We start from the raw sequence: 70,508 nt of genomic DNA, 5'->3' as shown, positions 1-70,508 counted from the left end.
AAATAGCAACTTGTATTAAGTGTGGAACACAAGAACATGATAAAATAATTGAATGATTTTGTGGTTCTGATCAAAAAACAGTGTTGACATTGAGTCCTAAAAGCAAAAAATAAAAGTTCCTGCACATAAACAAGTTCCTAATGTATTAAACAATCATAATGCCTAGCTTGATGTTGTCTCCAAGACCAACAGGCATCCAAGGCTTCTTCTTATTTAAGGTTGCAGTCTCAACATTTCCTTTCCTCTTAGCCTTCTGAGATGTTGCTTGCACCTTATCTTTCCCCTTTCCCAAACTTTCATTTGGAGTAGGATTAGATCTAGAAGCTTTCTTTGATGCTGTTGAAAGAGATGCAGATCTAGGAGGCAGAAATAGCTTGTTGCCCTTGTTCTTCATTGTCTTGCCCTTGCCCTTCTTCTTAACTATGTTAATATTACTCTGCTGGGAGTCTTCATTCAGGCCACTTGATTGAGTTGGAATATCACTTAGCAACTCATTGATGCTTCTTGTATTTTGATGAGGTCTTTGTGTTCCTGCAACAGTTCGGGACAAACTTGTCCAATGAAGATTAAAATCATCTAGATCTACTAGATGACCAGGTATGTCAAACTCAGTTTGGCTTGACAATGAAGGAGTTACATTTTGCACCTGCATAAGTTAAAGTAAATATACAGTAGGTTATTACAAATACATTTAGTTAAGTAAATAAACTTATTACCTGTGCAGTCCCAATTGGATCATTTTCTAAGTATTGGGCATTGGAGAGTTGGTCAGTAGGGTCATTAGGGAGTTGATCATTATGGAGTTGATCAATCTCATCATGATGAACTTCTTAGTTGCAGCTACTGTCTATCTGGTTTGCTCTTCTTTGTACCTAGTAAAACACAAAAATAATAGTGTTCATTATATTATAAAGAAACTTAATGTACAGAAGCTTGAATTGAAATTACTCTTACTTGTAATTTTTTCATCCTAGGTTGTTTTGATCTAGATTTTCCATGACCATGGTATCTCTTATTGTGGCCTTTAGTGCCACAAATGGTGCAAGTCATCACTGAGCCTCTTTTGCTTGCTTTGCCCTTTTGTAGTAAAGTTGTCATCTCATCTTCTTCTAATCTCCTCTTTGTAACAGATCTGCCTCTCTGTTTTGGTTGAACTGGAGCAGGAGGTAGCACAGGTGGTGTTGTGGCTCTTGGCCAAAATTCATAGCTAGTAGTAGGGTTTAGCAAGTGGTTGTATATTTTTAAATAAGTATTGACCTTGTAATAATCATCTAGATAATTCTCAGGATTATCATGCTTGTACCAGATTGCACACACCGTATGGCAGCATGGTATGCCAGTTAAATCAAACCTCCTACAAGTACATGTTCTGTCCTTAATGTCAACCACAAACTGCCCCCAGGACCGACCACCTGAAACCTATCCCCCCTGACCACTCAGTTCTGAACATCCAGCAGAATTCTTTAGATTTCTCTAACTTAGCTATAATCTTAAGACAATATTGACTGGCATTTCTTGTCATAGTATCTCTCTTTTTGTGAATTTTTTTGATTAACTTTGTCCTAATGATCTCATTCATTGTTATAACTCCCTTAGTCCTTGACTATAGAATGAAGCTATTAAAATATTCACAAAGATTGTTTAATAACATGTCACATTTAGGGGTTGTCCTAAAATGTGACCTAGACCAATGGTGGGAGGGTATATTGTTCATATAGTTATGTCCTCTTGTAGAAATTTTTATAATTTTATCCATTATTTTCTGGAACATTTGCACATAACTAGCCCTGGCAGCCCCCCATATTAACTCTTTTAGTCCTAATGTATTAAACTTTTTCTTGAAATTATTGTGGACATGTCTAACACAAAATCTGTGTTCTGCATTGGGAAACATCTCTTCAATTGCAGGAATTAAACCCTAATTAAGCATAAAAAAGAAAAGAAAATTAACAACTCCAACATATAATAATTCACATAAATACTAAAAAAAATATTAAAATAAAAGGAATAGAAGCTTGTATCTTCTGTCTGTCACTCACAAAGGTCCAGTGGTGACTGTTGTTGAGTTCCAAGTCAACTGCTAGTAGGTCTAAGAACCATTTCCAGTTATCCTTGTTCTCCTTTTGAACAACTGCCCAAGCAACTGGATATATACAGTCGTTGGCATCAATTGCTATAGCTGTTAGTAGCTGCCCACCATAAATCTCTTTCAACCAACAACCATCAATTGATATTAAAGGTCTGCAATACTTGAATCCATCCTTTAGGGCAGCAAAACATTCATATAAAACCTTGAACACTTGTTCCTCCAAATGTAGCACAATTGTGGACCCAGGATTACTCCTTAGCAACTCAAGTTTGTAATCATGCAGTCTACCCAATTGCTCTCTTTCATCACCATCAATGAACTTCAGAGCAATGTTCCTAGCTCTCCAAGCCTTTAGCTTAGACACATCAACTGCCATATCCTCCTTAACAGTTTGAATAATACATTGAATTGCCCAACTTGGATCAGCCCTAAACCTTTCCACATACTTCATGGCAATGTATTTAGCATTAACATGTCTGTTATAGTGCTCTTTTGTGCAACTGTGATCAAACTTTGCAGACTTGATTTACACATTGTTCTTATCATCTGTCTTCAAGTAAGCCTAAATAAAAAATCCACATTCCTTTTTGCACTTTGCTTTACATTTTATTTTTGTATTTGGATCAAAAATTACTTGATTCCTGCTCCTTATTGAGTAGTTCTTCACTGCATCTTTAAACTGCCTAAAAGTACTAAACAACATGCCTATCTTCAAATTAGGGTTGGCCATATCTGTCTCCTCATCAAAAATTGGTCATTTTGTCTTCCTCGAATCAATATCACTTTCATCAGATGAAGAGCATGACCTAAGCTCATCACTTGGTGCATAAATAGTCTCATCTGAACCCTCACCACTAATTATTTCTTCATTAACCCTTGTTCTATCCCTTTCTAACTCCATATCAACAAATTTTTCAAATAAATCATCATCATCTTCATCGTGCAAGTCATAATCAGAATCAACAAATTCAGGGTCCTCCTCATCAGCCTCACTTTCAAACTCCTCACTATCATCATCCCCATGACCATCTTGTTCAATTTGTACCTCTTCTAAGCTAGTGTCATCACTACTTAGCATTCTCACTTCCTCAGATGATTCAATATTATCAGCATGCACAACATTCTCAGTTGGTTCTAAATGATCTTGTTGCATATTTACCTTATCCCTAGCATAAACATGAATCACTCTTTACTCATCAACATTGAAAGACATCTCAATACTATCACTGTCATTATCTAAATTTCTCAAACCATCTGTGTCACTTTTCTTTGGATGCTTCCAGAACATAGAAATGATGCAGGTACCAGACCCAATTCTCTGGCCATTGCATCTATCTCTAATCTTGACATCATATCAGCAGAACATAAATCTATGCTCCCAACATCTCTAATTTTTGGCCTACCCCTACCATCTATCCCAAAACAATGACATTCTATACTGAAGTACTCTGTATAAGGCACTGCATGTGGTAAAATGGATAAAATAAATCAATGTCATTCTCTATATTACAGTCACTCAATGCAAACACTAAGCTATATCATACAATGAAAATCAATAAGGAAAAGGGTTTCAAAACACCAAACACCAAACACCACAACAAAACACAAAACATAAGATCATCATTTGCAAGTTACCAAAAATCAAGCACAACCATCAACATGCAACATACAGAGCACAAGAACAAAATGCAAGTTACCATTATTTTAACTGAAGCTAAACTAAAATACAAAATGCAAGTTATATGACTTACAGTACACAGGCTGCCTTTTGCTTTCTTCCATTCGCCTCCATTCAAGAGACATTATGCGATGCGATCAATAATGTATAATGTAAAACCCACTCTGCAATGTGAAATAATCGACAACGAACTAAGAAAGAATGAGAGATTTTCAAATGCGAGAATATTGTGACAGTGGGGGTAATAGGAGTTACGGGAGTTACGGGGAAGAGGAGCGGGAAAGAAGAGAGGGGAATAGGAAAGGAGAGGAGAATAGAAGATAGGAAAATAGAATTAGGGTTTAATTAGGAGAAATTAGGGGAATTGGGGTTTAATTTAGGGATTTGGTGAGTCAGCGTCATTAATTGACGTGGCACATGCTGAGCGGGCAAAACACCTGAGTATTCCTACTCAGCATGCCACGTCACCACCGGTTGTCGAAATTTGACCGTTGGGACTAAATTGAAATAGTTTTATGTACGTTTGTCATCAAATCGATTCAAATTAAAGTTTTGATATCAAATTGATATATAGTGCCAAGAATTGGTATCAACTGGCTAATTACCCGGAGATTGTACTCTAGAAATTATGAGTGTGGGTGGTGGGACATGATGTACACGTGTTGGCATGCTATTGCTGAAGAGATGGAGAAATCACAGGGTAAAATAGGAAAATGCAGGGGTATAGTATGATAAAATGATGTTTGAAGCCTTTTCTTTCTGAATACTGAATACATATGCTAAAGTTGTTATTTGGCTAAATTATCCTCCCCATTCACTTTAGTTATAAAAAAAAAAAAAAAGAAGGCAAATTCCTAATTTTTAATTTTTAATATTAAACTCCCTGAATTTTAATTTTAACATCACAAAATTTTTTATCGTAATTATCTTATTAAATATTATAACAAAAAAGGGATACGTAATTATCTTATTAAATATTATAACAAAAAAGGGATAAGTAATTTTTAAAACGATGTCATTTTTCCTACCACAAAAAAAAATAAAGATGTTCAAGTCATTAAAGAACTCAGCTATAAAATTATCTACTTCCACTCTCAAAATCAGTAGATAAATGTTGAAACCCTATGATTTTTGTGGGTTTTAATCAATTTGTAAATACATTCTTTCCTTTTTAATTAGTTTTGTAAGTTTAAATCTTTGTGTGTCTTGATTTGTAATTATAAATCTTTTATTTTCTTTTTAATCTACAGATGGTGTTGATTATGCATTTGATGATAAATTGGATTTGATCTTTGGTATGTGAGTTTTGTGATTTTAATTTGATTGATTTTAGAGTCTACAAAGAGATTAAAGGACGAGAGATAAGAAATTCAACAGTGAGATACATAAGTTGATATGTATCATTTAAATAATATGGTTTTGAAAAAGAAAAAGAAAATCTATACACGTGGACTGCCACGTTATTTTTCCATTTGATATTTATTAGAAATAGATAACATAAAGTTTAGTAATATTAAAATTGAAATTTAGGAAATTTAGTGTTACAAAATAAAAATTATGGTAGTAACTTATGGATGGTAAAGGTAATTTAGCGCTGATTATTTATTTACTCAATTCTTGGGCTTCATATTTTACATTTAGAGTGTTCTCAAAACAACTTCTTTTGCAGTAATGATGCATTTGGTAGTAACTTATGTTCATTGATGTTCGGAACCATCCTCTAGTTGGTGCTTATAGATCGATGAAATCTATTCCTTTTCTTGACAGCCTTAATTTTAGATTTGGATAATGCTGATATATGGGCAAGTTGATTGATGGGGCACCTAAAGTTGTTCATAATGATTTTATAATCTTAACAGAAATTAAGATTTCGAGAAATTCTTATTTAAATTTTATATATTCATCATATAATAAATAAAAAAATGTTATATATATATATATATAAATAAATATTGTACATTTTGATATTAGATGATTAATATATACTATATTGTTTAAACTAATGAATATGAATCATCATCTATCGATTTAGTATATAGATAAGGAAATAAGTAAAAAATTTCTAAGCTTAAAGGTTTTTTATTTTGTTTATTAGTCTGATTGTTTCTTGTTAATAAATGTTATACTTAGGGCTGAGCATGAGACCCCAAGATTCCAGACCGTACCAAAAATCGAACCTAAAGTATTCAGAATCGAAAATATTTATTGATCAACGACTTTTTCCAAACCGGATTATATCGAAATTTCCTTTTGGTACGGTTCTGATCTCATTAGTTCTTCATATCAAGAAACGTATTGAATCATCCCATATTGTTCCGAACTGAAGAACCGAAATCAGAACTAATTTAAAATTTTATATATATATGACTATTTTTATAATAGATAAACTCAAAACTTAAGCTCAAACTTAAATTCAAGGATAAAAAACCTTACCAGATATAAATCTAATAATTCTATTCTAATAAAATTTAAACTTAATGACCCAAATATAAAATAGAAGTACTAAGTTTTATATTTTATTACAACATTAATTATTCACTAAGTTTATCTCGATTTTTTAGTAAAGTTACAAACTCACATCGTTATCATTTATTTAATTAAAAAATATAGAATCTAATTTTTTAAAAATTTTAATAATAAGAATTATTATAGTGCTGAAAAATTAATTTATTAACTTATAGTGATATAGTGCTAATATGAAATTAATCATGTTTATAAAATAATTCTTACTAATAGTGTGTCTTTTAATAAAAAGACATTATATTGTATTAGAGGGATCCGATAAAATATTGTAAATATTGTAAATATTGAGCTTGGTGGATTAGAACTATTAAATACACATTTAATATATGTACTTTTTTATTAGCTTGATGGATTAAAAATAAACTTCTCTATTATGTAGTTGTTGAATGCAAGTATATTGTAATTATAGTGATTTTATTTTTTGTTATATAATTTTAGATTAACTTTGGTTTAATTGATTTAAGTTAAAAAAAAAATATCTTTAGTTATTTAAAATAGAAAATTTCTAAATCTTTATTGTCCGTACCGTCCTATTAGATCGAATTTCCACACCGAACTATCCCAAAACGTTAATACAATTCAGGATAAAAAATTTTATACTGCGATATAATTCTGAAAATTTAATTTTAAAATTCCTGATATTTGATAATTCTAGAAAGTTTGAAATTCTTGGATTTTCCTAAACCGTGCTTATTGCTTGTTACACTTGAATAAATAGTATGATATGATATGCCAAGCAAAGATAATATGGCTAGTTTTTAAATTTTGCAAAATTAATAAATTTCAAAAATAGTTTTATCTAATAAACAAGTCAACTTCGTATAATTGTAATTAATGTTTAGACTAAAGATATAGGGATAATTATAAAAATAATCATCACTTTTAGTATTTTTTTAGGAATTTAACATGACTTTTTAATTTTGGTAATTTCAATATGAATTTTGTAATTTTTTGCAATTAAAAGCATTAGTTGAAAATTCGATATAATTTTATTGATGTGGCTTTAAAGTTGTCTAAATTACTCCATGTAGACGTCACATCAAGCATCTCACCTTTGCTTAATTGCATATAAAATTACAAACTTTAATTTTCTTTGGAATTTTATCAGGGTTTTTTAGTATTGGAATATTAGTAAACAAATTTAAACATTTGATACTTAAGATATAGTTCAATTAGACTAAGTAAATAATAAATCTAATTACAATAATAAAATAATAAAATTAAAATATCTAATAATTAATATAAATTTGATTGCAATAAGAAAGCTAAGCATTTAATTAGATAAAATAGGAGCTTTTGCCCTTGAAGTTAGAGGTCTCAGTTTTAAGACTTCTCTCTAACTGCTATGAGGCTTATTTTCGTAGAGTCACTAGATAAAGTGTAAGACCTCATAGGAACTCACCTAAAAAAAAATATCTACTTTACTAACACTAATAAGTAACATTTATTAACCATATTTTAAAAAAAAAAAAAATTATAAAAAATATTCATTCATATCTTATAAAGAAAAAAGATAAATTTCAGACCATGTTAAACAATTAAATATTGATCATACAAAATATTTATATAAATATTGATCAATTATAAAGTTATATATTATAAATCATAATAATTTATTCTAGAGTCTGCTTATTTTTTTATAATTTTATAATTAATTAAAATTAGTATGAAAATCACATTTCTGATTTCTTTAAATAATTTTAGTAATTTCAAAATAAAAAATATCACCAGTTTACCCCTTTTATTTAATATTTATTATGTTTTTTATTTTAATTAAATGCATAACTTCTTTATTGTAATTAAATTGTGTCTTTAACTACTAAAGATTTAATTTTAATTTTTTCTTATTCTAATTAAATTAATTATTTACTAATTTTAATTGAAATAAATATTAGTGTACTCGTTTTTTAAAATTTAAAAGTCGTGATAAAATTACAGAAAAATTAAAGTTTGTAATCTTTTTTATAATTTAGCAAAAGTGAGATTTTTGACATGGCATCTACATGAAGTAGCTAAGTCAACTCTGATGCCCTGTTAACAATTATGCCGAATTTTTCAACCGCTGCTTTGAATTGCAAAAAATCGTAAAGTTCATATTGAAATTGATAAAAAATAAAAAATCATGTTAAATTCGCAAAAAATACTAAAAGTAATGATTGTTTTTACAATTAGTCTTAAAAAATAATTAATGAGATTTTATTTATTATATTTTTTTAAATAAGAAATCTCGTAATATCTCATATATAGTATATTATGAGTGTTTTACATGTAGATGGTAGTTAACATTTTAATTATTTAATATTAATAATATATATAATGTTATTTATTTAAAGATTTGATATATATTTGGTATAAGAACAATATTAGGCAGTAATTTTTTGAATTTCATATTTATTGCATATGGAATTTTATTTATATTTTTTAATTTGTCATTAAGATCTTTCAGAATAAAACATATTTTGTGATGGTATCTGTTAAAAATTAAAATTATAATATTATATTAAAATTATAATATTAGGCAAATTGAGAGAAATTAAAATGCAGTTTAATTGGTAAAAAAATAAATTAGAAAGTAATAGGATTATCATGCATATTTAAAATAGGGAAACAAGATTTCATTATGCCTAACGCTGGAAATTCATCGTTGGATGTAGTGATCATAAAAAATATGGTAATAGCATCAATTCTAGCTTGAAAGGTTTGCATAAGTTATTATGATTTATTTTAATCTCTCTCTTTTATATATATATATATATATAATTGTTCTTTGACTGTCAACCGGTTGATTAGTTCTTTTTATTGTTTATTATAGTGTTTTGTGAAATCCAAATGACGAACCGATCGATGGGTCGGTCAACACCGATATGTGGGTGGGTCGATTGGTCTACAATGTCCAAATCTTCACAGAATTTGGATAATATTTGGATAGATTGAACTGAATTGTTTAAGATCTTTTTTAAAATTTATTTGTATTTTATTAAAAGGTGTGTTTATACACATGAACATCTATAAACATATATTCAAGTATATATTAAAGAAGCTTTATCATAAACATATCAAACTCTAAGCCCCTAACTCATTAAAGATCCACATTATTAAAGAAGCTTTATCATAAACATATCAAACTCTAAGCCCCTAACTCATTAAAGATCCACATTCTCAATTCCATTTTAAAAAATTTTATTGTTTCATCAATACAATTATTCCAAAAGCTTGTTATTTCCACTAAAATGATTCGCATAAAACTCACAACAACAATCTTGTAAAGAGAATGATGTAAATATCACTTTAATAAAAAATATTTTATACATGTTTTAGGCCTAGCCACTTCACTACATGGATATGACAGTTTAGCGACGGATTTATCTATCGCTAAACATAGTAAATTCATCGTTAGTAAGAATCAACAATCAAAAAATCCATTACTAAATTGTTCCTCGTTAAAAGAAAAACGACGAACTAGTGACAAAACATCAATAGAGATTTTGTTGCTACACTAGCGACAGATTGAACTAGTACCAAATTTGTTCGATGCTAGAACTAGTTCTTAGTGGGAACTTCTTCAAATGTTGTTAAAGACACAAATGTGGGAGTATACGAGTTTGAAGCCTCTATCCTTTGTTGGCAGGGAATTAAATAGAACCAGAAGACTTCTTGGAAGAAGTGTGGAAGCAAGTATGAGGCATTTGAAGTGTTGATAGCATAAAGATTGAGATGGTCGATTTCACCATTAGTGGAGGAGCCAAGCAATTGTTTGCTACACACATTAAACTAAAGATGATATGTAATTTGGTTGAAATTTAAAGAAATTTTTTTTACCGAATAGTGAGAAGAGGAAGAGAATGCATAACTTTGAGAGGTTGAGACAAGGAAATATGTTTGTAAGTAAGTACAACATGGAGCTTCTATCCGCTATGGCCAGCGGTGGCAACCGATGAGTTTGATACATGTTCAAGGTACGCTAAAGGGTCAAATGAGTAATATGCCACTTTGGAATTAAGACAAGGAAGAAGAGCAAGTTTAAGGGACCTATTGATGAGGAACAATACCAATGGCAATGTGGTTTTAACCCCAGTTTCTCACCATTAAGGCCTTCCCGAGGTAATCAAAAGAGTAAAGGAAAGTTCAAGTACTGAGAAAGAGGATTTAAGAAAGGTTACAATTTTGGAAGAAGGAGCTAGAGTGGTGCTTGCGACAAGTGTGGTAGAGCCCATCCAAGGCCATGTGTTGTATTTGTTAGAAACTATTATAAATGTAGAGGTGTTTGATATAAGTTTTTGGCATATGTCCTACTTTTGTTTGTGCTCCTATCTTTCCTTAGAGATCTTCTTCCAGTACACCTAGGCCTATATACCTAGCCAATTAGTATCAATAGATAAGTCAACAGTTGTTTAGGCAGTCCAATGGTCAATATGGTGGTAGGTTTAATGGCCAACAGGGCCGTGATTTTGGTGGTCATTTCTAAGGAGGAAGAGGTAGAGGACTAAAATTACTAAAGAAAAACCAAAAACCCTAGGCATAAATAAATAAATAATAAAAAGCAACTAATAAAAAAATTACCTCAACTGCCTTGGAAGCAGCTGACTTAACGATGAATCAATTTGATCAAGAAATTTTGAATTAAAATTTTTATCACTATCGAATTCTCCTACACCTCCATTTTTGCCAAATCCTTCATCAACATGAATTACACCACGATCATCAATAGACTCTCCTCTATTTATAAAATTACCAATCTTAGCAGCACTTTTATCATTACCACCAGCAACACCTGCATCACTTGAATTTGCATCACCATCATCACAATCTTTCCCATTATCATCTTGTGCATCAACGCCATTACCATCTTGTGCATCGCCATCACCATCTTCATCTTCTTCATATTTCTCTTCATTGTCTTTATTATCACCCTCAACATCAATATCAAAATTTTGTTCAACTTCTTTCTCAAACTTCTCAGTATCAATATCAGAAACCTAAATAAATCACATATATAAATTAACTTAAATATATAATAAAAACAACTATAAATAAACCATAAAATAATAAACTATTAACTATTATTCAATACATTAATAGCCTAATTAGCATCAGCACTTCTATCTTCACTAAACTTCTCAATTGGCTGTTAAGAAAAAAGAAGAAATCAAAAACCAAAAATCATAACAAGTAAAAATAAATAAAACAAACTGCATAAAAAAATTAACTATATCTCAAAATCCTTATCAACAAAAGTAGAACTATGAGTTCTACCTATTTACAACATAGAATTTACATAACACAATGAATTAGGCAACTTAATAAATTTTTGTTCAACATAATTCTTAAAAGATGAAAAATCTAGAGCAACCTTTTGCTAAAAAAATAGCTTGAAAAAAGAAAAATCATCAAAGAGTTTTTTCTGCCTATCAAAAAGGTTCTTCACCTGCTTCTTAATATTAGAATTTAATATAACAACTTCTTTTTCTTTAGAAGCAAATGCTCCAACAACACTTGGATGGATAAGAGATTTAAATCCATTATCATCATTATCTTGTCCAGATTAACTTTTCTCAGCAACATTTACCTACCTTTACTGGAAAGTCCATCTAATTTCAAGTTTACTCTTTCATTAGCAGTGGGACTTAAATTTTTCAACACCGGCTGCAAAATAGGAAAAAAAAAATCGATGTAAACATAAACGAAAAAACATATATAACAAAAGCAAAATAGACACTACCTTTTTAGTAGAAATAGCAAACAAATCCTTCGAAAGATTACTGTAAGTTGGCTATAGAGATGTCGACCACTTAAAAATATGTGAAACACTAAAATGACCATCCTTTAAAATAAAAAAAAAACTTCCTACTAATATAAGGGCAACATTCAATAAACCAAATTTGAGAGGCTAACAGAAAACCAATCAACCTATAAGATAAACTTTTTCCCTTTTTCTTCACTCTATCAGCCTTCCCTTTCAAAAGTTCCAAAGTAAAATTGAAAATATTCTTACTCCAAATATAATTGTCAAAATCCTTACTATCAACAATATTTATATCCTCCTTACAAACAATTCCTTTCACACCTACATTTGTGAAATATAGTAATTCTCAATATCTTGCTTTCTAACCCTATTTACCACCAAAATATTTGTTCAATAACATATTATTATCACTAACAAAAGAAAAATTATTCATGTTCCCCACATAATCTAATTCAGCAACAAGAGTGAACTCTTGAATACAAAATCTTAAATGCTTTTCACCAACACAAACCCACATCTCATTGCCATTAGGTTGCACCAACTCCCTAAGCAGCAAACAATGTACAAGATAATGTTGAAATCTAAAGTCAAGCATATCAAGAAAATACCGAGAGCAAGTTTTTCTAAATAGCTGAAGTTGAGCATCTAACATCTTTGACTGCAAATTCAATAATACATCATTTGACAATATCATATTCAATTTTTAATGTAAAATGTTCATTTGCTGATACTTTAAATTCTCAACTCTACAATATAAAGAAAAAATAAATTATTAAATAAAAAATAGAAGTAAACAAAAAGCCAAAAATAGACAGAAAATCAACAACAAGGTAAAATATATAAAAAAAATAATAAAGCAACAAACTGGACAATAAATAAACTATAAAATATCTAAAGATAAATCAAACGAAAATAAAAAATAAGACAATAAACTAGAAAATAATCCAAAATATATACTGAAAGGCAAACCATAGAATGATAAAAAATAAAAAAAATATAAACAAAAGACAATAAAAAAAATTAGCATAATTAAAAAATACATAAAAACATAAAAAAAATAAAACAACAATATAAACTACAATATAACAAAAGATAAACCATAAAATAACAAATAGCGATCTATGTTAAATAAACAATACCCAGTCAATAGTTTCTACATAAATATTTAAGGAAAATAATAACAATATATAAAATCCAAATTAATTTTTCATATTAAATAAAAAAAGAATGATTACACGACAATAAATTTCAAAATCTAAAATCATATGATTATATGCTTATAAATATGAATTGCAAGAAATATTAAAAAAAATTGAAAGCCATATTTAATTAACGAATGGCATATTTCGACGATATGGAATTCATCCTATTGAATTTAGAGGCTAAAGATTGTTTTCTTTATTTGTATTTTGCATTTTCGGAACTTAGGCTTATATTGAATTTTAATGTGTTTCGCAACCCGAAAGGATTCGGGGGGGTCGTATTAGAAAGATTTCTTATAGTCATTAAAATTCGAGATTAGTATATAGATTAATATTATATAGCTCTATATATAATATTATATAGCATATAGCAATAGCATATAGAAATGAGGGTGGTTCAAAGTTAATACCAGATAAAAAGGATTTTGGTTATAGTTTTCCTTGCGATGGTCCAGGACGCTGATCTGTTATTCGCAACAATCAGACTTTCATCGAGACATAATAAAAGGATCCACGTGATAAGGGGCTTTGGCCTTTTTTTCTTTTTAATTTTAATAAAAAGAAAAATTCTTTATCTTTTCTCTATGTATATAAAAACTTGTAATTATATAATTAAATTAATATTAATAATTAATTTAATAATTATGTATATGTAATTAATATTTAATAATTATGGAATGTAATTAATATTAATAATAAAATTTTAATTTATTTTATTTTTTGATTTAGAATAAGTAATAAGTATTTATTTTTTTCACTAATATTTTTATTTATTTGATTTGACCAATTTTAACTTTTTGATTTAAATATGTGAAGTATTTTGTATGTGAAGTATTTTGGAAAATTCAGAATAATTAAGAATATAAAATTCGATTGAAGTTTTACATTTTTTTTTATTGACTGACTTATTTAAAAAGATATAAGAGAAAGTAAAGTATTGATTTATTTCTTAGGAGCAAGAATCTAGGGTTAGCCCTAATCAATAAGTTGCTATTAGAATTTATGAATTTAGAATAGAATTCTAAATTAGAATAATAATATTCCATGTTTAGAGACACCGTGCGTCCTTGAACCGATAACCATCTTTCGGCTAACCTAGCCTCCTCCGTCCCTCGAGACCAACAAGGGGTAGTACAGGAATATTCACCTGTTGTCCATTGACTACAATCAATAGGATTTTCCTAACCCTCCCTTCCCGAAATGAAGGAGGTGAAATTCTTTTTCCTTTCTGCAGGGACCAGGAGATTCCTCAGCCAGGCTTGGGCAGAATAGCAGAGCAAGTACAAGTATTAGTAGCATAGCAAAAATGTGTTCTTCGTCATTAATATGTTTGCTCGCGAATAGGTACTTTGAATGATGAACAAATCTCTATGCATTCGCTCATATAAAATAGAGTCAACCCCCCATTGCGCACTAATATTTGCGTTACTCAAGCCGACATTCTCGCTTCCGCTTCGTCCACCCCCGCTCGCGCTTTCTTTTTTTATTTCTATCAAGAAAAAAAATACTACTTTTCTTATAATTGTTAAAATTCCGCGGATTCCATTATCAAGAAGTGTATCCACGGCTTCTTGTACTAATTTTTCCACCGAAAACATTATTAAAATACTTCTACGAGAAGGTTTTATTGAAAATGTCAGGAAACACCAGGAAGGCAACAAAAAAATTTTGGTTTTAACCCTACGACATAGAAGGAAGAGGAAGGGAGATAAAAATTGCGTGGTCTTGGCCATAGAGTATTGGCAGCGACGATATTTTTTTCTGAGCAAGAATTAGTCTCTCTTTTTTTTGGGGGGGGAGCAGAGCTGTCAAAGAATGAAGCAAACCAAATGATTGTTCTAGAATGGTTATTCCTCACAATTTCTCCTTGTGATGCAGCGGAACCATGGCAATTAGGATCTCAAGACATATATGGGAGAATCGTAACCATAGAATACGACCCTTTCATTGGGCCTTTCGATACAATCAAATAGAAAGCCCCAAGGGCGCCATATTCTAGGAGCCCAAACTATGTGATTGAATAAATCCTCCTCTATCTGTTGCGGGTCGAGGGATGTAACCCCTATGCCACATAATGGCTGCAGGCCCCCTAAAAAAAGGCATGTGTAAATATAAATATTGAAGAGATTTCAAGAGACAAGACACTATTTACATTACAACCCAATAAAAAATGAAGGTTCTAGTGTATAACAGAACAAACGATGTCGAGAACTGCTGAAAGCATCTAAGTAGTAAGCCTACCCCAAGATGAGTGCTCTCCTATTCCGACTTTTCCAGAACCTTCGGTAGCACAGCCGAGACAGCGACGGGTGTTTCACGCATATACCTTTAATAAAATAAGTAATTCAAAAAAAAAAGAAAAAAAAAACGGATCACCAGCTAAGGCCCCTAAATGACCGCTCAGTGATAAAGGAGGTAGGGGTGCAGAGACAGCGAGGAGGTTTGCCAATCAACCGACTTTATCGAGAAAGATTACTTTTTTTTAGGTCAAGATGTTGATCGGATTCTAAATTATAACGAATTTTGGGGGAATTTATAATCGAAAAAACTTTTTATTTTTTTATTTTATATTAAATATATTAAAATATTTTCTATTAAAGTAAAGTTAAAAAAATGAAAAAAGAAAAATGTCCATAAATAAACTCGAACACTCAAGAAATCAGTTGGACAGGCGGATTCACATCTCTTACAACTAACACAATCTTCCTTTAGATCCCTTATTTCACTTCACTCCGATAGTATCATAAATCGGATCAATGCATACCCCCCCGTTCCGCCCACTCTTTGGTCTTAAGAATGCTGAATGAGTGATTGCCCTTCTCCGACCCTTTTGAATTATCGAAACAAGAACTTTATGTGAGAGTCGAAGCCCCAAAAGGAGAATTGGGGATCGTGATGTCTTTCTATGGGATCGCCGGTCTATTTATTAGTTCTTATTTGTGGTGCACAATTTTGTGGAATGTAGGTAGTGGTTATGATCGATTCGATAGAAAAGAAGGAATAGTGTGTATTTTTCGCTGGGGATTCCCTGGAAAAAAACTTTTTGAATTGACAATTAATTGTTTCTTGTTTCTGATTCATCGGCTCTTATATCTTTTTAAATAAGTCAGTCAATAAAAAAAATATATTTTCACTTCACTTTTGATTCGCTCTAAAAAAGGGGAATTCAAAAGATAATTCTCAATTTTTTGTTTTTTGTTTAGAATTTCTAAATTCTATTAGAAATTTTTATTTTTTATTTAAAATTTTTTCATTTTTATTTATTTTGTTGATACTAGCTAACAAGTCCAATTCAATTGTTTACTTACTTTCAATGGGTGAGTTTTCAAGTTCAACTAACTCATTTTTAAAATATAAATAAATATTAAGTAAATATTAAGAATATTAAGTAAGTGGATGCATAAGAAACATAAAAAAAGGCTTCAGGATTTATATATTTATGGATCACCATTACAAATAAATAATAAACAAAAGATTTCTTATAATTACAACACAAATAAAAGTAACTTTTTTGACATGTTAGAAGGTATTCCTATCAATAATTATCTAGCGAAAGATTATATTATCGATATGGCAAAAAGCCCAGATAGAAAATATTTTGATTGGAAAATTCTCAATTTTTGTCTTAGAGAGAAGGTCCTCACCTTCCTCCGACTTATCACCGGCAGTTTGCTCAGGGTAAATTGACTGGGTGGTAGAGTCGTGGAAACACCTGTTTCTTCCATATTTTGGACATGGAACAAGGGGAGTAAGCTCTTTGTTCCTGGTTTTCCTGTAGCTGGATCCTCCAGAACCACAAGAATCCTTAGTTAGAATGGGATTCCAACTCAGTACCTTTTGAGATTTTGAGAAGAGTTGCTCTTTGGAGACCCGGTCCTCTCGTACTAGGGAAAGGTCCTCTCAATGCTCTAACGCCCAAAATACTAGTTGAAACGGATATGGGTAATAGAATAAAAACTTCTTAATCCTATGATTCAACAGTTTTCTTTGAAGATGATGATACGAAAAAAGAAAAATCCAAAAACTCTTCTTTGAAAACTCTTCTTTGTGGTTATAATGCCAAAATATCCCAAAGCCCCTTATCGGATTTGAACTGATGACTTACGCTTTACCATGGCGTTACTAAGTTCTTTTCTTTCTAAGAGGTGGAATAGAATAACCCGGTTAAAGAGTAATGATCATACGTCTGTAATGCATTGTATGTCCCATAATAGGTCTCATTCTTCTACCCTAGGTATTCTCTACCTACCTACCTGTGTCGGTTTCGGGTACAGGTACCATTTTGTTGAAGGTCGTTTGAGCTTTTCTTGAACTTATCATGAATCCATTGATTTTTGCCGCTTCCGTTATTGCTACGGGTTTGGCTGTTGGGCTTGCTTCTATTGGACCTAGGGTTGGTCAAGGTACTGCCGCGGGCCAAGCTGTAGAGGGTATCGCAAGACAACCTGAGGCGGAGGGAAAAATACGAGGTACTTTATTGCTTGCAGCGCCAATAAACCCATGTGATATTATTTGTAAAATTGCTCCATTGAGTCCCATATCACTTATAGAGCAAATTCCTATAATTATGAAACCCAAAATCAAACTTTGTTGTTCAGCATCTTGAACTAGCCATCCCTTAGAAGGTATTGTTAAAAGATCATCAATTCCTAATGAAATGGATGTAGCAGTGGCTTGCTGGAAACCCAGAGTCTTTACTTGATCCAGGATGTTAATAATTATAATATAATTATAATAATAGAAAAATAAAAAATACGTATATGGAGTCCTACGAACTCAATTCATTATTTCGGGATAGGAATATAGAACCAAGCCTCCGCAATTTCAGAATCTCCCTGCCGAATGGCCTGTTCTCCTCGGTCAGAATAGGCAAGGAAAAGTCAGAAAAAAAATTTAAATTGTAAAATGAAACTAATAAATATACATATCTTTCATTCCCATTCACTTGGATCTCTTCCGTTTCGTCGATTTTGTCCCGATCCTCCTTTTCTTCAGAAAAAAGTGGTTATATTTCATCTCTTCAACAAGTTTAGTAATGAGTATAACGGCCCTATCGTTCCGATGGGGAAAATCTTATTGATGGAATGAATAATTAAGTCATAATTTATTGATTGATTGTATCATTAACCATTTCTTTAAAAATATAAATTAAAAAAATAAAAAAATTAACTCAGAACTACTTTTTTTCTTCTCAATAACGATTTTATTCTTTTTCAAACTCCGATGAATAACAGAAGTAGAAACTGTAAAATTTCTCTTTTCTAAAATTTATTAACAGAAAGAGAAGAAAATTTGTTATTTTTCTTAGAGCCTTTGACATATTCTTTACATTATAAACCTTTACCATATATCTTATTTGAATCACTAACAATACATTTCTTACCCATCATTAAAATGAACTGATATGCCGTCCTTACCATATGAAAATTTCAATTTTCTTAAGATTTAAGAAGTGCTTTTAGATTGGAGATTCACTTAAACAAATACAAACTATAATATACAAAAATCGTCAGAAAAAAACTCATACATTCAAATAAAATTAAATCAGTCATACAAAAAAATAAAGAAAAAAAGAAAAATAAATTATAATAATAAAATTTAAATGAAAAAGATGGGGCACGACAATAAAGAAAATGAGAGAAAAAATTAAAAAGAGTAAAATATGAATCAAAAATTAAAAATAATACAAAAAAACTGATACTATAAAAGATATATAAAAATAAACTGCAATAAAAAAGAAATATTTTTAAAAATTACCGAGTACTATGAAATTTTCTCAAATGAAAAAGATAAAAGGGCTCTCAGAGCTTGCAAAGGTTACAGCATTTTTTTAACGAAATATTGTTATAAACAAATAAAATAAGAAATGGATTTGATCTTCACGTTATTAAAATGACTGATGTGACTGATTATTCCAAAATTACTGCTATTATCTTAATGAAAAATTCATAATACATGGAAAATTACATGGGCATACAGTAATTACCCCAAATTAAAGATAAAATGAAATTCAAAATTTAATTTGCGCATGTTGTTATTACATGGCAATCTGTTATTTGGATATCATTTCAACCATGAAAGGCCTAAAAACTCTTTATCAACAGCGTATGCCTCTCTCCAAAACAACCATTCGAAAAGAAGCTGCACAGTCAAGCTCGAAAGTGGAGGGATGATTTATTGATTATATGACCTTAAGTCAATTTCCCACTTACATATAAAAGAAAAGAGTGAAACAGAGAACACCCATTAGTGAATTAAAGAAGAAGAAATAATGGCTAGAATAAACCATTCAATACAAAACACTTTTTCTCTCCTGAACCCTTTATATTCAATCACCTCAAAATCAAGAACAACAACTACCCATTTGAAGAATCGTCTCAATTTCTCTAAAAATCTAATCTTTTCGTCTTCTGCATCAAGAAAAGCTCAGTTTTGCACTTGCACAATTAGCAATAGCAATAGCAATATACACAATAGTGCTCAAAATGGTGAAGCAGTTGCAGCAGAAACATTTGTCCTCACTACTCCTCTTTATTATGTGAACGCCCCTCCCCATATGGGTAGTGCCTACACCACCATCGCTGCTGATGCCATTGCCCGATTTCAGGTTTATTTATTTATTTTGTTAAAACTTTTTTAGCTTTCTTGACTTAATAGGTATGGTAGGTATGAATTAATTGAAGTAGTTATTTGTTAAGTTTTTCTTAATATCAAAAGGTGTGAATTGAGTTGATTTTGTTTTAAAGTTTGGACTTCTGGAGTTGAATATTAATTATATGGAGACCCAATTTGTCTGCATTTCTTTCTTGTTAGATTAGTCGGTTGAAAAGGTATGAAAAAATTTATTCTGTGGCTCAACGTTTAGACCTTTGGAGTTGAATATGAATGATACGGAGACCTTATTTTTCTTATCTTGGGTTTTGCCACTGGCATTTTGGATCGTATCTTTTTAGTTTTTTCATTTATAAGGTTGAATGATCTAGTGGAATGTAGATATGGGGTAGTTTCTGTGGTTGCTCTGTACCCTATAAGTGGCTAATTCTTGCTGCTTATATAACTGGCAGAGGCTTTTAGGAAAGAAAGTTATATTTGTCACTGGCACAGATGAGCATGGAGAGAAGATTGCTGCTGCTGCAGCTGCCTGTGGCTCCAGCCCAAGTGAGCACTGTGATGTCATATCTCAAGATTACAGGACTCTTTGGAAAGATGTAAATTTCTTTCCACCTGACAATTTTACTCTTTTAGCTTATAGATGGACTGTTTGTTATGATTATTCTGATTGCTGTTTGTGTTTTCTGTTTCGTATTATTTTGGTGGACAGTTGGAAATTTCTTATGACAAGTTCATTAGGACAACTGATCCAAAGCATGAAGCAATTGTCAAGGAATTTTACTCTAGGGTACTTGCTAATGGGGACATTTATCGTGCTGACTACGAAGGTCTCTACTGTGTCAACTGTGAGGAGTATAAGGTGGTGACTTGGTTTCCATCTGTTAGACATCTTCATCTTTGTACTTGCATTTAATAAGATTGAGGAACTTATAATGCTCTGCTATTTTGCTTGTAAGCAATCAGCTATAGTTGAGCACGTGAACAATTAGATAAAATTTCTTTCTTTGCATTTTGTTCAATGTACAAAAGATGCATCATTGATTACCCTAACTTTTTTGTTTTTGGTATATATTCATGTGTTAACCCATACCCTCTCACAGTAAGTAGTATTATTTATATTCCACAGGATGCCAAGGAGCTACTAGATAACAACTGTTGCCCCATGCACCTAAAGCCGTGTATTGAACGAAAAGAGGATAATTATTTCTTTGCCTTGTCAAAGTACCAAAAACTATTAGAAGAAACTTTGACAGAGAACCCAAATTTTGTGCAGCCTTCTTTCCGTTTGAACGAGGTTAGGACATGTCCCATTTTCTTCTCTTGTCAGCAAATTTTAGCTTTTGTTTGCATTCTATTCTGTGTTATAACATTATAATAGAAGCTCTTGACTTTGATGCGTTGAATGTAATTCTGGTCGTCTAAGTTTCTGGAATGCTGAGTTAGAACTTATTAAGTTCACAATACCTGCATATTTAATCGCAATCTGTATTTCTGGTGGTTTGGATAAGAAGAATAAAATTAAAATCTAAAAATTATTGTAGTTAGTATACCATAAAGACTATTGGGAGAGTTGTCTGGTGTAATTGGTGAAATTTTCTCTGTAGTTACTTTAGAGTATGTTAATTTGAGTCAGTATAAGGTGTTGGTGGTTTATAGTTTCAATTATTCAATGCTCTATGGTAGAAACAGGCTGAATAGTGATTAGGACTTTTGTCAAAACTTGACCTGAAAATTTTTATGAGTTGTGATTGTTTAAATTTATTTCATGTCAGCGGTTCGTGATTGGGCCTCTAAAATCAGGGGAGCACCCATGCTGCATCTAGGATAAACAAAACTTAGTTTTTGTAAGTTTAAATCAATTATAAGGCCTTATGTGTGGCAAAGGATACCTTTTTGTTCTATCCTTTCACTTTCTAGTTGTCATGTAACAACCAATGACTTTATAAATTCATTTTCAAGAGACCAATAATTTTACAGGGCAGGAATGTGGCATGAAATTATTAAGCATTTGGTTTTTGTAAACTAATTATTGATTGATATTTATTTGAGATGCAACATGTGCTCGGTTTATTGCCTCGAGATACCTTGTTCTTTTGTTGTTTGGTATTCATGCACCTGATCATGCTATGCATAGAAGGAGCATCAGAAATCTGTTAGTTACTTCAGAGCCTGCTAGCTTTTGATTTGTTTCCTATACATCAGAAATCTGTTAGTTTCTTTAGAGCTTCATAGCTTTTTGATTTGTTTTCTCTAGTCTCTTCCATTCCTGCTGAACTACTGGTATTTATTCTTTGAAGTAATTAGCTTTTATCCCCATTAATGTTCAGTGTTCAGTGTCGGTGTTTGGCATAGGTCTGTCCACCATCTATATCAGCTGCACTTAACATCTATTTTCTACTATGAAATTCTTTTAGGTGCAAAGCTGGATCAAAAGTGGCTTGAAAGATTTTTCCATTTCTCGAGCATCAGTGGATTGGGGCATTCCAGTTCCTAATGATAATAAGCAGACCATTTATGTCTGGTTTGACGCTTTACTGGGGTATTATTCTTTTCATGTGTAGATCAGAATCATATTATATTTCTCAGCTTGTGACTTCCTGATCAATTAATTTGTTTAAATCTTCTTTTTCACTGACTCACTAGTAATAGAAGAAAGTATAGATCACCAACCTTTCAGCCTCATGAGTTACTTGACTGACTTTTTGCTTTTCTTGAGCAGTTATATATCAGCTCTATCAGAGGACAAGGAGCAACCTAATTTGCAAAATGCTGTTTCTTCTGGCTGGCCTGCTTCACTACACTTGATTGGCAAGGTTTTACCAGTTTTTTCCTTTCCAAATCTAACAAAATTTTTACATCGTGTTGTATTTTATTTCTATTATTTAATCCACATCCAATTTCAATCTGCCTGTACTCTGTAAGCTTCCTTTCTAGGTATGCTTTTGAGGAATACTTCATTATTGTAATGCTGTCTGGCTAATGGTGACACTAGGATTTCGGCTGTTGTTAGTTTAGACTTATAATGAATCATATGAATCATATTATTAACTGGGCATCTTGTGCTTTTGTTTATAATTGGCCTGTTCTTAATTTGATTCACATTCTTGTGAATTTTTCCAAACTTTTATCTAAGTTGGCATGTATGAGCATTTTGCTTTGATTTTTGACTGGTGGAACACAGGGTGTAAAATCTAACGACTTTATAATTGGCCTGTTCTTAATTTGATTCACATTCTTGAGAATTTTCCAAAATTTTATACTAAGTTGGCATGTATGACCATTTTACTTTGATTTTGACTGGTGGAAGACAGGGTGTAAATCAAATGACTTTGTATCTGCTGGATTAGAATCCGACATTGGAAAAGTAATTATCAGTGGAGTAGATTGAGCCCTAAAAGTAGGTTGCCATCCGTATTTGGCAAGTGACAACTAGCCTAGACCCTGTTGCACTTGAAGGGGAGAGTTGGAGAATAGAACACATGGGAATAGTATAAGAATATAGAGTGACATATTACTGGAGTAGATTGCTTGTGCTAAGGTCCAACCTACTCCACTTATGGGACAATCTCTATCTGTAATGATAAAAAATTAGCAGTTTTTTCTGGCTTTTCAAATGTTTTTCCTGTTTACTTGTGCTTTTTAATGTCTGAAACAGCTGCCTTTTCCCCAAAAACATTCTGGAAACAGACTTTAAGTTGAAAACATACATCTTATGATCTTATTATCTTTGTGCAGGATATTTTACGTTTTCATGCAGTCTATTGGCCAGCTATGCTAATGTCTGCTGGTCTAGGCCTTCCTAAGATGGTGTTTGGGCATGGATTCTTGACAAAGGTATTCATATTATTAACCTCAGTATATTACTTCATTTTCTTAAACTAGCAATTTTATAGGTTACTTCATGCTCTAAGGCTTCCTAGGATACATGTCTAGTGAAATGGTAGGAGTTTTGGACTGGCAACTAAGAAGTTGCTGGTTTGACATTCATCATCTTCTTCTTGTACTCTTGTTGATCATCGGTAGCCCTGCTGACCTTTGGATACAAAAGTCGGTATCCTTCTTCATAGAAGTTAGTGGTATGTAAACAAACAACCTCAAAGTTAGAATTTGCAAGATCAAACCATTTAGTTTCCCCCTTGTTGTCTCAGAATATTTTTAGTATTTTTACTACATGTGTTGCATAACTTGAGAAATTGATGAACTAAAATGTTTTACAGCATGAAAATTTTAAAATCAGGAGAAAATTTTACTAATTCTCTTTCCCAGAAATTGCAAAATGGTTATCGGGTTATGTGGTATTGGTTATTTAGTTTCTTTGTGGAATTTATATTTAGTTTTCGTATTCATTTGTTTCTTTTGCATTTGGAGTTGCCTTCAACATTATAAATGGATTTATATGCAACATGAAGTTGTGATGTTGGCTTTATTGGCAGTATTATAGCAAAGCCTTTAATTTTTCTTCTCTTACACATAATTTTATTTCATGCAGCAATGCTTTTTATTTTGAAAATGATAGGATGGCCTCAAGATGGGAAAATCATTAGGGAATACACTTGAACCAAAGGAGCTAGTTCAGAAATTCGGGGCTGATGCAGTCAGGTACTTCTTCCTTAGAGAGGTGGAGTTTGGCAATGATGGGGATTACTCAGAAGACCGTTTTATTAACATTGTCAATGCACATCTTGCCAATACCATAGGTATTAATAAATTGTTGCAATTCTACAATAAATGATGATTGAATCCGAGATATGCTTTTGTGATTTTTGTTCCACATCAAAAAGATGACATGGATGTTACTCAACCATTGCAGGAAACCTCCTTAATCGTACTCTTGGACTTCTTAAAAAAAATTGTCAATCAACTTTGGTGGTTGACTCAGCTGTTGCGGCTGAAGGAAATAAATTCAAGGACACAGTTGAGAAGCTGGTGAGAACTTTTGATATTAGTGTAATTCACGATTTCACATCTTTTATGCGCACTTGGGGTACCTAATGAGCTTTAGGTGATGCTTTGAATCATGCTGGTTTTTAATTGAAGAATCTTTCCACTGTATGCCCAAATTTCAAATCACCAACAGGAGAATGGCTTCAGTTTTGCTTTGAGACCTGCACTTCAACTCTTATTTGATTTGGCTCCTGCCATACTTGAGAGTCTGATTCTGCTTCAGTGCTTGTAATGTAAATCTGGTGGCATTATGAGTTCTGCTTATTGTTGTGCTAGACTTCTAAAATTCTCCCCCATCAGCTCATTCAAGTACCATAGCTAATTTGTCTCTTGCGAGTATAAGAATATTTCTGGCAGCTTTATCCATCTATGTGCTGATATCATCCAAATGCTCAATATACTTCCTTGTAGGTTGACAAAGCTCAGATTCATTATGAAAATCTTGCATTGTCGGTGGCTTGTGAGGCTGTTCTAGAGATTGGTAATGCTGGGAATGCCTACATGGATGAACGTGCCCCATGGTCTCTTTTTAAGCAAGGGGGTGCTGCTTCTGAAGCTGCTGCAAAGGTACTGTTCTCTCTTCAATAATGTCTAAAATACGGTCTCACAGATAGCAAGAAAACTGATGATTTGATATTTGAGAAAGGAAACATTTTAGTCCTGAACTTGTCAAACTTCTGATAATTCTTATAGAGACAATGAGTAAACAAATTGTTGCACAATTGGAATAGATAAAACGTGATCCATCGGCGTGGTATGCAAACAGAAATTGGACTATTGACCTTATATTAAATTGACCTAGCATAAGATGTCATTGAAGTGCTGATCTCATTTTTGGTTGATGCTAAGCAGGATCTTGTGATTATACTGGAAGCAATGAGGATCATAGCCATTGCTTTATCCCCTGTCTCACCAAGCTTATGTTGGAGAATATATGCACAGCTTGGCTACTCAAAGGATCACTTCAACACTCTGACCTGGGTCTGTCTCTATCTCTATACATTTCTTTCCATTATATATTTTGCATGCATGTAAACCAGAAACACTTTTATCATCTGATCTATTAATATGCAAGATTTTGCTTTGCAGAGTGAGACAAAGTGGGGTGGCCTGAAGGGTGGTCAGGTCATGGCTCAGCCTAAACCAGTCTTTGCAAGAATTGAGAACAAAACAGAAACAGAAGATGGTGAAGCATCGGCTAAGAAGATTGTGAACAGAAAGGATACAAAACCTCAAGCTAAAGTTGTTGCAGAAGCTTAGAAATTCCATTTGGACTGTATTTCTTTTCCCTTCATAACCCTTTTTTGACCCCATCTACTTCTGATAGAAATCATTTTTTTTCTTAATCCCCTCGTCGTTAAATAGCTAAATAATAATGTCTACATGATTAGAAATTCAGTTGAAAGAACAGCTTCGATATATACCAGCATTTGCTTTAATGTTAGAAGCGAAGCAATAATTAGAGAAGGAGCTCATTGTTGCTTTTAATTATGGAAGAAAGATCTCCTTAGTTAAACCTGTTCACCTTGTGATGAAGTATACGTAAATCATAGCTAATCTGAGGTTGCATCTGCAGTTTTTCCATGATTTCTTAGGAATTCAAACAGCTATTTCATTTAAAACCTTCAGTAAAATATTGACTCGAGTTGTATAGTATTATCCTTTTAACTGAAAGTTCTGAAATAAACCTGAATCTTGTTGGCTGGCTCTTAGAGAGAAGGGAACAAGGCAGGTAATGCGTGCGGCAAGTGCCTTTAACATTTGGTGCTAGCTGTAATATGGGATATTGAGAACACAAAAGAATATAACTACCCACCATCAAAAACAGGGGGAAGATGCTTAGATATAGATGAACTTATCCATGATATTCAAAACTTCATAATCAATCCATATACCACCCATTAAAGGATAAGTTCCATATATTACATGACCACCTATTTGTATGATAAGAACACAAAACATTTATTGTAAATAAAATATTGGTAGTAACAAGTAACTGTGGATTGAGGGTTGCCATGCCGGAGAATGTTCTAGTACTGCTCAAATTTTACTGGTACTATATACTTCACTTCTTTCTGGGAACACCAAGCCTCAGTCGGAAATCATCCTCCATGAGTGGAAGGCCATCACGGAGCTTGATCTTAGGTTCCCATCCTAGCAACTCCTTTGCTTTTGTTATGTCTGGCTTCCTTTGACGAGGATCATCAGGTGTATTTTCCACCTTTGCGATCTCCACATCAGGATTGATAAGCTGCATCATAGATTGTTGAGTATCAATACTAAATACACCCATATTGTATACACATAAATTTGTTAATTTATGCAAATATATTCTGTTTTGTCTTGCAATGATTCTGTTTAGGAAAAAATTAGGCATTTGAATCTGTGGCAAGTGCATCACTTGCTGCATCAAGAAGTATCGCCTGCCTACTTAAAGCTAAAGAGAGGCAAAAAGAAAAGTGAACTTACCTCCTTAACAGTTTCAGCAAGTTCAAGCATTGTAAATTCACCTAAAACATTAATGAGAAAAGAAAAAAGAAAAACATTAATAACAGAAGCAACTTTTAATTTCTTTACTTTGTCAAGTGCCTTAAAGAACCAGAGATGATTTGTTACAAAGTTCAGACTATCACCTGGATTTCCAATATTGATAGGGCCAGTGTTCTCTCCTTCCATCAATCGAATAAGGCCATCAACCTTTAAAATTAGACATGATCATGTGAAGGTCAATAATGATCAACACCAATTATAATTCATCTTCATCAACTATATTTACTCAAAGTAACAATAGGATTTATGCATACCATGTCAGACACATAACAGAAACTACGAGTTTGTGTTCCGGGTGCTTGAACAGTCAAGGGCTCATTACTGCATTTATTGATAAAGTGACAGTAAGTTAAAAGCTGCAGCAAGAATATGATTCTAAGAAAGACCTCACCACTAACAGTGAGGTGGGAGGCCATCATAGGAATTGAAATTTAAAAATTACCGGACTGCTTGGGCTATGAAATTGCTAACAACACGTCCATCATCAATGTTCATGCGAGGTCCATAAGTGTTGAAAATTCTGGCAATTCGTATCTCTAATAGATAATAAAGTATTGAAAAGTGAGATGAAACATTCTTTACCCTAGTTTAAAAACTTAAACAAGAGAAACAGAGGGGCTGGAGCCATTTACCAATCCCATGCTGTCTATGATAATCAAACATCAAAGTTTCAGCTACTCTCTTTCCCTCATCGTAGCAGCTTCTGACTCCTGTATTTTGCAAACCAAGGAATACAAATCAGAACATTTCTTTTTTATCTGGGTAGTGCATATTGTACCTCAAGTTGTAAGGATTCTCATATACAGAAAGCATTTTAGAATTATTCTAAAGAAAAACTTTGATATGTAATTGATTGTCAACAAAAATAAAGTTCGAAAGGATTTTGTTTTCCCAGATAAAACTTATTATGATTACTGCCCACCCCCGCGAAAAAGAAAAAAAGAAACCCCACTCTTTTCCCGTACACACCTCTGCAACGTTCTTCCTATAACTTTAATAAACTGATAAAACTAAATATTATATATCTATAAGAAATCCTTGAACAATTGAATCATCTTCCCACGATCAATTGCATGAGTCCATAAGTTACTTATTCTAGAGGCTAACATACCAATTGGATTGACATTCCCCCAATAGCTCTCTTCTTGAGGATGTACAAGTGGATCTCCATAGACCTCTGAAGTTGAAGTAAGCAAAATCCTGTTCCATGTTATTATACAATTAGTAACATAAGAATGCTGAACTGACTATCATCAAAGAGGTAAAGTAGTAGCCTTAAACCTTGCTCCAACACGCTTGGCAAGCCCCAACATGTTCAACGTGCCAATCACATTTGTTTTTATGGTCTGCCATAGATAGGATGGTAATAGGTAGGTCAACATTATCAGAACTCAATCAAAAAGCACTTTCAGCAGGAGAAAGAGAAGCAGGGGTGCAGGATGTACAAACATGTATACCTTTACAGGATTGTATTTGTAGAAGATTGGAGATGCAGGGCAAGCAAGGTGGTATATTTGGTCAACCTCAATGAGCAATGGCTCAGTGACATCTGTAGTAAGAAGGGAGAACATAATATATAAGAACTATTCTTTCAATTTTACCATTAATAACAAGGATTGAACATTTAAGACCAAAACAGCAGTACCATGACGAATAAGCTCAAATCTTGGATGACCAATCCATTTCTTTAAATTATCTTTTGAGCCAGTGAAGTAGTTATCCACAACAATAACCTGAGTGAAATTTGAAACATATGTTAAAAGCTTCTATAGAGACAGATATACACCATACAAGAAGCTTAAACATCCTCTTCATTAGTGGCTTTTTAACTGTTCCTTGCATGAGTTTGTGTTTGATTTATTCTGAACAAGGGGGCATTATTATTAAGGCAAAACAAGTTAAGATAAATAAAAGAGACAAAAATATGACATTGTTGTTACTGCTACAAGAACATCCTTACTGCTTACCTCATTCTTTTCATTTTCCATCAACTTGTCCACCAGGTGAGAGCCAATAAACCCAGCTCCTCCAGTTACCAAAATTCTCATATTGGACTGCCACCACAAGCAAAAAGTTTTATAAGATCAAAATAGGTACTCGGAACATCATTTTCTGCCTCACTTAAGCATGAAACTCAAAACAACAAATTGGGATCTTCGGCAAGTATAAATTCTGTATCTTTATGTCCAATTTGGGATCTTTTAGCTTTTCATTACTTTAACAAACTAACGAAATCACAACTGTATTTTAGTAAACAGCAACAAGAACAAGAATAACCACATTGCACTAAATTTCAGTCTTTGAGCAACAATGCAGCTGCAGGTAAACCAAGAAAAAGCACAAAAGGAGTCTTTTGACCACAAATTGCAACAACAGTTATTCATAACTTTATACCAACACCATCCAGAGAACCTAGACTGATTAAAACCAATACAAAGGTGTTAATTAAAAAAAGCTAATATATATATATATATTGTACCTGAAAGAACTTGGAGAATCTCAGTGGCGATGGGGTTGGTGGTGGCTTTGATGCAGAACTATGATCTCCATTAGACACTTCCTTGGCCATCCTTGTTCAATTCCTGAACACCAACCAAAAGAAAAAAAGATCAACTCACCATAAACCCACAAATTATTCACTCCTTAAACCTCAATAAGACCAAAAAGATGATCACCTGTGCAATGCTAACAAAAATTTTATTTAAAAAAATAAATTGAAACCAAGTCTAAATTTTAGGAGGGAGGTATGAAGGTGAAAGGTTGAAGCTTTATATAAAGAATTAAATTTGCACCAAATTGACTTACAAAATTTTTTAAAAGAAAAAAGTTAAAAACAAAGAAGCAATAACAATAATAATTACACTAACAAACATTACCAACTAGTGATAGACAAACTTCAAAAACAAGAAAAGTACAGAAAGCCACCAAAACTGTACCCCACCCAACCAATTCCAGATCTGAATCTCACCTGACACTAAATTAACTCTCTTTTTTACCAAAAACATTAACCCCCCAGAAGGAAAAAAAAAAATCAAACTTAAACCAAGGAATTACCGCAGCAATTTCTTCTTCGTTTCCCTGCTGATAATTTGAAAGACACTATACAGTTGACACGAGATATATGTGTCTGTATAAATATAGAGAGAGGGTAAATTAAGAAGAAGAAGAAGAGAGTTATGTTAAAAGGCTTTTGATTTGTTTGAATGGGTGACAGTGAAAGTTTATTATGTTATACAATCGAAACTGGCGGTAGCTGGCTGAGATTTATAGAACTCTTTGCCCTTTTTTAATTTCTTTTACGATGTCGTTTTTTCAGTTTCCTTCATCCTCGGATTGACACGTCCTCGTATCAGTTTTAGATTTGCACTTGTTTACGTAATCTGTTTTACTTATTGGGGAGTTATTTTGTGTTGTCGACCTCACCCTTTGTCGTGACCACCTCACCTATCTCACTTTGCCATGTCTCTTCAATTCAATCTCACAAATAATTTGTGAAAAATGGTATTTTTCTTTTTTTATCATTAAGAATATCCATAGTTTTTATAATTTAATTTCAAAATAATTTAATTAAATAATAATATGTAAAATAATTTTATATAATTAAATAATTTTTATTTTTCCTACAATGCAATAATATTGACATATATCATTTCTATAATTAAAAAATATCTAAATACGAAATTATAATATATAAGAGAATTTTATATATCAATTGATTTTGATATAATAATATTATATTAAATAGCATTTTATATCTGCTAATAATAAAAATAGATTACCATAATAGATTTTTAATTAATTTTATTTTATAAATTATATGCTCATGCATCTGAAAAATACATATTAAATATTTGATAGCATGAAGAAGATATATTCAATTCAATATAAAACTCTTGGTTTACTAATTATACAAATTAATTTTCTGTATTTTCTCTGCAAAAGATTTGAGTTTTTTTTTCTTAAGATCCTATAAATAACTCCTTGGCCATTATATTAACGGAGTATGATTACAGAAGAGCACAGGAAATTGAAACAAATGAATGTTCTGATTGGTGGAGAGTAGGGGTAATTGGTGGTATGCGGAACACAAGATTACTAATTCTCAATGCGGATATCTTCCATGTAAGATACAGCTAATTTACTAATTAAGGATTGGTAACAGTCAAGTGACAGTCTATGAAGGTCTACGCAGCGGCCTTATCCTCCGCGTCAGATCCAACCCAACACCTTTGACTCGGCGGATCAAACAGACATTTCTTTCCGTCCACCGTGCATAGGCTGATTGTAGACCTTATTCACTTCCTTTCCTTTTCTTTTCTTTTTTTTGGCATATTCTTTTTATTCATAGAATAAGAAACTTTTTATTATTTTGGTATGAATATCTATTTTTGTTTGTAAGTTTCAATTTTCTCCCTTATTGACATGAAATACATCCATTCAAGTGTATGTGAATTTGTGTACCAAAAGAAAATTCTGACAGAAAATTTTATTTTTAATTAATCATGTGAAAATTGTTTTTTAAATAAATTGAAGTTTTTGAGAGAAAGTAAATTAAAGTTAAAGTAAGTTATTCTAGATTTAGGGAATTATGATCCTTCTATCTATATATTAAGTAATGAATCTAAAACATTTGTTTCTATTTGAAGTAGTTTATATATATATATATATATATATATATATATATATATATATATATATATATATATATATAAATTTTTGAAATTTAAATTTTTTGATATATAGAATTTAAGTTTATATGTATTTTATAATTTTTTTATTAATTTATTGATTAATAAATTACATTCCTAGTTAAACACTGACTAAAATCTTAAAAAATAGTATTTTTATTATATTTTAATATTATATTAATTAAAAAATAGTTTCCAAATCAGATAATAATACTAATTTTATCCTAAAAATAATATATTAATTATATTTTAATATTATGGTAACTAATAAATAGTTTCCTAATCAAATAATGATACTAGTTCTATTCTAAAAATAACATACTAATTATATTTTAATATTATATTAACTAATAAATTAACTTTTTAATTAGATAATAATTCTAATTTTAGAAAAAAATCTTAAATTATATTTTTAATATTATATTTAATAATATATTAATATTTAAATTATATAATAAAATTTTAATCCTAAAAATAGTAATATCAATTATAGTATTAAGTTATATAATACTAAAATTAATTAATAAATATTTTTAAAATAAATATTTTATTATTTTACTAATAAAATTTTAAAATAATTAGTTTGCTATTATTTTTAAAGTCTTATAAATTAATATTAAAAATTAAAAATTTAATAAAAATTGTATCTATCAACTTAATTTTATAATCGAAATAATAATAACGGTTGTGCAGCGCACAGGTAAACGACTGGTTTATTTTAATTTACTAATAAGATGAAGTTGTTTAAGAAAGAATATCATAGTTAAAAACACAAAGTAATTTAAAAAAAAATCTTGAAAATATATAAAAACAACATTATAGTATATTTAAACTGAAAATTTTACTCAAACGATAAGGGCGTTGAGTCTTGAGAGTGAAAGATCTCAAGTTTATATTCTTTTATTTATACTTAATGTTTATAACGAGTGTAAATAAATAACTACCATGTTACGCAGCATATGGCCCGTTAGCTTTTCCATAAACTCAAAAAAGAAAACTAAAAGTCTTGATTTTGCGAATATAATTTTTACTACTAATTACTTTTACCTTCATTTTAAGTAAAAATAACAAAGCATAACAAGCTCACATCACATAGCAAGCTAATGGATTTTCATCATTGAGAATTTGAGGAGCATAAATTGGCCCTACATAACCTGACTCACAATTTCTATAAGCATAACCACTAGGTAACCCATATTGGGGCCCAAGTGCACCCACAGGCTTCAATCTCCCTTTCATATTACCATGTTTCCAGCCATGGCCTTGTTCAGAGGTTAGCCCACTATGTGACCCTGGTCTCTTGTCTCCATGACTCTTGACCATCTTGCACTTCTATGTTCTCCATTGTAATTGAGCCATGCCCTTTACCTTCTCTTGTGAAGCATGACAATCATCACATTTCTTGTTCTTCTTGCCTACCCAGAGCTGCACATTCCTTTTTAACTTTGCCTGCAATTTATCCATCAAAGTCTTTGTGTCTATGCTACCTCTGATTGTGACAAGGTCATTTTCCAAATCTATGACCTTGCTTTGAATCCCTATAATATAATGAAAACGTGATTTTAGGTTCTTATTTATAAATGTAAGCAAAAAGGCATTGAGATTTGTAGTAATGCTTTTAGTTGAAACCCAAAAAATATTTATTTCATTTGATAAAAAAATATGAGTGAAAATAAAATAAAAATGAGAAAGTTGAAGAAAATATTTTAATGTCATGGAATATATTGACTTACTAATATGAAATTTATTTGAAAAATCTATCTATTTATTAGAATTTATTTTAGCTATTACTAATTCTACACAAATATAATGATGTAAAATTCTAAATTAACTTTCATTTAGTTCAAAGTATATTAATTTTAAATTTACAAATAAATTTCATAAATTGTATACATTTCAATCAAACACAATATGAAGGAAACTGGATTTAAATATTTATATTTTATTTAAATTTGATGTCTGACAGTAATTAATAGATGGATATTCAATTTATCATCATTATTTTTAATTAATTTATAATAGTTTAGCAATTAAAAGCATATCATAACACATGAAATTTAAAAAAAATTTGAATTATACAAGTATTATTCCTTAAAAGATTTTGCTACACCAAGAAAGTGTAGGCTGATCAAGATTTTCTTAAAGCTCATATTGGGTCTTGGATAAAATATTCTTTATTTTTATTTTACATCCTTTGCAATGGCAGCAGTTTGTTTAGTTTTACTGTTGTTGTTGCCATTGGAAGCTTTCACTTTATTTACAAGAAAAATAATTGAATGAAATTAATTTCATATCTAATAAGAAAGATTAAAGGTTTTTCTTTAAGGACATCACATCTTAATGAACAAAATGTGAACTGAAGAATCAAATTATGGTATAATTTTTAATTTTTTGGTGAGGTCTTGAACTATGAAATACATCCTGCATTGCAAATTTGTCATATTTTTATGTGGAGTAAACTAATTAAGTTTGCATAAATGTACATTTTACAGTGTTAACAATGATTTCTTGATACATATTATGCAATTGAACTGCTCAAAATTATTGAGGCAATAGTCATTTAATATTGATTTGTACATACCACTTTCAAGATTTCATTTTTCTTCTTCCTTTTATTTTCCTTTCTGTTAAGTTGGATTATTCTTAAAAATTTATCACTTTTATAAATTAAATGGTAATCCTATACCATCTTGTGGCTGTAGTTTAGTGGTAAGAATTCTACGTTGTGGCCGTAGAGACCTGGGCTCGAGTCCCAGCAGCCACATATTGTTTTTTTCCCCTTTCCAATACTATTTCTTAAATGCCCTTTCTGTACAAAAAAATGCCACTTTTTAATACTTTTGATTTAATAATTCATTTGTATAATTCAATACGCATTTTATTATAATTTATTTTTAACTTCTGAGAGGTATTTTACACTTAATTTATTAGAATTATATACGACCTTATTCATCATAAAAAAAAAAAAATTATTGTGTTCAACCTAATTTATAAAATAATTTTTTTTGAAAAAAAGATATATTCATGTTATAATTTTTTTTTTAATTTTATAATCAGCTTTCATGCATCATATCATTAAATGCCCTTTTTTATGTAAAGAAGAAAATGCCACTTTTTAATACTTTTGACTTTAATAATTTATTTGTCTAATTGAATACGCATTTCTTTTTAACTTTTGATATATATTGTACACTTAATTTATTAGAATTATATACAACCTTATTTATCATAAAAGAAGTCATCGTTTTCAATCAAATTTATGATATAAGAACTTTTTCTTAAGAAAAATACATTCATGTTATCAATTTGTTTAATTTTATTATCAGTTTTTATATATCATATCAAGTCAAGCATGCCTATGAAATATTCTTAGAGAAAAAAAAAAAAAAACTTGGCAATCTAATAAATACATAAATTATATTTTTATAATTTATTAACTATTTTTAATTTTTAATTTAATCTAATAAATATTTAAATTTTATTTTTTGATAATAATAAAACACGTCTTATTCAACGTATATAGATATATTGTATGAAGCTTTAATAATGTAAACATCCAAAAACTTAAACGGTATATGATCTCAATTTTTTTTGAACTAACCCATAATAATAATAATTTTTATATAATATTTATAATATTTATTATATTAAAATTATATACTAATTCAATAATAATGATAATAATGGCCTTTGGGTGAGAATTTTCTAGGTTTAACAGAGAAGAATTAGGGCCGATGGACTGACCCATTAGACGTGTTTAGTCCATCATCAAATTTGGACCAATTATTACTACTATTACAACAAGATGGAACCCACTCGTACTGTGTAGAAAACTCATTGCTGATCAAATTGCAAGGGCAAACGGCTTCTTTTCCAATTTCCAGAACCGCTACAAAAATCTCAACGTCGAGATCGCCAGAGAGACCGACAGAGAGACTGACGGCGCTTACAGTTCTGTTATTAAGATCTATCACTGTTTTGGCATTTTCCGCATCAAATCAACCAAACAGAAAAGGTATCTTTCAGGAACTCTCTCTCCCTCTCTCTCTGTTTATTTGTATACATACACTAGAAACAGGGATTTCAGTAGCTGACGGTGATCGCTGATCACAGATCTATTTGCATTTGAGATTTTATTTTTCTTTTTTCTATTAATTATCGTCCGGATATTGAATTTGTTAGGGCTAAGGATTTGTCGAGGTTTTAAAATGCGAAATTAAAATTTAAAAGAGAAAACGATACCAGCACACGCGATCGCATAGCGGAGTGGATATCGCGTTAGACTCCGGATCTAAAGGTCGTGGGTTCGAATCCCACTGCGATCGCACCTCCTTGATTCCTTCTTTTTTTTTATTCCTTCTTTCTTTTTTCTTTCATTAAATAACAATTTACTGTATTTTGCGACATAGTCAGTGTAGCTATAGGTGTTCGATTTGGAGGAAACTCTTTATGAATGCTCATTTTCTTCTAGTGTAATAGTGTAATGAGTTTGTAATTGAATTGTTTTTATATACGTATATAAACCTAAGGAATCATCTTGAATTTTAGGTTGCTTGTGTCATGTGAAAGTTTAGTTTCAGAGTAATTGAATGAACCAAACATGATGACTGATGTTTCGCTTGTATCGTAGCTCTTTTCTTTTTACTAGTTGCCATTTGTCATTATATATGCGTTTTTCACTAAGATTTAGAATAGCTTTCCTGAATTCCAGTTGAATGCAATGAATAACCTGCTGAAAATTGACCTTCAATAGTAGATTGTTGCCTTTACTGTACTCCTGAAACAGAATAAGTTCCAAGGAAGAATTGAACGGAGCTAAATACTACCATTAGTTATTGAGTTGTTATTCTCCTGAGGTTTTATTTATGTTGTAAGCATAAGCAAATATGATGGCGCTAGTTATTTTGAGGGTGGTGACAGTTGAAATTACAGATATAAGATAGGTATGGGCATTGGTTCTAATAAAGTTGGCATTTTCGCAGATGTTTGATGATCAAGACTTGGGCTTTTGCGCCAATTTTCTTGGCATTTTCATATTTGCATTGGTAATTGCTTACCATTATGTAGTGGCTGACCCCAAATATGAAGGCAACTGAAGGGCTTCTTCACCATGTCAATTTTGGTAGCTGGGTTAGTAATCGTGTAATGGGAGTTGTTTATCACCATTCAAGCCTTTAGCATACTGAGGCTACTATTATTTGTGAAAAGGATGATGACATTACGTTGAGACAAAAAAATTATACCGTTCTGTTTTGTATGTATTATGACAATTTTATTGCAGTATTTATCCTGTTAAGTAGCATTATGAGAGACTTGGGTACTCTTTTTGGCTTTTAAGATCATTGGCTACTTTTAGAAGTGCTTTTCCCATTTAGCTGTGAATTGCTGCAATGGTAATTATATTGTTGACTCTCTCTAACTGCCCCCCAACAGTGCATGCAGTAGCACCAAGAGAGTGATAAATGGCTGGAATAGAATGGTCACTTCTAAAATCCACTAAATCTTTTTAGTTTCATTTGTCATGATTATGCATCTCTAGGATCAGCCAATATGCATTAGAGAGGTTAAGATGTCATTGTTGGTATGATTATGCATCTCAATCTTCAGCCCATATGCATACATATTATCTGGTTCGGAGACTCTTGTTAGATGTTAATGTACAGAGTTAACAGATTAATTTTATATAACATGGCTTTATTAAATGTATCTTAAAAAGGAATCTCAATTTGTTTGTTTCTTTTCCATAAATCCAGTTTTTCTTTTCCCCGCACGGACTCTATGCACATTTCCCATCATCTTTTATGTTCATTTGCTCCTAGTCCATTAGATGGACCGTGTTAAATGCATATGCAAGAAACATATGATTATTTGACAAGAAAAATACACATGTTTAGGACAGCTAAGTTATTATTTAGAATGAGGTATTCAAAACTTATTGACTTTATTAAATTTTTTGGAATGAGATCTATAGACTTCATTAAATTAGTGAAACATAAAAATTTACAGTTTTATGAATTGGTTCATATTTTTCTTTTTCTCATTTGGTAATATATAATTAATTTTAAAAGTATTTGTGAAATAAACAAAAAAAATGTTCTCTCAATTTATTAAAACTTTTTTAAAATCCTTTTATTTTAAAAGTTTTTAGCAAATAAAGAATTTTACAGAATTTATAAATTTTATTTCATTTTTTTCAACTAAATAATAAATTGTTTTTGAGTCTTAATACTGCTGTTAAACTATTTTAGGCAGAAATGTTATTCGACATCTAATGGTATCAATTTACAGAACGCTGGAAGACCTCAATTGGATACTTTTCAAATCATAAAACTTCAAGCTAGTTAATTAGTTGGCAAAATTAAATTATAATAATACACAAGCGATGCAGAAACCTCATGTACAAATACAAATTGCACGATAACCAAAAACGACATATAGTCATACCCGTATCAGCCTCAGTACTCTCACTCAGTAAAATTAAAAAAAAAAAAAAACACCTAATCTCCTCGCTTTTCTATGTTTCTCTCACCCCTTCGCACTCAAAATCTGTCTAATTTGATGAAATTTCAAACATAAAACCGAGAGCCGTTAATTAAAAAACAAACAACCCGAAAACCCGAAAGCAAAGACGATAACCCTAAAAACAGAAACCCAGCAAATCCCAAAGCTATAGCAATATACGATTGCACACAAAACGCGTTACTAGCCGCACATGTGTCTCCGCCCTTCAACGTTTTCGCCAACGCCGTCGCCGCCGAATCCGCCGACAATAGCAGGTATGCAAACACCTAAACAAACAAACACACACACACACACACAAATTAAATCTCTCTCTCTATCTCTGTGTGTTCAAACCTCAAAGCAGAAAATTAAAAAAATTGGCTCTTGTATTGTAATTGACCTGATCATGACCGAAATCGAACCAGACTTGTAGAATTTCAGGGAAGAGAGTGTTGCCTCTAGAAATTTCCCAAACGGAAGCCGCCATTTCGAAGAGAGAGTATATAGCGACGATAGCATTCGCAGCGAAAACGTATCTATTAAAACAAAATCAATTAATATTTGTCATAAACTGAAAAATAGAAATTAAAATAAAAAAAATTAAGAATTTAGAAATAGTTTGATACCTGAAGGCGTCGAAATGGTACCAAGTGGGGTTAGTGAGCATGAAAACAGAAGAGGCGAGAGAGAAGCAAAACGTAGAAAGACGGAAAACAAGAATAAGTAAGTTGAAACGTTTCAGTTTCTGAAGGGAAACAGTGGAGTGGAAGTGAGGAGTTGGGAACCGAGGAGGGCGAGGTGACGGCGACGGAGTTTCGCCGTTACGGAGGGACTGTGGAGAGCGCATAGTAATAGTAGTTGTTGATTGAAAGACAAGGGAGAAGGTGGAGAAGTCATGAGAGGGGAGCGGAGTGATAACAGTAATGAAATCAAAGACTCGATTATGGAGTCACGAGATGGAGTGGCAAGATTTTCATGAGAAAGAGAAATGAAATGTGAAGGAAATAATAAAGGGAGAGAAACCCAAAAAAATAAAAATAAAAATAAAACAGAAAGTGTCTGGTTTTAGAGTAGAGAAGAAGAGCTTTTGAGAGACAGAGAGTAAAAAGATTTAGAAATAAATAAATAAATAAACAGAAAATAAAAACCAGAGAGACAGGAAAGCAGGAACCGTGGGGTTTTGAAGACTTGAGACATCTTTACTTTTGTCTTTCTTTCTCTTTTTTATTTTTACTTTTTTCTTTTAAATAACTTGTGGTTTCTAATTTCAAAATAAGAAAATAATAATAATACTTCTCCTTTTTCTTTCTTTTACTTTACTTTTTATCCTAATGTTATCCTCACGCGCCTCCATCAAGTGTCTGCATTTCTTTTTAAAAATAAAAATTGCTTAAACAAAATAAATAAACTTTACAAATTAAATCCAAAACATAGTTTTTTTTTTTTTTTCTTAAAAAAGAAAAATGGAATAATGAATGGTTAAGGATAATACACAAACCAGCCAAAATAAATATAAAACTTGATAAAAAAAAAGTGGGTATTTAATATCCTCAGCCAATCTCATTAAAGATGGATATGGAAATCAATAGAATTGCAACTCATATGTTCCATAAACTTTTCTACTAGCAATACCATTGTGAAAAAGCCTCCAAACAAAAAGGATAGAATTTTTTTGGAAGAGCAAACTGAGTTCTATCTTTTGAACTTCAAGAACCCATTACCAAAATGATCAATCCTTTCCCTTTCCCTTCAATTTGCAACCTGGACAGTCAGGACAGGAGGAGGACAAAAGGAGGGATATGTTTGATGGTTTCAACCTCCACTCATGATGAGCATAGATTTTTGCAAAACAGCATCGTTCCATCTGATGGTTGGTAAGAATTAGATCAACCCATTAATTTCTTCTTCTTTTTTTGTTTTTTTAATCATTCACAGAGTTGCACAGAATGGATTTTAACGTCTCCTCCCATCTTCAGCATTCCACCGAAAACCTTTTAACAGCTATCTTTCTGCCAGCCAAAAGGCTAACCTATACTCAGTAGCCCCTCCTTTAGCTGCCCAAAAATTAGTAGAAGGAAAGATATATTTTATTTTCTCTCTTTTCAGACTTTAAACTCATTTAACCAAACAAATTGGAACCATAGAATTTAAATTTCTATGTTTTTAGTTACCAAGGGAAATTGTTTTACCTATAAAGAATTTATATACTTTTTATGAATTTTAAGTGTCAAACATTAAAGTATAATTAATAGAGGTTTGTTGCATCGCATGAGACAATTAAAATGCTTTAACAAAATTACTGAAAATGTAGCATAATTTAAAAAAAAAAATTAATAAAAAATGAATAGTATGGAAATTTATTTATGGTATAATTCAGGAATGTTTCTTTTGAGGTTTACTTTATTCTACATTTGTATTAATCTTTTTAAAAATATATACTTTTGTCACATAATTTTATGTTTTGTTCCGAATTGTTTTTTTTTTTTATTAATGCTCTATTAGTTTATTTGGTTAAAATACCAATATTACGGAATATTTTATTTGAAACTAAAAAAATTAGGGACTGAGTTGCTTTATAAAATAATTTTGAGCAACTGAAATAGTGTCTACAGCTAAACAAATTACTTTTTTTAGTCATTTTACATTCTACTTATGCTTTCATAAATGTTAATCTATATAAGAAACGAAAGTGTACTTTTTTTCAAAGAAAAAAAAATAAAAAATGCGTAATGGAAGAACTCTTAAAGAGTACTTACAATTATTTTTTATTATTAAATAAAAATTAGGGGTTTCTTTTCTTCTTCTTTTTCTTGCTTTTGTTGATCTTTTCCTTTAGAGAAAAAAAGAAGACAGCAAATCTATTTAGTGGGAAAGGAGTTGAGGTTAAGTCACGCAGTATGGGGTTGTGACTGGGGTTAGTAATGGGCATATGTTCTTTTAGTGGCTTCTTGTCTCCTTACAGATTACTATTGTTTTTTTTTTTTTCAAAAGCTGTCTTTTTCACGAGTTTTCCCTTTGCTATAGAAAAACGTTTACTATATAAGGGGCCCGGCGCCCCACTTTATTTTTCTGTTTCTTTTCATTTTGGGTCACTTTTTTTTTTTTTTTTTATAACCGAGTTTTTATAATATTTAAGGGGAAAATACAGCATTTGCAAGGTTACGAGCTAAAAAAACGTTAATGATTTACACGAGAAACATAAAAAGAAAGAAAGAAAGAAAGAGACATAGTCGTAGGCAGAAACGACCATGTCGAAAATGTCCGCATAGATTGTCATGACTGATGGGTGTTTCCTTGCCAGCAAATTTAGACAGCCATCAAGGTATCTTCATCCTTTTTACATGAAAAAAATAATATATCATGAGCTAAAATCTCGAGTTTCAATTATAATATTCAGCTGTGTTAAAATTTTTTAAAAAATATTTTATCATTTAAAAAATTCTGTTCAGTGCGTTCTATATTATCTTTTAGAAATATTAATATCAAGAAAAATGTTAAAAGGAGAGGAAAGGCTGGGTAAGGTACGACCAGAACTGCCCTCTAGCAATCCGTTACTGTCTAGCCGCATCAAAATTGATTATAAAATGTCCCTGTGACTCAAGGAGGATAATGCACTGATCTTTGGGGTGGGGATTGTGAGTTGGAGTTGATTTTCCATAGCAGATGATTTGGTGCAAATTTTCACCTGTTGTCAATCATGTTTTTGTAAGGCAGTAGTCATTCAACAAAAAAAATACGCAAAATCATACTCCAGCTGGGATGGTAGGACTTTCCTAACACAAGATTAAGTAAATTTGACCTAATTGTGGCCATGATTGATTGAGACATGTTTCTCATAAATGAATCAATCAATCACACTTCTCCTCAGCTGTTTGAAATTTGGTTTCGATTCTTCTTATTTTAATTAGCCAAGCTATTTTGATTGATTAGCTCCTAAATCGGCTCGTAAAATATAATGCTAATATTTTAATATTCTTACTTGTAATTTTTTTATTTTTACTTATTATAAATATAAAAACATTCATTTAAATTTAGTTATTAAAATAAAATCACAAATATCAATTAATATATTGAATTTTTATTTAAAAAATTTAATTTATAATATATAAACTTGATTAAGCTCATTTAAATTAAGTTTTGTAATATAAAACGAAGGTTGAATAATAAATGTACCAACCCAAGCTGATAAGAGATCAGCTCAGCTTAATTACATCTCTAATCATACTCACAAATGTTAAATTACTATTGTATCCATCTTAGTTTTCAATTAAATAATCAAATACTCAAGAGCACATATATATATATATATATATATATATATATATATATATATATATATATATATATATATATATTTGTATGTGTTCATGTTTTAACGATTTCTTGTATGCTATGATGTATGAGCTTTGATTTTGACTCTATTAAGCTTCATGAGAGTACCTCTGGGAGGCTGAAATTAACCACGAAAATCCTTTAGTTTTTTACGGGAATTAATAATAAGCTTAAAAATGAGGGGCTAATTACTTATAAATTTTCCAATTTTGGAGGTTTTAACAATTATAAATCAATACTTATAATTTTTTCTTAAAAAGCACCAAGTTTGATTTTTTTTTTTTAATATAATCCGGTAACCTTTTGTTGTGGTTTTTGCTGATTGAATATTTTATTAATAAAAAAAGTAAAAAATAAAACACTTCAGAGATGTAGATGAGTATTGAGGTCAGATGGCTCCCAATTGCGTATTACAAATGCTCTTGGGTTCATGGTGTAACATAGAAGCAATTTGAAGTTTACACAAAAAGGGGAGAGATTTTGGCAGTTTACAGGGTCTGGAATTTTGATGATTGGTCTGTAATCCTGAATCCGTGAAAGGATGTAATTTTGAGTTAGTTGAAATCATCTGAAAATCTTAATATATTTAGGTTCGTATGGAGCATGTCTAACCCTAGAACAAAAGCTCCAAATTGGGGAAGACGGGTTCTTTCAGCTCCGTAAGCACCGGTTCACTAATTGGACGACTTAACAACACTTGCTGACTTATTTCTTTTTCTTTTTTTTTTCTTTTTTACTTTTTATTAATTAAATATCCAATCCGTTTTAATATTAAATTAGATAATTCTATAATATAATTCCATATATAAATTAATAAAAAAAGTTATATATTAGGTATGAACATATTTAGAAATTTATAAAATTTATCATAAATATCTAATCTATTTAAAAGTTTGCTGACTCTAATAAAAAGTATAAATAACAAATGTTGAGTAAATTTATAATATATTACTGGTCAAATATTTATAACGAGACTCTTCATTATGATGTTAAATAAAAGGATTGTTTGTTGTAGATATAAAACAATCAATTTTCATGATCATAAATCATAAAAGAATTGACAGTAATTTAAAAATTATGACAGGTTTATTTGTTATTAAATTAAGAAAATTTATTTTTATTAATAATGAATAGATTCTTTTATTTGTAAAAATAATCTAAAATCTAAATAAATGGATTATAATTTGAAGGAAATTTTCACTTTTTAATATTAAAAGTGTTTATAATTCTAAATTTGATAAGCTTTTAACTCAATAAACAGATTTATAAATAAAATAAATATGTCAATTTATTTAAAAAAAAGTGAAATGTAGATCAAAATTATAGTCTAAGGACTATATCAAACTTTTATAAGATTTTAAATTTTAACAATAATTACATTTTATTTTATCAATAATAATGAATAATAAATTTCACTTACTAAATTATATATATTTATATAATTAGTAATATTTTAGTTAAATCTTATATAATTCTATTAAATTTACTAATGAAATATATTCTTAAAAAAAGGAACATATAAGTCCTTTAAAATAGAATTTAAGTTATAACAAAAAAATTATAAAATATATTTATTATCTTTAGTTGGATCTTAATAAAGAAAATATAACACCTATATTAGAATTAGGCTAATACAAGAGAGCATTAATAAGTTAAATTATTAATATTTATGTGTATCGCACTTGAATAAAAAATTATTTATTTATCTAATTAATTTTATAATGATAAATAATAAAAATATTTAAATTTAAAATAAAATTACAATTAAAATTTATTTATTCAATAGTACTTGGATAATACATATTATTTAAAATAATAAATAATTAACTCATCATTAAAATGTAACAATAATTTAAAAATAATTGACAATGATTTAAATATAAAAAATTTACAAAATTCTTATAATAATTTGAATAATTTTTGTACTTTACTTATTCTAAACTGGGTAATGGTTTAAATATATTTTTAAATATCTTAGCCTACATATAATATTAGAATTAAGAAATTTACTTCTATAATTTTTTGAAATAAGAAAAAAGATCATACTAAAAGTATTGGCTAAATATAATTATTATAAATTATATAATTATTTAATTACATTAATTTACTTTTACAGCATATATCAATCTTGATTTTTTTAACAATATATTAAATTTATTTATTGATAGTTATACAAATAATTAGTATAAAATGAATTTACTATAGAAAACAATTTTGTGATTATTTTAACACTAAAAAAATTTATGAAGTTAAATTTAGAAATATAAATTATTTTATTTTTTAAGTAAAACGAATCAAATAATTGATATTCATGGGCGCGAGGTATATATATATATATATATATATATATATATATATATATATATATATATATATATAGAGAGAGAGAGAGAGAGAGAGAGAGAGAGAGAGAGAGAGAGGGAGTGTGTGTCTTTAGTTAAGAAAAGATGAACTGAAGAAGAATACTATTATTGCAATTCATTTAAAGAAAATAAAACTTCTGAGATTTGGAGAAAGCAATTCAAGTTCATACTAATAATTATCACTCAAAAGATGCACAAAAAGGATAAATAACGAAAATTATATAGAATGTTACAAGGTTCACTATATGTTTTGATGTCCTCCATTCCCTTCTCTTGATTAAAGATTTCAGTAGCATGCAGCAAGTGTATTATGTTGGATCACAACATTTCTTGTGATTTTCTCACACATCGACCCACTCTCTTCCTGAACTCCTCCTTACTGTCTCTCCATTGTTTCTATAGACATACAATCCAGAAGATGTTAAAATTGGGCAGAAGAATGTAAGAGATTAATTGTTCTTTTGTAAAATAAACAACACTGATACGTGCAAACATGCAACGCGATGGGACATAAAAAAGATGCAGAAAAAGCTACTGTAACATGGCAAAGATAAGAAATTGATTGGAACATGAACAAAATGCAACCCTATTCTGAGAATTCTTCAAAAGTATGTCCCTCTAGAATTTGCAAGTTATCAACTCATTTAGGTGTTGTTGCCAAGGCAGTGCAATGATGGTTCACCCTGTTGGTGGTGAAATATTAATGGTGATGGTTAAATGGTAGTGGCAGTCGTAGAAGTTAGCCAGTCGCAACAATGATAGTGCTCGTTCATTGGCCGGGATGATGGTCAGACCAATGGTGGACCGTGATTCAAAAACATTGGAGGTTCAGCAGCAGTTGGTTAGCAATGGCAGGAGACAACAACAATAATACTGTACCAATGTTCATTTTACTACTAAAAGATCCAATACCATTCAGTTGAATCTAAATAGTGTTGTAACCTAAATTATAAGCTTAAGATCTATGTACTCCATATTGTCAATAATCCAGTTAGATCCTAAAGTATTTAAAGAATTAAAGACATCTTCTGAAGTCATAGAGTTTCAAATTGACCCGTCACTTCCTAGAAAAAGAGCAAGCCCCAAAAGAATTGGGAAGTAGGATATTTAACCAAAATAAATGATATACTAGACATACCGCAGCGTCAACATTGGCAGGAGACTCATCGTTAGGACTAGAAAGCATTGATATGATGCTCAAAACAATGCTTTCAACCTGCAAAATGCAATCGTAAAGTTAAATATTATCAGTAACAAGAGAGTGCATAGCAACAAGTCAAAATAAATTACACAGAAAAAGGCAAAAATAGAATTATCCAAATATTTAAATAAAACATGTCTGATGATTCAGACAAGAAAAATAAAAATGAGAAGCTTTGTCCAGTAAGGAGTTGTATTCAGGTCAAACACATGCATCAACAAAATAAAACAATACACTCAATATATGTCTAATGCATGATTATGAAAATTGCAATCCTTCTCTAAATTCCTCTCGCATGCAAACATGACAAAAGCATATTTCTTCTGCCAGTCATTTGAGTTTTCCAATAGTTCCTTCATTTCACTACTACTTGAGAATCTTTTTTGTAGCCATCCTTTGGTTGTGATGTTGAATGCACTTTTCAGGAAAATATACACCATCAAATTATTTATTTTTGCACCTGAAAAGGTTCATGTTGTCAACAGTGTTCTTAAAATCAACAATTACCACATGTATTACAACATTCTGACTATCCTCCCCATGCTGTTTCTAAAAGTTCTTTTCTGATATCCTCACTTTCATTGGCTTCTCCCTTCAGCTAAGGAAATAAAGGTCACTGAGTTATAAAATTCACTTTCATTTACCATATCAACATGGGACTGCAATTTTTGACTTCCTTCACATATTGGCTGCTTTAGTTTTCCACACATCCAAGAGCTATATGATAGTAAGCATCCCCAACCCAAGCAGTCTCTTGTAAACTATTGTGCTAGGGCTCAGAAAAAAGCATCTCAATCTGGGTTACAATCAAACCCTTACAGCTGGTGCAGTTAAGTCCTGCAGCCATTTCAAGTGTCTGTCCTTACAGTTGCCCATCATCAAGATGCACTGCCAATCAGAACAGCCATCAGATGTTCATGCCAGAAAGTTGATTAAAATATGTGCAAATGCAAAGAGTTACCATATGCATCTCTTCTGGCACACATCCTCACAGTGAAGCAATGATTCAAAACAAGACGGCTTCTCAAAATAGTTCCAGCTTACCAATGGTTAGATGTTGCATCGGAGTGGAAAATAACATGTTTCACATATACCATGAGAGCAAAACACCATATTTACCATGTGGCTTTTTCACATTCACAGTGAGCACAAACATGTACAAACAAAGAGCACAAACACTCATGTATAAATATTTAACCCTGTAGTTAATAGGCAAAAACAGAAGCAGAGCGAAAAAAATGACAAGGGATTTATCGCAATAGAAAAATAAACATGATATATACAGGAAATAACAAAGATAATAGCACACATACAGTATGGACCGGGCTCCAACGCTCAGTTGCCAGCTCATAACCATTTGGGTCGTCACCAGGTGGATGGAGAATTGATATACAAACCTTTCCATCTGCATAAACTGTTCAAAGATGGCAGCCTTTAGAAATTTTCCAATCTCAAATACAAACTCTTACAAGTAATGCATGGATGCAGAAGCACATACTACAAATATAAATGCAATTTGAATAGGAACTGTTAAAAGCCAAAGTGCTCACCATTAGGATGCCATAACTCTGAAGTGAACCTCACAGTAGGAGGACTGTTGGGATAGTTCTGCGGGAAGGTCATGATGGCATTAAAGAACCCCCCTTCGCTGCAACAAGGGAGTTGATTGTCAGTAAACAATGTGACCTCACCCTTCATAATAAACATATTAGGCAACCAATTTGGAGACCATCAAGATCTGAATGTAGTTATCCATATATAACATGCTGGACTACATCTCTTGAAGCTCGGATGTGTTCTATACATTCTCGTAAACAGACAAGTGCGGTTCCGTCAGCCTTACGTTATCAATGATCATCAGAAAGAATCTTAACGAAAAGATTGAAACTTTTAACAATAGTTACCCCCAAAACCACCGTAACTTGAATCTAATCACATAAAAATAAAACCCCATAAACCTTGAAAGAAAATCAATCAGCCACATTAAAATTCAATAATAAAACAAAAAACAACAAAGCACAAACTCACATACATCCGAAAGAGACTAGAAACCAGCATCAAAATCAGAGAATCTAACAAACAACAGTTACAAAATTGAGAAAAGATCAAATCTTTAAATTCATATAAAGAATTAAAAAGAAATAAGAACAACTTAAGAGTGCTTACTATAAGGTATCAGGGGGTCCCATAATTGAAACACTCCATTCAAACACATTGTTCTCATCGACCAAACCAGCAGAGAATCCATCAACTGGGTTTTTACAGAGATCTGCAAGAATCATTTAAAAAACAATCCTTTAATGAATAAAGATCAAAACTTTGGTAAAAGAAGCAAAAACCCAATTGAAAAAAGAAGCCAAAAAACAAGAAAACAGAAATTTCGTGGGTTTTGTTGACCTCTGAGCTGCTTTTGTAGGAGGAGACTGGCTTGAGAAGAGGCCATTAATTGATTAGCTTTAGCTACTGATTATACAAAGAGAGAGACCGCAAGAGAAGGGAGGGAAAGCTTATTAGAAGAGACTGTGTTGTATTAGACTTTATTGTATAATATAATAGAAAACAAATTTGTTTTGGTATTTATAGAGAAAGAGAATGCCAAAGGGAATTTTAAGTTCTGTTTGGGACTTTCTTATGTTCTTTTCCTTTTCTCTCTCTCAAAATCAGGGGTTCATGTGCATATATGGAGCCAAAGTTGAATTTCTTATTTTAAAAAAAAGTATTTGTATATGATTTAATTAAACAACACTTAGAAAAGACACTATAAGTACCAAACTTAGAAACCAAACCAATTCAACTAGGAAAAGAAAAAAAAGTTTTGGTTAAAATGAAGGATTATCATCACAGTACTCTATTATTAGAAAATTTATTTTTTAATTATAGATAATTAAGCAATATTATTTTAAATAATTTATCAACTTTATTTTTTTTACTAATTTAATTATCTATAGATTTATATATAATTTTTAATTATTTATATAATCAAAATATATAAATAAATTTTATAATTATATATATTACTGATTAAATTTTAAAAATAAATAAAAAATTTAATAAATAAAAATAATGTATTGAATTGATCGATAATTATATATTATATGTAACTAAGTAATTTAATATTTAATAATACTATCTTTAAAAGTTTATATGATGTCATATAGTCATATGATATTAAAAAAATTCTAAAATGAATATGAAAATTTAGATTACTTACGGTTTTTTTAAGTAAAATATGATACTAATAAAAATTTAGAAAATTTATTGGTAAGTAATATTGAAAACTTTACAAGAACGATAATATCAAAACTCTGTTATTAATTTTAAATAATGAATACAACGAAAAGTATATTAAAAAAATATATCATTTTAAAATTTCTTTAATAATTAATCTATATTTTATATATATATAGAAAAATTTAATATAATTCCAATTTAACCATAGTTAAAATAGAGTAAAAAAAAAATCTAAATATTTGAAAATAATATACTTAATAGAATTTGTCAAAATCTAGTCAAGATGCCAGCTTAAAGCTTATATAAAAGAATTTGACTAAAAAAGTAACAAACGTCGCATCAAAGTTTGGTTTGAGGGATTTGGATGTTAGATTTTGTACAACTTTGATAGAATCCTTCATTTAAATATGAAAAAATGGACAAAATCTAATGAATTTTTTTAAATTCATTATTTATGAAAATCCATTAAAAATAATGAACTCTACAAAACCCACCTTTTTCAAATTCCTCATTTTAATGTATAAGGAATTCTATCCAATTATTTAATTTTCAATTTGTCTTTATATTTTATTAATTATATGTATATAATAAACAAGTTATTATTTTAATAAATTTAATAAATCTATGACTGTTAAAACCTCAATCCAAAAAATGCCTATAAGTTTTAACAAATAAAAAAAAAAATCCTGATATTTGTACTTTTATTATCATATAAGTGTCATATTAATTTGTAAGTTTTGTGTTTTGAAAATTTATTTTTTTATTTGAGTAAATTATATTAATATTTTAATTGATATGTTATATTTTTAATAAAATAATAATATAATTTTTAAATATTTTTGACTAAAAAGTTAGATTGAAACTTTTAAATTAAAAATATTTATAATTAAAATAATAATAGGTAGAAATACGAGTAATTTCACTAAGTTAAGTCTAAAAATTATTAAAAATGGGTCGGACAAAAACTGTGAAAATGCCTTTTAAGTCAATTTCCGCCCCCATTGCGCCATAATTATAGAGCTCGTTGCTTTGCTTTCTGGCCAGCATCAGTATAACATTTTGCTTTTATTGTGAGTGGCTGACTCGGCAGATTCCTATTTTTTAGTCAAAATGTTGTACTTGAAAACAATTATGAGATCACATTTCAAATGCTCACAACAAAATAATTATTGCTTCACTTGATTTCGATGAAATTTGGATTAGCCTTTTAGGTTTATGCCGTATCTTTTTCATTACTCGCAAATACACTAATTGTTTCTATAATAATAGTAAATTCACCACGAGGTCGATCTCTCTCAAGGAACTATGATGCCACTTACTATAAAACTAATTATCAACACAAAACAATAAAAGTAAATTTAAACATTCTAAATCAGTATGTTGAAAGGAAAATATTCATAAAGTAAAGTAACTTAAACAATAAATAAATATGCAATACAAATGCAAATGCTTATGATCTAAAACTATATGCTAAAAACAGTATTTAGTCTAGCCATTTACTTAGTAATCTCCTTATCTTATTTTAAGACTATATTTAATGAATGAGATGGTAATGTGTTTTTTTTCCTAAGTCACTCAAGCCAATAATGCAACTTAGGTTTCTTATACCAACATAGATTAAACTAAAGATAATATTTCTAATATTTTTAAACCTAAAGATTTTCATAACAATTACTATTGTTAAATTAATATGATGGTTAACCAACAATAATAACTAAAACTAATAAAGATATAAAGGTAAAGAAATCATTCATTAAATAAATAAATAACAAAGTTCATACAAAAGTAAAAAGAATAAACTAAACACTTATGAAAACTAGCCTAACATATTTAACCCAATGATCATAGTATTAAATAGAAAGACATAAAAAAGTAAAAAGCTTTCTTTAGATCCAGAATTTCTTCAAGTAGAAAGAATATTAGTTTTCAGTCTCCACTTCTTGAAAAGCTACTTAGATCCTAAAAAGAGTAATGAAAACTAAAACTAAATGTTTATGAAGAACTGTAAAGAATTATGGAAAAAATAATGATGGCAGATGTAGAGAGCAGGTTGGAGAAAATTCTCTTTTTTCTTTCTTCCTTCCTTCTTCCTTCTTCTTTTTTCCTTTTTTCTTTTTTTTAGGTTTTTGTAGAGATATATATAGAGAAGAATCATCCTCTAAATAAATCTCTCTAGAGATAAGTATACTAATATTAGTCTATCTAATAGATAAGATTTAAAGTATCTTAATCTCCACCAAATACTATCACATAAATAACTCTTAATATAAATCCTAATAATTATATAAAATGACTAAAATTAATCTTGGGCCTTGTAATTAGCAGTCCATGCGTCTTAATCTTGGGCCTTGATACGAACATGTCCCATTAAGCTTCTTTTAGCTCCATATTTTTCTATTTTTACTAATATTTCTGAAAATAGACAATTAAGTTTAAGTGAGGTAAAAGCATATAGTTTCACCATATTATATATAGAAATATATCATTAAAACTTTAAAATACCCTTAAATATCTAACATAATTTGGACTGATCAGTTTATTATATTTGGTAATGGCTAGTGTAGTTCTTAGGTTGGCTAAACTCCATGGTTGTCATTTTTCTTTAAATTCTCTAGTACAATCAAATGATTTGGTTTTAACAAAATTGAGATTATAATAAACTTTGTATTATGCGTAAGCAAAGGAAATTACTATGAATTATTACATGCGAGTAATAAAAGTATTTGGTTTTTGATAACTATATATAAAATTCGTAAGTTGATATACTAATTTGAATAGGGCGAGAAAATCCGAGCAATTCGGATTAATGACAGTTGATCATCCAAACTACATTTGGATAGGAATTTTTAAGTTGAAGAGGCAGTCCGAACAATATGCTTGAGTGGCAGCTCTTCTAGTCCTTGTCATACTTGAATAAGAACCTGTAAAAATCCAAAAAATACAGGATAAATGTAAACATGATATGAAGTAGAGTTTAGTTAAGAGATTCACATCCTGCAAGGAAGGGGAAAAATCTTATTTTTATGCGGAAATGGACCAGCCAAGTTGCTGTATAAGGGGGCTTTGCCTCCATCATTGGTATCTTACATTTTTTTATTCGTTCTCTAAATTTCTGATTTAAGTATTGGAATGGATTCAGAAAATCCACCTCTCTCTATATATAGTATCTTTAAGGATCATTGTGTTAAGTGTTCATCCATCTAGCCAGGTGATTTATCAATGAAAGAAAAGTGGTAAATTTAAGTTTCTTCCTTTATATTGGGTGAGTTCTTATTTCTGTAACGAATGTGAATTTTTTTTTTTCACTATGCGATTTAATTAAAGGATAAGTACAATAAAATACAATGTGATTTTATTATTTGACAATTTTTAATATGTGGTATTTTTTATACAAAAAATATGTAGTTAAAAATTGTGACAAAAAAAGTAGTTCACTATTATAAATCGTAGATTAGTAAGAATTTAATTATTTTCGCTCTGATCAACCATCATTATTATATTTAATAATATGAGTTAGACCTTAACAGCTCAAAACGCCATTGTTTGACCGTTAAACCGATATCTTCAGATCAATAACTTCTTAAACCACGATTCAACATTTAAATAATAGAGTCATGAGTTAATAAGCTCCAAACTTATCATGTTTTTAAAAATAAATAATAAGATAATGATAGTTAATCAGAGTGAAATTGGTTGAATCGTTATAAATCAAAAAAATTTAACAGTGATTTTTTTATTACAATTTGTAACCAAATACCTCTTTATCCGATATAAATTACATGCAAAATGATAAAACATATGATCATCTTTTTATACTTATTTTTTTAATTAGTGACAATCAATAATTAAGAGATCATCAAAATAGTGTATTAAGAAATAAAGCAAGCTTGGCATACAATAAAGGTGAAGAAAAATATACAAAAAAAAAAAAAACGTATGGTGGTAAGGTCTACCATTAATATTCCCACAATAATTGTCCATGTACGACGGCTATATATAAAAGAAAAGGAATATATTTCCATAGATGAATATTTTATAATAATAATAACTATTGTTTGAGCAAACATTATATCTTTGATCCAATGAATTAAGTGGGCACAATATCTCTACCTTATATGCTTCCTACTTCTTCCTCTAGAAATTTACTTACTCCTTAATAACATACACCCTTTTCACTTTCCCATTTATTCTTTCAAAGGTTAATAAGAGTATTTATAATTTTATTTTTCAATAATTAAACTTCAACTAACTTATATTTAGTTATCGACTAACAAAATATACATGTAATTTTAAAAAATGCTTAATTCGATAATAAAATTTAATCATATTAGAAATATAAACTAAAATTTAAACTTCACTAAGCTAACTATTAAAGAAAAGTACAAAAATAACCATAAAGTTTGATAAAAAGAAAAAAAATGGTGGTATTGGTGAGTATGCCTTAATAGAAAATATCAAATGTCCTTTCAACCGGAATTTGGATATCTACCGCAGAAAGTGGCTAACTATGCTCCTGTATTTCATATGAGCACCAACTTTATTATTAATTTATTTTTGTTTGAAGATTTGACATGATTGTTATCATCATCCTTTCTTCTTATAGAGTATTGATTTCAAAGGTAGAAAAGAAAATCACTTTATTCCTCATTATATATGGGCTTTGCTCATCTCACATGGGTACCATATTAAAAGGATATGTTCTAAATCATGACTCTCAATGTTCTCTGCCATGCACCAGACTGCTCCTCCATCTTTATTTCATCCATCGAAGAAATGCCACCAACCAATTGAACCATTGATGTTGGGTTCTTAGGAATTGTATGTTTGTGATCAAATTAAGTTTGCATGTATCTTTTCATAAAAGAGATAGACGCGGCGACAACGATAAATAACTTATATTTAATTTGTATATATCTATTAAAATTTTACTCAATTGGATTGGATGATAATAATATGATGAATTCATACTAAAAAGAATATTGTTAAATTCTAAACGGGGTACTTGATTTTATCAAAGATGATAAGAATATGAACTCTCAACCATTTATGCATTAGAGAGACCGTTTCTTATTTTATGCCGAAGCAATTTATAAAGCACAGGCTAAAGCAGGTAAAATCAAAAGACATTATTTGAATGCTACCGGTAACGGTAACCGTATCCATACATTAGCTAAAATATTTTAAACATTTTTTTCAATTTAAGCTTATTAAACTACCTCGTACCAAAAGAATTCTTGCTAATGAATTGGTGTTGCGAGTGTTTTCTTAGGAAGTCTCGAAACGGCGGTGCAAATGTCAAATGGCGTAGTTGCATGATTTAGACATTGTGAAATTCGAGAAGTAATATCTTATTTTATCTTATAAAATAACGTCCATTTGCACCCTCAATTTCCTTTTCGGCTTTGGATGGGCTTTTATAAATAGGAGTGGCTTGCATACGAGTTGTTGGTATAGAAAGGCTCAAAATGGTAATATAAATTCAAGTCTGAAAATAAATTAATTGGGGCATTCCGAGAATTGAACTCGGGACCTCTCGCACCCTAAGCGAGAATCATGCCACTAGACCAAATGCCCGCATGTTGTTGGCTTTTCAGAAAAGTTATAAAGATAGGCGTGCAGAATGTTTACTCCTAAACTATTTGTTTTTTGGACATAAATAAGCAGTGTTCATCAATATTTTAACTAATTTTTTTTGAAATATAATATAATTCTATTAATTAAAGAAAATAAAAAACTAACATGATTTAGAAAAAGAAAAAAAGTCAAAGAAATACATAACAGAAGTCTTTTTGAATGAACCAAGAGAGAGCCTACCTGAAAATAAGCTTAAAATCTATAGATGAAGGCATTGAATGAACGAAAGAAACCATTGGGTATTGCAGAAAAAAAAAGTATAAATGAAAATAAAGAAAATGGAAAAGATAATAAACAGAGAGAGACCCATGCGTATACCTGTGTGAATAAGCTGAAAATCATGTGCAAATTACAATCTTTAAAGGTCGACTTTGAGGCGGTGAGATATATATAAAGAGAGAAGAGTCAGTTGTGTTCTTCAATTGTACTTTGTCAAATCAAAATAAGCTCTTATTAGGATACAAAAAGAAGCTGCAAGACAATATGTAAGGTTTTAAGTGTCGGAAAAAAAAAAAAGAAGAAGCAAGGTTCTAGAGCAGTATGGCCTTGTGGTGAGTGGCGGGTCGGGTTTAAGTTTAAGTTGGGGCAAAAACTTCATAACAAAATCAAATTTTAAAATAAATATAAACATATATTGCCCTATCTTTAAAATTTATCCCATTTAAGGGCAATGGCTACCTTAGATCCACTCACTCTAGCTCCGCCACTGCCGGTGGTGGTATTCTGGTGTTTCTTTGGGGTCGCATTTGCTCGTCACAGGAATCGATTAAATTATTATTTTTATATATTTTAGAAATTTCCATTGCTTATTTATGTTAAAATATATATTATATTTAATGAAACGTATGTTTACTTTATATATTTTAGTCACGAAATTTTAATTTTTTTTAATTATTGAATTTTAACATTTAATCACTTTATTAATAAAAACTGTTATATTATATTTTCTTTTAATTATTTTTATTATATGTCAATTTTTTATTTATAAAATCACTGGATTGAAATACCATTAAAATTGAACGATTAAAAAAATTAAAAAAATTAAAATTTATGGGTAATTTTGTATCAATATTCCCCTATAAAAGTAAAAATATTTGCTTCGAGGCTGAAGTGATCCTTTTTTCAAAGGTTTATTAGGATAAACACTAGTGTTAGCCACCATATGTCCTTGATACAAAGTGAAACAAAAATAGTTTTTGCCAGTCTTCACTGATTAGGCTGATATTTGTCATTTAGAATGGAATGTATTATAATTAAAAACATTAGAAATTAATATGTATATTATATAGTACCAACATAAATTATTTAGAAAATAATTAAAATTGAAATTCATGAACTCACTCGACAGGGAGTAAATGAATAAAGAAGAATCCAAATCTTATAGCAATCTAAAACACAAGCATAACAGGAATCCAAAGTATAGCCAAACTACTTTTAATTAATCAATTCGACAACTTTATTATAATGTAACAATCACCTAATAAACCTAGAAAAATAAAGACAAACAAATCTTTATCAACAGTGGTAATTGTATCATTATAAGATTGTCTCTTTAGGGGGCCAATAAGGCATACAGAATCATTACCCTGATAAGGTCTTCCCCTCTTATAAGTGGTGTCCCACTGGTATGACTTCTTTTTTCCCTTGATGATAAACGATTTAAAGAACACTGCATTTTCTAATCACTATATTAGCCTATTTACATTGTATCATGCACTAATGGAAATGGGATTTTAATACTATTGGCATTATTAATGTTGCAAATCAATAATATTCATAGAGAAAATGTGATTTTTTTTTTTTTTTTCAGTATTCGAAACTTATCTGACGCAAAACACTAAATTAGCTTTTTAAAGAGTCGGACACTTTCTATAGATTGCAACTTCTAATGTACCTTGTTCGGACATTTAGTAATCGGAAATCCCCGTGCATCAAAAATGTCTTTTTTTACACTGTAATGTACGATTTCTGAAGGCAAATCCCAATATATCAGTCTAGCACAGCTATTGCAAGAAACTTTTGGTTGGGCACTGGGAGAACAAAAGAATTGAGGGCTTTATTATAGAGTTACTTATAACAGGGGGAAAAAAAGTCAACCTATAATGACAAGAAATCGATATTCCTAGCCTCACCAGGTCAAATCTGCAAAAGGCATTGGATTCCCAGCAATAGGATTCATTCATTCAAACTGAGCAATAATTAATTTTTCAAATAGGATTAGTTATAAATGTTCTCTGTTTGCTCACATGCACCTTTGCACAAGCTCATGCCTGAAATGAAGAGAAAGCACATTATAGCTTATTTCCTCGTTGCACTATTCATAGCTTCTCGATGTCATTGCTATCTTGCAACAATGGTTCAACATGCAGATTCAGGCAAGCTACTGTACTTCTGCTATTTGTGTTTGACATATAACTCATTGAACTCACAGTTTTTCCACGCTTCCTGTAGTTGATTCCAAGCTCGGAAACGCACAATTGGGGAAAAGCTTCCCAACAAAATATGTGTTTTCCAGGGTGAGTGACATAATCTCTTCTTTGTGTCAGAATCTGAATCCTGACATTTATTTGTACTAGTTTACTTGATGAAGTTGCTGATTCCCGTTAATGTTGGAAGTTGCTGATTTTTATATTTTATTTTCTTTTGGGATGGAAGAAAGCTGGAACACATGTCAAGGAACTAATTCATAAGGCCCCATCAGGACCCAATCCCATTGGAAACCGGCACCCGCCATCTATCCATGTCTGAAAATGGAGACAGGAGGCTCTTGTCATGATCTTTTGAGTAGAACAGAAGTTTTATTTGATATCTGTGCAATCCTGTCAGGAGAATTTTACATGCATTCCAGAATTTGTTCATTCCACTATTTCTGTTTCATTTCCAAGAATAAGAAGGCCATTTCATCCAGTTTACTAGTTTCTTAGTATCTTCAAGTTGCATCCTTGTATTACATATTCTGCTAGAATTTTTTCAATACAAGGACTGAATCTTGCTGGCAAAACAGAAAAAAAGGTAAACTTCCTTTCCCAATTAACTAATGTTAATACTTTTGGTTTCTTATATACCCTGAAAGTTAGTCTTAAGTCCAAAACAAGGAGCCTTGGTCCTCGAAGCTTCATTCTGAACCCTGATAAAAAAAAAAAAAGGTTCAACTAAGAACATCCATGCTGTGGCAATAAGCTAACCACCAAGTATAAACCTTTTTCCAGGGGTATTTCTCTAGTTAGGATATTAAAAAATATAATACTATTATTTTAGAGTGAACTTTTACAAAATTTCTTTTTAGGGCAGTGTGAAAAAAGATTTCCCATTTAGAATGATTTTGGATGATTTTTGCCGAGGTGGAGAGAGAGCTTTGTTCATTAGTTGGACCAGCGGACAGAATCTGTCCTCCAGTTGGACCGGCGGACAGCTTCTGTCCACTGGACAAAGGCTATATTTAAAAAACTATTATGTAAAAAGTTGACGAGTTTTTTGGAATAGGTTTTCCAGGATTAGAAATTAAGTGTTCAAATTTATTTAAAATTTTTTCTTTATATAATTAATAATTCTAATTATTATAAAGACTTTAAGTGATATGTTTAATTGTATATTATATTTTTCTACTAAAATATTTTTTATTTTATTTTAAATATATTTTAATCGTTGTTAATTCTATTAATCTTTTTAATTCTAATATTTTATTTATCTCTAATTTTTAAGATAAATGGTTAAAGTATATAGTATAAAATTAAATTAAATAAGTAAAAAGTTAATCCTTAAATTAATAAAATAGTATATATTAGATATTGTTTAATAATATAATAGAAATATAATAATATTTATATTTATTAAAGATATCGAGAAGTAAATTATTTGTTAAAAGAATTATTAACACAAAAATTTAAATTTATAATAAAAATTGTCTTTTTTTCTCTAAATTATTAAAAGGAAAAAGAAAGAAAGGTTCTTTTTAGATGTCAGTAACGGGTACCACAGGCATAGGTGCGTCATGCAGCTAGGCTTTACTATTCAACAATGAAAATTTCAAATTTGTTTTGATATCGACAGGCTGAGAAAAGATCTGTCTGCCTCACCATCAGGCGGACACCTTTCTTTTCTTAATCTCTTTTGACTCTCTTAAAATCACTCTAAAACTGGATACTTTTTAAAATTTACTCTAAAATAAGAATTATTTATTTTGAAAACCTTAAATTAAGAAAAAGCCCCCCTTTTCCAACTATTATATTTTCCAATGGCATGTGGACGACAATCCACATTTTTGCTAACAAATGCATCATGACCCACAATCGAAATGAATTGGGGAGGATTACGACGAATTATGATCTATGTGCACCAGGAGATGGATATTGAGCTAATGAATCCTTTAAATTCACTGTTCCATACACATCCCCTCTTCTCAACAAGCATTGTCCAGCCCCATTTTTCGTGGAACAAGACCCGATAAATAAATAAATAATTTTGTTTCTTATACAATTTTCTAGCACAAGAACTCATTAATTCCTGATGCCCATTGATAAATAAAAACAGTTCTTTAACTGTAACTCTGGAACACATACCAAAATAATAGAATTACAACTTTTCATTGGCTGCTCTAAACTTCCCTAGACAAGCTCAACCTTCTTCCTCAACTATCTCAGCCCAAAAAAAGCCCACAACCCGCGGACAAGCGTATATTCGTACTCGCATCCGTATCCGAGACGCAGCACGAGATGTCCCTCCTCGCCGTCCAACTGTCAGAAACCGTAACACTAAAGAAAAGAAAAAAAGAAAGAAAATTCGAGAACCAACCAGAAGCCAAAGAAATAATTAAAATACAAATCTACGCGCGCTTTAGCTAACAGAGAAAAAACGGAAATCTCATTTCGACATCCGTACAATTAAAATCAACGGCTCAGATTCAAAAGAACATTCTCGAAGCACAAACCAAACCACAAATATAAAATGCATGGACAGCCTTTTTCTTCTTCATTGTCTTAGTCTATTCTACCAAAGAAGCTCTATTTTTCTTTTGTAATTTGATTGTTTTTCTTTTCTATTCTGAAAAATTCTGAGCGTTTGAATTGATCTGAGAGATGGCCGGAAAAGGAGACGGACCAGCGATCGGGATAGATCTCGGGACGACGTACTCATGCGTCGGAGTTTGGCAGCATGACAGAGTGGAGATCATTGCTAATGATCAAGGGAACAGAACGACGCCATCTTATGTTGCTTTTACTGATACGGAGCGTTTAATTGGTGACGCTGCTAAAAATCAGGTCGCCATGAACCCTGTCAACACCGTCTTTGGTAATTACTTTAACTCTCTTTATCTCTCTCTCTCTCTCTCTCTCTCTCTCTCTCTCTCTTCTTCCTGCAGCAAAATTTTAATTTTATTTTAACTAAAAACCTGGTCTGGTTATGATTATGAGCATATTTGATTGTACATTAATATTCAGATTTTGTTAGGTCTTGTATGGTTAGATTTGGGTAACTATTAATTAAGCTTTATGCTAATTGTTTTATATAATTGTTTAGGAGTCTGGTATTTTCTATTATTTTTTATGGAGTGCGTAAAAAGAAAGGTTTAAAATTTAAGAAATGGTAATTTTGTTGCTAGTGAAAGGGTTCTGTGATTAATTCCCAGTTGAATTTTTTTTTTCTTCTTAATGTTCTGGTTATATATTTTAAAAAATAAGTCGAGAATTTAACTTGTTGGGTCATTAACAGTGTAATTAAGTTGTTTTGAATATTAAAGTTGTTGGATTATATTAACAGTTTAATTGTGTATGGTTTACAGATGCAAAGCGTTTGATTGGTAGGAGATACAGTGATGCTTCTGTACAGAGTGACATAAAGCTTTGGCCTTTTAAGGTTATTGCTGGTCCTGGTGATAAGCCCATGATTGTTGTTGCATACAAGGGTGAAGAGAAACAATTTTCTGCTGAGGAGATTTCTTCTATGGTCCTAATTAAAATGCGGGAAATTGCTGAGGCTTATCTTGGATTAACAATAAAGAATGCAGTTGTGACCGTTCCTGCTTATTTCAATGACTCTCAGCGTCAAGCGACCAAGGATGCTGGGGTTATTGCTGGCCTTAATGTTATGCGTATTATCAATGAGCCAACTGCTGCTGCTATTGCTTATGGTCTTGATAAGAAGGCAAGCAGTGCTGGTGAGAAGAATGTATTGATCTTTGATTTGGGTGGTGGTACGTTCGATGTCTCATTGCTTACCATCGAAGAGGGTATCTTTGAAGTGAAGGCCACAGCTGGTGATACTCATCTTGGTGGTGAGGATTTTGATAACAGAATGGTTAATCACTTTGTGCAAGAGTTTAAGAGGAAGCACAAGAAGGATATCTCTGGGAACCCTAGAGCTCTTAGGCGGTTGCGAACTGCATGTGAAAGGGCTAAGAGGACTCTCTCATCTACTGCTCAGACAACTATCGAGATTGATTCTTTGTACGAGGGTGTTGATTTCTATACAACTATTACCCGTGCTAGATTCGAGGAGCTTAACATGGATCTCTTCAGGAAGTGTATGGAGCCTGTTGAGAAGTGTTTGAGGGATGCTAAAATGGACAAAAGCAGTGTAGATGATGTTGTTCTTGTTGGTGGTTCTACTAGAATTCCTAAGGTGCAGCAATTGTTGCAGGACTTCTTTAATGGGAAGGAGCTTTGCAAGAGCATAAACCCTGATGAGGCTGTTGCCTACGGGGCTGCTGTTCAGGCAGCAATTTTAAGTGGCGAGGGCAATGAGAAGGTGCAAGATTTGCTGCTCTTGGATGTTACTCCCTTGTCTCTTGGGCTGGAAACTGCTGGAGGTGTTATGACTGTTTTAATACCAAGGAATACCACCATTCCCACAAAGAAGGAGCAGGTGTTCTCTACCTACTCTGACAACCAGCCTGGTGTCTTGATCCAGGTTTATGAGGGTGAGAGAGCAAGGACTAGGGACAACAACTTACTTGGGAAATTTGAGCTATCTGGCATTCCTCCGGCACCAAGAGGTGTTCCTCAGATCACTGTGTGCTTTGACATTGACGCTAATGGTATCTTAAATGTCTCTGCCGAGGACAAGACCACTGGCCAGAAGAACAAGATTACCATCACAAATGATAAAGGAAGATTATCCAAGGAAGAGATAGAGAAGATGGTACAGGAGGCTGAGAAGTACAAGGCTGAGGATGAGGAGCATAAAAAGAAGATTGATGCCAAGAATGCTTTGGAGAACTACGCCTACAACATGAGGAACACTGTGAAGGATGAGAAGATCAGCTCCAAACTTTCCCCAGATGACAAGAAGAAGATTGAGGATGCCATTGAACAGGCTATCCAATGGTTAGATGCCAATCAGCTCGCTGAGGCGGACGAGTTCGAGGACAAGATGAAGGAGCTGGAGAGCATTTGCAACCCTATCATTGCCAAGATGTACCAGGGTGCTGGTGGTCCAGACATGGGAGGTGGTATGGATGAAGATGTCCCTCCAGCTGGTGGCAGTGGTGCTGGCCCTAAGATTGAAGAAGTTGATTAAGCTGCAGTGAGCACCATATGCGTCTAGTCAATACAATGGTTTTTTAGATTTTGTGTTGTAATTTTGATGGGGCAGGTGGTGTTACCTTTGGGTGTCTTTCCGAGCGGGAGAGACTTCTATTTGTTCGACTTGTATTTTCGACATCTGTTTAAGATATATTGTCGTTCTTGGTTTCAGTTTTTTTTTTTTCTTTTTCCTCAATGTGCAGTGTCTTTTACTTGTTTAACGGCAACGTTTTTGACATGAGACGTGCTCTTTTCTTTGCTAAACTCTTTACTAACTGCTAATCCAGTTCTCACTGTTTTGAGATCAGTCTTAAAGGGCTGGTTGGGATTCGGTATGGAATAAAAGAAAGATTCATTCTATTCTTGACTGCAGAACGTTCCCCCTTGTTTGTTTGGATGATCCAACACTTAGTTCATTAGAAAGAATATGGGCAGTTCAGTTGTGCTTATCCTACTAAAAGATTCATTATATTACAATTTCACAAATAAGATTTCTTCCTCCTTTTGCAGCATTTTCTGAATAGATGTGACTAATTTCGTACAATCATACACAATGATTTTTCTGTAGCTCTAAGCTTGCCAATCTCCAAATCTGCGGGAATGCAGGCAAAATTTTGGAAATGATGCCTTTATTTCCATGTCTTCCAGCGACTTTATCACCCACTTTGATTCTACTGAACTTCACTCATTTCCCGTTCTGTTTTTGCTGCTGCCCTTTGAAGCCAACAAGCCACTATTGGCGACAATTGCAAGGGGCAGTCCTTTACACCTTTCTAGTACTTTTTTTAGCAATAGTTGGCGACTCTGGAGGGGCACTCATGCTCCCAAAAGTAACCTCTTAACAATTAAAAAAATGTCCGAGAAGACTTCTAATTGAAGTCCTTCAGAAGTCTCTGGATTTTCATTTTGAACGACTCTGAAACGTTGTCAGGCTTTCTTCGCCACGGCAGTTTTGCCCAACCCTCCCATTCGCCCCACCGAAATGAGTTTTAGTGCAGGATTGTCGTCGGTGACCAACTGAATCAGCTATAATATTAACAGTGCCACTCGGAGTGTGAATTTTCTCAACATCATAACACGGAGCTGTTACATTTATCTTTATTAATGTTTCTTTGCAGGAAATCAGAGATCCCAATGTCTTTGTTAGAATTCTCATTTTCAGAGCGAACTCACAAGAAATTCCAGAAAACTTTCAAGAGAACTTTAGTATGACCCACATAAATTTCAGAGAAAAATAGCTTACTCAGGATAACACTTCCATCCTCTAAATTTTCATTTACTGTTACAGAGGCCAATGTTTTGCCATTTCTGAAGGAAGTTAATAGTATCACGAACTTGAGGTTAGAGTTATACAGAAACATATCTTCTTTTCTGAATCTTTTAGTTTTGACAGGATTGTTATTTCTTATTACAAATTTAGGCTAAATGGGATGCACAAAAATATTATCATTCCACTTCACTGAATAAAACAAAAAATTATATTGTATTGTATGAACGAATGTAACAATACAATTTTCCACAGCTTTAAGTTTACCCTAAATCACTTCATGATAAATCATCCTTCTGACGACTGAACTAACCCTTCAGATTTCTTCTTTTCTCACTTTTTTTTCTTCTCTTTTTTTGATTGATTAAGTTAAATAATCAAATATACGTACATTTGCTAATTTAGTGTCGTGAAAGTTAATGAAGTTCAGAATAGTCCTGCTATTCTGAATTGAAATTCATGGACTTTGATTTATTATTATTTTATATATGCATGTTTTAATATTAATATCAGTTATTATTAGGCTTACACATTGCAGAGTGATTGACATTGGGGGCTGGTTGATGTTTAGGCTGCCATTTTAATAACAAATTTGGAAGAAGAAGAAGAAGAAGAAAATAGTTAATGATAAGGACAAATTTTCCTAAGATATGAAAAGATGGGGCTGGAGGCTGAGGTTATGCTGCTACCAAAAGCAGCTGATATAGGAGGATTAATGTTGGGATCCATCTGCCTAGATTTTGAATCTCATAAGCTTTTGGCTAGAAACTTTGGCTATTTGGTTCATGAACACATAGCCAAGGAATAGGATAATTATTTCAAAATTTTATTTAAGATTTCAAGAAAACATTATTATTCTTTAATCTTATAAAATATTCATTTTATGACGAGTTAAAAAATAATTAGTTATTTATCTTGAACTTATTTAATATTATTATTTTATTATCCATTGCTATCACTACTTTCACCTACCACCACCGTCACACCCTGATCACCACCTATTACTACCATATCCATTATTACCGTATATATATTATTAAATATAATGTTTAATAGTTAGTTTAAACTTATGAATAATAAAGAATAGAACTATTTTTCTCTTTATTGTATTTTTTTAAGAATTATTATTCTATTTTATGAATTAAACATGATTTTTTTATTTATTTATGGGAGATCTTGTGGCTGTTTTTTGAAATTTTTAGTGAAATTATGGACATATGCGGGTATTTCTTTATTGAGTTTATATAAAACATTTCTTCATGATGTACCAAAAATATATAGATCATTATATATATATATATATTACATTAATATTTCTGGAGATGGTTCCATTTATATTTAATTGTAACATTTTAATAAACTAAGAGCGAGCTCAACAACTTTTTTTAAAAGAAAATATATAATAAAATAAAATAAAAAAGAAGGAGAAAAGGTTTTAATGATATGTTTTATAGCCAAAGATTTTTATAAGAATCTGGAGATGAAAGAGCGAATTACAGATAAGCAACTTGTATAAATATTGAAATGGTTAATCTCATATATCTACAGAAATTATGGACAGATTTGACCATGGAAAATGGAATTTCTTGTCACATCAATTGATTGAGATGGTAGGGTCTCACGCGGAAACTCATGCCCATTACCATCAATGGATCTTCATCTTCATCTTCCCTTAAATTTTTTTCCTTGATTAATCTATTTTGTTGGACTAATAATCACACCTTCACCACTCATTCATCAGCCTCTACATTACAATCAACAGGACTCTCGTGTGTGTGTGTGTCCCTTTCTTTGCCCTTACCTTATTAGAAAAGCTCAAAAGCAAGAATTATTGGTGGGTCGGCTGAATTATTGGTAGGGAAATTGTCAAAGTTGGCACTTTGTCCCATTTCACGCATTATGGAAGTGGTTGTGTTTTTGCTGTTTTGACCATTGCATCAACACTTTCCCCCTATCCATGTATAACCTATCACCTCTTTGTTTTGCAAAATCAGCACAAACTTATAATTTACTATTTTCTTCTTTTCCCCTTTATTAAAGTTTTCTTAATAATACTAATAATAAAAAAAAGACACCCTTAATTTGTAATTAAATAGTAATTTCTCTTGCATATTCCCTATTTTTATCTCTAGGGACCCACAAATTTCTCAACAATGAACAAGTCACACTACACAGATTTCGTATCAAATATGATATTCATCCAAATCAAGAATAGTTGATACTATTGGATAAAGGGCAACCTTTAAAAGATACTATAAGAAAGAAAAGGGAAAAAAAAAAAAAAGGGCCACTAAGTCAATCTCCCCTTGTAGTCCTCCATGTGCCCACTTTCTCCAATTAGTGTTGTACAAGGACCTATGGCTTTGTGACTTAGTGCCAAAGTGAAAAGTAAAGAGCATTAGATAAGCAAAAAAGAGTATTTGATTAAGATGGCCTTTCATATCATATCCCATCAAATAACTTACTACCAGAACCACTGATTCATTCTAATATCTGCAGTTTTGACCCACACCCAAACTCTGTAGCAGGCCAGGGATAACAGAATTAACATATAACGGCTACGAGAGTTGCTGAATAATCTATGACATCAATGCATATAAGGTGGCTTGACCAAAAGACGTTTTAAGAAAACATAAAACAAACTCCATTTGGCAATGATCATTTCACATAGCTGTGACTTTGGAACAAGATTTATAAAACTTTCATTTTAAACCTGCTCAACTATACGAGGTAGGCAATCCCATCCCATGTATGCAATAACAAAACTATGAAGAAGATTGATTAGTTGTTTCCTGTTTACCTACAATTACATGGAATATCAGCTGCGGGTCATGAAAACTGCTAACAGAACAAGTCCCCATTATACATGATTCAGATAAATCAGGGCGATTGATAGAGTATAGAACTTGTATAAAAATATTGTCTAGGTCGTAGAGCACCATTTCAATGTAAATGCCATATTCATCCAATGTCATAATAGAAAAATCAATGAAAGACAAAAAGCCCTTGCAATTTACAGTCATCTAATACATGTTAAAGTCAGAGCAGTTTTATTCAGTTTCCTGTTTTCCCTTGATGATAATAATTTCCCTAGTGAAGCCTAAGATCTTCAACAGAAAAGTAACCTAATTGTCAAAATACCTATAACAAAACATACATGCAATGGATGAAAATAGAAATGCAATCCAGAAACAAAAAAAAAATGCATATCATTTCATAGATTTCCTTCATGGAATGGGGTTAGTAAACAATGAAGCACCAACCACTCTAACCGTTCTTACATCTTCAAATAAATGACTCTTTCAGGCTGACAAATGTCCATTCACTCCGAGGAGTGGGCGAAGGCATACCCGGACTTCATGTTCTTCTGGTCCTACGCGATGTTTAGGAACAATAATTTCAAGCATAGTTCCTGTCTCATCCCGGTATGCTTCCAGTTTTGCATCTTCTGGAATACGGTTTGGTAGGGGAATTTCCCTAATGAATTCCCCCGGAGGGCAGTGCTCTGGTGTTGGATCTGTTAGCTTAAATGTCCTATCATGTCTCTTAATAAATGGCATGCAGGCTGTACTTATACAAGATATCTTCACGATTCCATGCAAATTAGTGTTTCTCCAAGTGACTTTCACCCTTTGAAGATCTGCAAAGGGCAAGCTGATGATGATTAAGAATGATTCATCATCTTCATATATTGTTTTCGCTGCTGTAACAGGCCCATATACATTCTTCATTACCCCGCTGAACTCGTTTATCCATGCTGGCTCAACTGGATGAATATTCATATCAACCCTTTCACCATGCGAATTGTTAGCCAAACATTCATCATCATTTCCATGTGGCAAATAATCCTTCTTGCGCTTGTGGCAGACAGGAGAAAGGTCCATGGTCTCACCATTGCCATGGTCTGATGACTGGGTAGACAGATTCAAACCAGTACCATTAAGCAATTTTCTTGGATGGGAATTTCCATTACTCTTTAATGGATGAAGAGGGCGCTCAAGCTCAAATTCAGTGTTTGGAAGATTCCTCCAAGAACCAAAATCACTTGCTTCAGCAGGAATTGAGAAATTTATGTCTCGGCCTGTAAGCTCCATCCACCTCTTCCTTTCTTCCTCATCAAGATTCATGAGATTGGGTGATCTAACAATTTCTATGCCATGAACACACTGAGGATTAGAGAGACCCCTGTAATGCTTCCTCTGCATCCTATGAGAGCGAACAAAGCCCTTATCAACACTGAAAGGAAATGGACGCTCCCCTTGGCGAGAATGTCCATTCATGTAACTCCTCAGCTGCATCTTACCCAAGGCATTTTCAGGCCTTTCCTTAAAAACCCACATATACATGTTCTCCATGTCATGCTGAACTAGAAAAGCATCAAGCTGCAGATCTGATTTCTCATACCCAGACACGCCATTGCTATCCCTTATTATCTTGCACTTTGATTTCTCATTCAGAACAGGCTTGAAATAGAAGCTAAAGAAAAACCACGCACCCCAAATACTATCAAGCCGTTTTGTGCATTTCTTTGCAACTTTGGGCATATTAACTACTGCCTCAACCTCATAAGTTTGAGGTGCAAGACTAACATCTAAGATGTCACATGGATCATTCCAGGCCAAGGAAGGAGGTGGGCTAGGCTCAGACGATAATGGGAGATTAATATCCGGGGGCCGAGAAAGAATAACCGATCGATTCATCTCTCTCTCTAATTCTTCATGTGTCAGAGAACCTGAATCCATTGACAGAAGTGTAGATGGATGATAATTCTCCATTGTCAATGTTGTGAGGAGAGCTTCCCCCATCCTTTTTCTTTTCCCTTCTCTTTTTTTCAATTCTGAGTTGAGACTTGCAAGCCCACCACAGTTGTCACAATTTTATAAACAGCAGCACCATAAATTAAAATGGAAACCCAGAAGAGATCAGCAGACCTCCCAATCAATCAACAAAACCAAACAAACAACTCATAAATCTCTGCATCTTTAAAGATTCAAAGCTTCACACATTAATAGTTCAGAAATATTCATCAACAAATCCGAAAAACAGCAAGTAATGGCATCAATTTCATTTGTCCATCACCAACCTGCCCAAGATAAAAATTAAAAAGAAAAGCAACAGGTAAAGCAGAGAGACAAACAAAATGATTAAATAAACAAAATAAAAAATTTGACTTCAATTAAAATTTACATAATTACAACCATTTGCCTACCAAACAAATAACAAAAGAAAGTAAACTTCAACCTATCTATTTACATAATAATCAATAAATGAAAGTAAACTAAAAGAAAAAAGAAAGAAATCCACATAATTCCATCACAGCTAAAAGAAACTGAACTCTTCAAAATTCAAAAACAAACAGGATCTTTTAATCATAATATGAAGTGAAAGTTTCCAGCTTTATTGGATATCCAGATTATAGAACTCTCAAGAGATTAGAATCTTATAGAAAAATACTTTCTTTCACTTTCTCATCAAACAAACAGAGTAGATAAAAAAAATTCCCAATTCAATTTAACAATCCCTAGAATCTAAAAAGAAAAATCTATGAAAATATAGCAGAAAACAAAAAAGTAGAGATACGAAGTAATAAAATCAGACCAAAAATAGAACCCTAAGCCCTAAAAAAAAAGTAAATAAAAATTGTAATAGATTCGAAAATTACCTAAAAGGAGAGCTTGAAATCAACCCTAAAACAGAGGCTATCAAATTCGATCCCCATTTTAGAGAGAGAGAAAAAGAGAAAGAGAGAGAAAGTGAAGGTGTTAAAAGAGACGGAGTTAAATAGAAGACAGAGAGAGGGAGAGACGGAACCCATGCGCTACTTAACGGAGTGTGCTGCTGGTATTGATAAACGGACCGTTAACTAACGGTAGATGATATTGATAAGAGAGGTCAAAAGTGGCGTCTCTTGAAGCCAAGTGGTATGTTCTGTGTTTCTTTTGTTTTTCTTTTTCTGGTTTGGTTTGTGTTGTTTACATGTGATTTTGGACCTTTCTTTTATATTTATTTATAATTTAACTTTTTCAATTATCTGTCAATATTTTTTTGAATTGTATTTTATCAAATTTAAAGAAAAAAAATAAACCAATTGCAACATCTCCAAGAATCCTTCCTTCTTCTGTGTTGTATATTGATTTTGTTGGTAATGTAGATTTGTATTATTAGATTAATATTTTCATAGAAAAAGTAAAATCATAAAGTTACATAAATATTTAATGATTTAAACTAATAATATAATATTTGATTAATAAACTAAATGATATTGATAATATGTAAATTAATTGCTTAATTTAGTAATTATTTTCTTACTATTAGTATAATAACTCATTTCTCTATTAGTAAACAAAAACTAGAAAATTTAAATTCGAAAACTCTGAAGTAAATTAATTTTAATTGATAGAAATTTATCTTCACACATAATTAAAAAGAT

The 70,508-nt window shown here is 31.3% G+C and overlaps 8 protein-coding genes, 1 long non-coding RNA gene and 3 other non-coding genes across 13 annotated transcripts; 7 read left to right on the top strand and 5 right to left on the bottom strand.

The window, feature by feature from the left end:
- The first annotated feature begins 19,290 nt into the window (after positions 1-19,290).
- On the top strand, positions 19,291-26,258 carry LOC8265961 (methionine--tRNA ligase, chloroplastic/mitochondrial). The gene is made up of 12 exons (XM_048375680.1): positions 19,291-19,842; positions 20,300-20,443; positions 20,557-20,706; positions 20,974-21,141; positions 22,262-22,386; positions 22,567-22,660; positions 23,583-23,681; positions 24,364-24,544; positions 24,658-24,773; positions 25,203-25,358; positions 25,644-25,772; positions 25,881-26,258. Exons 1-12 carry the CDS (start codon positions 19,507-19,509, stop codon positions 26,049-26,051), a joined length of 1,869 nt encoding a protein of 622 aa, XP_048231637.1. The 5' UTR covers positions 19,291-19,506; the 3' UTR covers positions 26,052-26,258.
- A 379-nt stretch (positions 26,259-26,637) lies between these two features.
- On the bottom strand, positions 26,638-30,594 carry LOC8265960 (UDP-glucuronic acid decarboxylase 6). Its single transcript, XM_002528390.3, has 13 exons — positions 30,396-30,594; positions 29,821-29,923; positions 29,309-29,395; positions 28,987-29,074; positions 28,799-28,890; positions 28,623-28,687; positions 28,453-28,541; positions 27,974-28,051; positions 27,784-27,877; positions 27,596-27,662; positions 27,425-27,488; positions 27,261-27,301; positions 26,638-27,042 (listed from the first exon to the last, which is right to left on the bottom strand). Exons 2-13 carry the CDS (start codon positions 29,908-29,910, stop codon positions 26,857-26,859), a joined length of 1,041 nt encoding a protein of 346 aa, XP_002528436.1. The 5' UTR covers positions 29,911-29,923; positions 30,396-30,594; the 3' UTR covers positions 26,638-26,856.
- Positions 30,595-34,721: 4,127 nt separating this feature from the next.
- TRNAH-GUG lies at positions 34,722-34,793 on the top strand. The gene has a single exon. It is a non-coding gene; the product is annotated as a tRNA-His (tRNA).
- Positions 34,794-36,281: 1,488 nt separating this feature from the next.
- Positions 36,282-36,354, top strand: TRNAR-CCG. The gene has a single exon. It is a non-coding gene; the product is annotated as a tRNA-Arg (tRNA).
- Positions 36,355-37,011: 657 nt separating this feature from the next.
- On the top strand, positions 37,012-37,366 carry LOC107262001 (dolichyl-diphosphooligosaccharide--protein glycosyltransferase subunit 4A). The gene has a single exon (XM_015724923.3). The coding sequence runs from the start codon at positions 37,012-37,014 to the stop codon at positions 37,123-37,125; it is 114 nt and encodes a 37-aa protein (XP_015580409.1). The 3' UTR covers positions 37,126-37,366.
- Positions 37,367-38,351: 985 nt separating this feature from the next.
- LOC8265958 (CASP-like protein 4C1) lies at positions 38,352-39,667 on the bottom strand. The gene is made up of 3 exons (XM_002528388.4): positions 39,157-39,667; positions 38,931-39,066; positions 38,352-38,817 (listed from the first exon to the last, which is right to left on the bottom strand). Exons 1-3 carry the CDS (start codon positions 39,375-39,377, stop codon positions 38,596-38,598), a joined length of 579 nt encoding a protein of 192 aa, XP_002528434.1. The 5' UTR covers positions 39,378-39,667; the 3' UTR covers positions 38,352-38,595.
- Positions 39,668-39,726: 59 nt separating this feature from the next.
- LOC125370416 lies at positions 39,727-46,211 on the top strand. Its single transcript, XR_007216364.1, has 2 exons — positions 39,727-40,404; positions 45,892-46,211. It is a non-coding gene; the product is annotated as an uncharacterized LOC125370416 (long non-coding RNA).
- On the bottom strand, positions 45,311-49,020 carry LOC8258696 (ubiquitin-conjugating enzyme E2 7). 2 transcript variants are annotated; one of them, XM_048375763.1, is made up of 7 exons: positions 48,824-49,020; positions 48,593-48,695; positions 47,977-48,074; positions 47,740-47,840; positions 47,246-47,314; positions 46,364-46,441; positions 45,311-45,621 (listed from the first exon to the last, which is right to left on the bottom strand). In XM_048375763.1, the coding sequence occupies exons 1-7, from the start codon at positions 48,867-48,869 to the stop codon at positions 45,544-45,546; spliced, it is 573 nt and encodes a 190-aa protein (XP_048231720.1). In that variant the 5' UTR covers positions 48,870-49,020; the 3' UTR covers positions 45,311-45,543. The 2 variants fall into 2 exon arrangements, with proteins under 2 accessions (XP_048231720.1, XP_002528433.1); XM_002528387.3 differs by lacking the exon at positions 47,246-47,314 and having other exon boundaries at positions 48,824-48,996.
- A 6,139-nt stretch (positions 49,021-55,159) lies between these two features.
- On the bottom strand, positions 55,160-55,231 carry TRNAP-AGG. The gene has a single exon. It is a non-coding gene; the product is annotated as a tRNA-Pro (tRNA).
- A 2,322-nt stretch (positions 55,232-57,553) lies between these two features.
- On the top strand, positions 57,554-58,198 carry LOC112536340. Its single transcript, XM_025159008.2, has 3 exons — positions 57,554-57,666; positions 57,743-57,807; positions 57,947-58,198. The coding sequence occupies exons 1-3, from the start codon at positions 57,558-57,560 to the stop codon at positions 58,037-58,039; spliced, it is 267 nt and encodes an 88-aa protein (XP_025014776.2). The 5' UTR covers positions 57,554-57,557; the 3' UTR covers positions 58,040-58,198.
- Positions 58,199-60,247: 2,049 nt separating this feature from the next.
- Positions 60,248-63,049, top strand: LOC8265956 (heat shock cognate 70 kDa protein 2). The gene is made up of 2 exons (XM_002528386.4): positions 60,248-60,580; positions 61,071-63,049. The coding sequence occupies exons 1-2, from the start codon at positions 60,367-60,369 to the stop codon at positions 62,804-62,806; spliced, it is 1,950 nt and encodes a 649-aa protein (XP_002528432.1). The 5' UTR covers positions 60,248-60,366; the 3' UTR covers positions 62,807-63,049.
- Positions 63,050-67,268: 4,219 nt separating this feature from the next.
- LOC8265994 lies at positions 67,269-70,035 on the bottom strand. Its single transcript, XM_002528385.4, has 2 exons — positions 69,741-70,035; positions 67,269-69,161 (listed from the first exon to the last, which is right to left on the bottom strand). The coding sequence occupies exon 2, from the start codon at positions 68,881-68,883 to the stop codon at positions 67,381-67,383; it is 1,503 nt and encodes a 500-aa protein (XP_002528431.1). The 5' UTR covers positions 68,884-69,161; positions 69,741-70,035; the 3' UTR covers positions 67,269-67,380.
- Between the last annotated feature and the right edge of the window lie 473 nt (positions 70,036-70,508).

Source organism: Ricinus communis, chromosome 6, assembly GCF_019578655.1.
Source record: "Ricinus communis isolate WT05 ecotype wild-type chromosome 6, ASM1957865v1, whole genome shotgun sequence".
Taxonomy (NCBI): domain Eukaryota; kingdom Viridiplantae; phylum Streptophyta; class Magnoliopsida; order Malpighiales; family Euphorbiaceae; genus Ricinus; species Ricinus communis.
Note: the sequence above shows the minus strand (reverse complement) of the source record. Positions and strands in the feature narration are given on the sequence as shown.

What these genes read in the sequence shown, in the direction of transcription:
- LOC107262001 (XM_015724923.3), top strand. Translation starts at nt 37,012, where the DNA reads ATGTTTGATGATCAAGACTTGGGCTTTTGCGCCAATTTTCTTGGCATT.
- LOC112536340 (XM_025159008.2), top strand. Translation starts at nt 57,558, where the DNA reads ATGCCTGAAATGAAGAGAAAGCACATTATAGCTTATTTCCTCGTTGCA. An exon ending in GGTTCAACATGCAGATTCAG is followed by an intron (nt 57,667 to 57,742) that starts GCAAGCTACTGT and finishes CGCTTCCTGTAG; the next exon opens with TTGATTCCAAGCTCGGAAAC. An exon ending in CAAAATATGTGTTTTCCAGG is followed by an intron (nt 57,808 to 57,946) that starts GTGAGTGACATA and finishes TTGGGATGGAAG; the next exon opens with AAAGCTGGAACACATGTCAA.
- LOC8265994 (XM_002528385.4), bottom strand. Translation starts at nt 68,883, where the DNA reads ATGGGGGAAGCTCTCCTCACAACATTGACAATGGAGAATTATCATCCA.
- LOC8265958 (XM_002528388.4), bottom strand. Translation starts at nt 39,377, where the DNA reads ATGCGCTCTCCACAGTCCCTCCGTAACGGCGAAACTCCGTCGCCGTCA. An exon ending in TACCATTTCGACGCCTTCAG is followed by an intron (nt 39,067 to 39,156) that starts GTATCAAACTAT and finishes TTGTTTTAATAG; the next exon opens with ATACGTTTTCGCTGCGAATG. An exon ending in TCGATTTCGGTCATGATCAG is followed by an intron (nt 38,818 to 38,930) that starts GTCAATTACAAT and finishes TTGTTTGTTTAG; the next exon opens with GTGTTTGCATACCTGCTATT.
- LOC8258696 (XM_048375763.1), bottom strand. Translation starts at nt 48,869, where the DNA reads ATGGCCTCTTCTCAAGCCAGTCTCCTCCTACAAAAGCAGCTCAGAG. An exon ending in GGACCCCCTGATACCTTATA is followed by an intron (nt 48,075 to 48,592) that starts GTAAGCACTCTT and finishes CCCTTGTTGCAG; the next exon opens with CGAAGGGGGGTTCTTTAATG. An exon ending in AGAGTTATGGCATCCTAATG is followed by an intron (nt 47,841 to 47,976) that starts GTGAGCACTTTG and finishes ATCTTTGAACAG; the next exon opens with TTTATGCAGATGGAAAGGTT.
- LOC8265961 (XM_048375680.1), top strand. Translation starts at nt 19,507, where the DNA reads ATGGCTAGAATAAACCATTCAATACAAAACACTTTTTCTCTCCTGAAC. An exon ending in TGGTTTGACGCTTTACTGGG is followed by an intron (nt 22,387 to 22,566) that starts GTATTATTCTTT and finishes TTTCTTGAGCAG; the next exon opens with TTATATATCAGCTCTATCAG. An exon ending in GGCATGGATTCTTGACAAAG is followed by an intron (nt 23,682 to 24,363) that starts GTATTCATATTA and finishes TGAAAATGATAG; the next exon opens with GATGGCCTCAAGATGGGAAA.
- LOC8265956 (XM_002528386.4), top strand. Translation starts at nt 60,367, where the DNA reads ATGGCCGGAAAAGGAGACGGACCAGCGATCGGGATAGATCTCGGGACG. An exon ending in CCCTGTCAACACCGTCTTTG is followed by an intron (nt 60,581 to 61,070) that starts GTAATTACTTTA and finishes TATGGTTTACAG; the next exon opens with ATGCAAAGCGTTTGATTGGT.
- LOC8265960 (XM_002528390.3), bottom strand. Translation starts at nt 29,910, where the DNA reads ATGGCCAAGGAAGTGTCTAATGGAGATCATAGTTCTGCATCAAAGCCA. An exon ending in TTCATAGCCCAAGCAGTCCG is followed by an intron (nt 27,663 to 27,783) that starts GTAATTTTTAAA and finishes CAATAAATGCAG; the next exon opens with TAATGAGCCCTTGACTGTTC. An exon ending in TCTGTTATGTGTCTGACATG is followed by an intron (nt 27,489 to 27,595) that starts GTATGCATAAAT and finishes CTAATTTTAAAG; the next exon opens with GTTGATGGCCTTATTCGATT.